We start from the raw sequence: 72,089 nt of genomic DNA on the forward strand, positions 1-72,089 counted from the left end.
TGGAATTGAGTCCCGCATGAGGCTGCTCTCAGGGAGCCTGCTTCTCCCTCTGCCTATGTCTCTGTGTCTCTCATAAATAAATAAAATCTTTAGAAAATAAAAGGGAAAAAAGGAAAATGAAGAAATAAGGACAATGACAGGAATCAACGAAAGTAAAGCCGATTTATTTAAGATGTTGGCAACTTATATACTCAGGGAGGAAAAAAAGAGATCACGCATCCATGAAATAATAGGATACTCTTAAAGGAAGAAGTGTTCAGAGAACAAGAGTGTTATCTTTTAATCTTCTGCCTGGAGGATGTGGTTAGATAATTGAGCCAGATTAGGAAAGGAGTGGGAGGAAGAGGTAAGTGAAGAGGGAAGTTCTCTGCATTCTCTGTGTTGAAGGACTTTTACTTAATCACTGTTCACAGCACAACACTGTAGCTGCCTGTTTGCTGGGGTGCAATGGCTTTGCCTCTACATCCCAGTGCCTAGCACAATCCTATAATCACGATAAATAAAAACTTGCCACTTTCTTACTAAAAAGTCAAATAAATGACTAAATTTACTAATTTTTTAAAATTCTGGGCCATTTCTGGAGCTGAGTCTGGGACAGCTCCAGGTCTGCATTTTTCTCTTGATAAATGACTTATTGTTTCTCATAGTTTTTATTGAGTGACAGACATGTGTCTTAAAATAAGACTGTCTGATGTAAATAATATTTTTGTATAAAAATACTGCAATTGTTAAGTGATTCATGGGAGATCAGTGGGGAAGATAAAAAGTATAAAAAGGTTGTCAGGAATTGATTGGATTTTGTGTTTCATTGTTGCTAGAGTTCACTTAGGTGAACTGGACTGGGATCCTCCACTGTTGGATTGCTAATACCTGTTGCTTACTATGAGGCCTGTAGTTCCAAAGAATTTAAAGAGGAATGAGTGGAAATTTTAGGGGAGATGGTCCTGAAATAAGAACCAGGTACTACACATAGGTCATTTCTAAAAACCCCTACATATTATGTGCCTGAAGCAAAAAGAGGGGCAAGGGGCACAATAGTGGATGGGTTGCTGGTTTCTCAAAACATAGCGATTAAGAATTTGTCATTGACTATACTAAGAATGTTGACAAAAAAATTATTTGATTTGATGTGTGTAAATCAGTAATAGTAGGTCCCATGTAATTGTAATCATTTAACATGTATGATGAATATTCATGTGGTTAATAGTGTTATATAAATGTATTTTTTTAATTAAAGATTTTATTTATTTGTGAGAGACACGGGGTGGGGGAGAGAGAGAGAGAGAGAGAGAGAGAGTGAGGCAGACACAGGCAGAGGGACAAGCAGGCTCCATGCAGGGATCCCAGGTCTCCAGGATCACACCCCGGGCTGAAGGCGGCGCTAAACCACTGAGCCACCCAGGCTGCCCAAGAGTGTTACATACGATGAAACATTTTATGTATTATGTAATATTAATATTAAATAAAATAAAATAAATTTGTGGAAGAATGATACCAAGGCAATGATGAAACAGTATTCTAGATGTAACATATATACAAGTACTTGGTTTTATTATGATAATTAGTTTCTATCCTGATAACTTCTCAAAATGTCAGTATTTTCAAAGGATTTTAAATCTTATTTAAATCCCTGATCATCTAAATTTAATTTCAATAATAAAATTATTAAACTTAAGCTCTTTATTATTACCCATAATCTTTCTTATAACATGAAACAACCAAAGTATTTCAATTTTATTTGATACTTACTTTCACCATAGGAATATTTCACTAGTTATGTTATTAAGTATCCATAAATCTTTAAATAAACTTATCTTTGTTTTGTATCTATAAGTAATTAACCAGTTATGCAACGATTCTTGCTGTAATAGGAACTAATTTAGTTTAACAAATTCGGCAATAGTTTATTCTGTACCCTGAGGGTTCATTTGAATTTATCAAATAGACTATGACAAAAACAAAAGAATAATACTTAAATTCAGCTGTGTAAAATAGATATATCAGCTAAGAACTGTCTTCAGCTATAACAAAATATACCCCACGAAAACCAAACCAAAACAAAATGAAACCAAAAAAAAAAAAAACTACCGTTAAACTGGTAGTTATCAAACTTTTCTGTATGTTAGAATCATTTGAGGAGCTTTGAAAGTTCCCAATGCTCTGGCTGCATTCTATATAAATTAAATCAGTATCTCTTGAGATAGAACCCAGGCATCTCAAGTATTTAAAACTCTCCAGGTATTTCCAATTTGCAGTCAAGTTTAAGAGCCAGTGGCTTAAATAAGATAAAAGATAATTCTCTCTCGTGTAAAAAACTAGTTTAGAGCTTATAAACAGCTTTACAGGGTCATCAGGGACTCAGACTCCTATTTTTCCACAGTTCCATCTTCAGAGTCTACTCGTTATAAGAGATATCTAATAAATCTCTGGCGATACAGCTTTATCAGGCAGGCAACAGAGAAAATAGGAGGGAAAAAAACTTTGCACCCCTTCTCCTTATAGCCTTCCCAAAGTCCCATCTAATGCTTACACTTTCATGTAGGTGAACAGAAGTCACACATATGAACATAATGCCCAGTTTTCTCCTACAAAAGATGGATGCTGGAGTCAAAAAAGCAATCTTTCACATCATGCTTAAAACACCACCAAATTGTTTACATCTGCCTCCCACATTGAAAATATAAAAATATTATAATTTAAAAATCTAGTCAAAGGTCCTGTATCCTATCGATGTTGAATCAGACTACAATAAAAATTAAAAGCTAGCAAGTTAATGTTTATGCCTCCCAATCTGATTCCTTGGTAGGGATCTACCAAAGTAGATGTCCTCATTGAGAATAATAAAGAACAACAGGGAAGAATGTTTTGGTTTAATGTTATAATGTAGATGCTTCCAAAATATGCAGAATGTGGATTGGAATGTTATGATGGCACAACGATGAATAAAAGGGGAAAGATAAATATTATGATGTATATTGCCCAAAAGGAACAATCAATGGAAAAATGTTTTTAAATAATATTATAATTATACACACACACGAGTGTTCAGTTTTTCAAAAATAGTTTGTGCTATAAAAATATTAGAATAGAGGGCAGCCCGGGGGGGGCTCAGTGGTTTAGCGCCACCTTCAGTCCAGGGTAAATAAAATCTTAAAAAAAAAATATTGGAATAGAATGGTGTGAAGACAGATGTGAAGACATGTATGTTGCTGAAATATATACCAACACTTGGCCAAAAGAGCCAAAAATGCATAATTTAAAATTCTCAGTTCTTTTTTTTAAGATTTTCTTTATTTACTCATGAGAGAAAGAGAGAGAGAGGCAGAGACACAGGCAGAGGGAGAAGCAGCCTCCATGCAGGGACCCCTACGTGGGACTCGATTCCAGGTCTCCAGGATCTAAACCGCTGAGCCACCCAGGCTGCCCAATATTCTCAGTTCTAAAAGAAGAGTTCTTTAAAAAAAAAAAAAAAAGAAAAAAAAAAAAGGTAAGTGATGGTACCATACTTGAAATTAATATATAGCTCTTCAATTTTAAGTCAAATGGAACCTAATGTCAGGACTGAAGAGGCTGAGATTTTACCAAACAAATTAGCCTGCCATCATCTTACTAATGCTGGAGAAGACTCTGGAGTCTGAGATGAAGAATGACTTATTATCACAGCAAAAACAATAGCCAGAATATCAGCATTTTTATGCCACTTCCCTGAGCCCCATTCCCATAATGTAATGTAAAGAGGACCAAGTGACACCTGTACACATGGTGGGTTGCATTAATGGTGATGATCCCTAGGCTTCATGAACCCAAATATTTTATAATGGTCAATAAGTATACTCGCCCTTTTCCAGGAGGGAGACTCTCTATTTTACAAACTGTAAACAAACTTTCACTTTGTTCCAGAGGGTGGCACTGTCCATATCTTTCAAGACCATTTGCTATACAAATATCCTTGAAAAGATAGCCCCCAAAAAAAAAAAAAAAAAGATAGCCTAAAACAAGTGGCAATCAGTGTCTCGCCATATTCTTTTCAATGAATGATGCCCAGTGCCCAATGCCAAATGTTTGATAATATTTTTCTCTGTCCTTTCTATATTCGTACATTTACTCATGTTGAAATGTTGGGGTGCCAAATATTTTGTGTTTATAACCATCATTGATATCACCTGTCTACATCTTAAGGCCTTTGCATACTAAGTACTTTTTAAATCTCGTTTTCTCCCATTTCTACTACCATTGCATTGATCTTCATTCCTTCAGTGTTCTCTTGTACCTGGGCACTAACCACCTAACTAGTGAAACATGTACCCACACTGAAGCAGCACAATCTTTTTCATAAGGCAAGTCTGGTCATTCATATCATCTACCCCATTAGTCTTAGAAAAAAATTAAAGCTATTAACTGGCTAACAAGCCATGCAATTATTATTCTTGTATTCTTTTTCCAACCTAATCTCACAGAAAACTCTTCTTGTTCTTGATACTACTTCCACACTGGCCTCCTTCGGGTTCTTATTTTTCTCACACACCCACTTGCCAGACAGCCACAGGATTCGATGTTTCTTACTCACCTGATTAACTTGTCCATAGTTTAGTTCAAGAATCACATCCTTAACGAGTCTTCCTTAAACTCTCTAGGTGTTAAATGCCCTAATTATGAGACCTTAAAGTCATAGGTATTTTTCCTTTATAAATACCTTAAACACTCACCATTTAACTTTTGTTTGTGTGATCATTTTATTAATTTCTGCTTCCCCCAATAGATTATAAGTGATTTGAGAATCAGGATAATATCTGTTTCTGGCCCATCATTATCTGTGACACCTCACTGAATGCCCTGGTATCAGTATATAATCAACAACTGTGTAAAAATAACTTAATTGCTGAACTTACCACTGTATGGATTATGATAAGAAAAAAAGGAAAAGTTCATTTTAATAATGGCTGGTTACTGGGTAAGTAATATTATAATCATGTAATTGAGCTTGATGCAGCAATTATAGTATACAGAAATACATATTCTATAAAGAATGTTCTTAATATACTATTAAATAAGTAGACTGAAAAGAATATTGCAAATAATATAATTCTACTTAAATGTACAAATGTAAAAGTATATGAAAGTAAATACACCAAATCTTTTGAATGACTGGATTTCATTTCTTTTTTTTTTCCTAGCTAAATAGCATTTTCTGTTTCTTTCATACATTTTATACGATTTAAAAAAAGTACACATGAAATTGAAAGTTTTAAAAATTTGTTAACATATAGGTAAGCTTTATATATAACACACCTACAATAGTCATTTCAGAAAATGCTGTGTGCTATTTGCAGTCCAATTGAATGATTTTAAAGAAATAAATTGGATGTATAAAACCATCCTATGGAGACTAGAAACACATATATTAAGCTTACAGTATCATCATAATGACATGAAAGGCCATATAAAATTGAATCATGTTGGAGATTTGAAAATATAATTCTTGTACTTCCCAACTTTTATTATAAACGTAAATAGATGGTATTTCCCTCTCCTTACATAAGGATCCACAGTTATAATCAATATCCTCTAATAGAGCTGAATTTTCTCTTACATTACAAATTGCAATTGACATTATAGAACAATAATGGCTTTTATGCATTATATACTGAAGCATGTTTTAAATGGATCCCCAATGGCTTAAGGGAATTATCAGTTGTTCTCTAAATATATACCTGAATTTTAGAAGGTGACTTTATTGATGCATAAAAGGACATTTCAGATAGTGACTTTGATTTTTACACTATGCTGAAGAAGTATTTTTGAGAGGTAACCATCAGAGTTGAGTTGGACCATTTCTGGATGTAGGTAAAAGGGTACACTGAAAAAGAATGTTTACCATAGAAAAATCTGAAACAGAAGCTAAAAATTGGAAAATTAATAAATTTTGTTCTTAGTACAAACAAATAGAGCTATCAATAGAATTATACTGAATTTTACATTGGGGAACTAATTTCAGTCAACATATCCATAGTGACTGTAAATGTGTAAAGACTGGCCTAGTTAGGAATTCTAGAGACAAATTATAAATAATAGGATGAATTTATGAATGGCCTCAATGTTTTCCTTGTTTCTATAGTTTACTAGTTAGCAAAATAAATTTTAAGCTTAATTATTTGCAAATAATGTTTACTTGTTTGAGAAATAGTGATAAAAAAAAAAGTGTATTGACAGGAATTCTGTTAAAGGCAGGAGTCTAAATGCTTGCCTCTATTAAATCCCCTCCTTGGAATTAACCCTAAGTAAGCATAGAGGAGAATGAATAGATAGAAAAGAAATATGGAAGCCCAAAGCTAGGGAAATTTTTTTTTAAGACTTTATTTATTTATTCATGAGAGACACAGAGAGAGGCAAAGATATAGGCAGAAGGAGAAGCAGGCTCCCCACAGGGAGCCTGATGAGTGATCTAGTCCCAGATCCTGGGATCAAACCCTGAGCTAAAGGCAGACACTCAACCACTGAGCCATCCAGGTGTCCCATTAGAGAATGTTTTAAATGCATATTACAAATGTTGATATATTTCTTCCATGTATAGAATACACTTATAAATTAAAAACAGGGGATCCCTGGGTGGCTCAGCGGTTTAGCGCCTGCCTTTGGCCCAGGGCGTGATCCCCGGGATCGAGTCCCACATCAGGCTCCCTGCGTGGAGCCTGCTTCTCCCTCTGCCTGTGTCTACCCCTCCCTCTCTGTGTCCTTCATGAATAAATAAATAAAATCTTTTAAAAATAATAAAAAATAAATTAAAAACAATGCAAGCATTCATTTGGAAATCTAGGCCAAGAGAATTCTGGCCATTTCTATTTTACCCTCTCATTTAGGGAAGTGGAATCTAGAAACTTCAGCAAGACAAGGAAAAGATGAGAATCACTCCCAGTTAGTACACTTTTTCAAGTACCATATAAAGAAAAGGGAAACTTAAAACCACTTTGGGTGGTTTTCTCTAACACTGGTTATCAAAAGGGAAATAGTGACCTACAAACAAATAGGTTAGGGAATTTCTCTATTATGGATGATAAAGGAGAGTTGAAGTGTGGAAGTTTGACAGGCTCTGAGAAAGAGGAGCTCAATCTACCAACAGATATTTTCCTTACTAAGAAGTAAAAAAGGAAAAAAAAAAAAAAAAAAGAAGTAAAAAAGGTAGACAATTACAAATGGATTCTCCAAACAAAAACTCACAGGAAGTAGTACTCTCCTTTTTATTTCACTCAGGAGTAACAGAAAGTTTTCAAAAGGTGTGACAGAGCACCTCTTAGAACCAAAGAGGACAAAACTATATAAATTAGGATTAAACACTATGTACCTGGAGTGGAGATATAATGAGTGGTACTATGGCTAAAGAACACTCACTACTAGGGCATAGAAAAAATGGGCGGGCATCAAGTTCTAAATCTGGTACTGCCCAGAATCTTAGTTTCTTTTCTAGGACCTCTTGATAGATAATGCTATAATAGAAATATTTACTATCCAGACATCACTCTTAAGGAAGTTATGTGAATAAGTGGAATGGAACTCAAGACAAAACTACCCATGCTACTTTTTTAACAGCTTAATGGAAGTTTATACAAGGCACTGAACATATTTAAAGTATACAACATGATGAGTATTGACCTATGTATATATTTGTGAAACCATTACCATAATCAAGTTAGTAATTATATCTCTCTTCTCCCAAAATTTTCTTCTATCCCTTTGTGTTTTTGTTTTGTTTTAAAGATTTTATTTATTTATTCATGAGAGACACACTCAGAGAGAGAGGCAGAGATACAGGCAGAGGGATAAGCAGGCTCCACGCAAGGAGCCCGATGCAGGACTCGATCCGGGGACCCCTGGATTACGCCCTGGGCCGAAGGCAGGTGCTCAACCGCTAAGCCACTCAGGCATCTCTTTGTTTTGTTTTATTGTGGTAGAATACTTAACATGAAATTTACCCTTTTATCTTTAAGTGCACAATACAGATTGTCAATTATTGACACATGTTGAACAGCAGATGTTTAGAACTTATTTTTCATAGCTGAAATTGTGTGTCTATTGAATAAAAACTCACTCAACCACTGGCAACCACCATTTACTCTCTGCTTCTATGAGTTTGACTATTTCAGATACCTTACATAAGTGGAGTCATGCATAATTTGTCCTTTTTATGGCTGCCTTATTACTCTTGGTATAATGTGTTACAGGTTCCATGTTGTCACATATGGCAGGATTTCCTTCTATTTTAAGGGTATATGATATTCCACTGAATGTATTTACTGCATTTTCTTTATCCACTCATCTGTCAATAGACCTTTAGTTTGTTTCTATCTCTTGACTATTGTAAATAATAATAAGGAAAGTGCAGATAACTCTTCAAGCTCCTGATTTCAATTATTTTGAATATACACACAGAAATAGATCACACAGTAGTACTCTTAGTTTTTTGAGGAATTTCCATACTGTTTTATATAGTGGCTGCACCATTTTGTATTCCCACCAACAGTGCACAAGGATTCCAATTTCTTCACACTCTCGCCAGTACTTGTTATCTTTCATTATTTTGTGTCTTTTTAAAATACCCTTCCTAACAGACATGAGATGTTTCTTATTGTGGTTTTAGTTTACATTTCCCTGATAATTCATGATACTGCGTATATTTTTATATACCTGGAACCTGAGGGCCCTTTATACATCTTTGAAGAATTGTCTACTCAACTTCTTTTCCCATTAAGCAAATGCCAGCCCTGACTAAAGGATGAGATGCAAAAAATGGGACAATAAAGTGGGCATATATGGCAAAAATTCTGTGCTCCCTCCCAACTCATTTCCTCACCTTTGATTAAGACAAAACGCTCCTTGGTGAAGAAAGTGTAGGTACATTAAAAAAAAATCCAATGCTCATATGATTTTACTACTGCTCAAGTTTATAAAATAAGAATTGAACTTAAGAACTACCATATGATCAGCAATTCCACCTCTGGGTTTATATTCAAAGGAAACAAAATCACTATCCCAAAGAGATACCTGCATCTCTATGTTCACTGCAGCATTATTTACAATAACCAAGACATTACATGGAAACAACCAAAGTGTCCGTTGATGGATGAATGGAAAATGAAATGTGATATCATTTTACTCAGCCATAGAATAGAAGGAAATCCTGCCACATACAATACCATGGATGATTCTCAAAGGCAATATTATGCTAAGTGAAGTCAGACAAAGACAAATATTGTATGATCTCACTTATATGTTGAATCTAAAGAAACCAAACTCATAGAAACAGAGATCAGAATGGTGGTTACCAGAGGTGGGGTGGGGAGTGGGGAAATTGGAGAAAGGTGGTCAAAAGGCACAAATGTCCAGTTATAAGACAAATAAATTTGGAGGATATAATGGATGGCATGATGACTATAGTTAACAACATTACAGTGCATATTCAGAAGTTGCTAAAGGAGTAAATCTTGAATGTTCTTATCACAAGGAAAAGAAATGTATAACTATTATGAGGTGATTAATGTTAACTAAGCCTATTGTGGTAATCATTTTACAATATATTCATATATCAAATCACGTTATATACTTTAAACTTATACAGTGTTGTATGTCAATTACATGTCAATAAACCTGGAAAAAATAACAAAAATAATAATAAAGAACTGAGCCTTAAGTACTCCGGGATTTCTAGTGTCTAAAGTGTCAATCAGAAAGAAAAGCAATATTTTCTGGAGAAACATCTCTTCTTTGCAGGCCTCAAAGGATTATCAAAGCTAAGTTGCAGGAAAAAGAAGAAGTTAACAACAAAGTCACCATGATATGACAAAGAAAAATAAAAGACACTAGAATAATATATCTGAGAATTAATTCCTAGAATTATGAGATTTAAAAATATCAAAATATATACCTAGTATGTGTCAAAAAATAAAAATTGTGCTTAAAATATTAGTTCAGTGCAAGAGAATTTAAGAAAGAAAAAAGTACCTAGAAATTATTTTCATATATATAATTGAAATTAAGACTCAATGTAAAGTTTATCTCTTAATAACAGATTAGTCTGAGCTAAGAGAATTAGAAATCTGCAAGACATAACTGAGAAAATTATCTAGAAAACAAAAAAAAAGGACAAAAGATGAAAAATTATAAAAAGACATTAAGAGACATAAGATAAAGTGAATGGACCTAGCAAAAGTCTAATCAAAGTATTAAAATGAAGGAGACAATTGAACAGAGGAAATAGCCACATAAATAATGGTGAAAATTTTCCAAAAGAACTAAAAGATCAATCCACAAATTTAGAAAACCCAATTAACTATCAGGAAGATAAATAAAAATAAATATATACATCTATATATATATCATAGTGAAACTATAGAACACTTAAACTAAAAATCTTAGATGAAATTAGAGAAAAGAGATTAAAAAACTTCTAAAGAGAGAGATAATTAGATTGACAACTGACTTCTAAACAGCACAATGGAAGCAAGCAGCATTAGCAAGAGAAAAAAATGGAATTATAAGAAATAACTAATTAATTAAAAAGAAAGCAAATAAATCTCCCATAAAATCTAAAAAAAAGTCACACTGCATAAAAATTAAATAGGAAGTGTGTATCTTTGAACAAGAGACATATAAAAATCATAAAGATACAGGAAGTATGAAAATTAAAAGCTAGAAAATGATATAAGAAATTTTTAACTAAAAGAAAACATATAACTAAAGCAATATCAGACACTATACACTTTAAGCAAAATGGATTACTAAAGAAAATAAAGTCACTTGTGAGTAAAGTACAACAAATTTGTGTCTCTTTCTCTAAAGACACATTTAACCTTGAAGTAACTTGCCATCTCTCTTCACCTGGAAACCTGATAAAAGTTGACTGTCAGCTGTATTGCCAGGCAAGATTGCTTATGGTAAAAACAACTGCTGATTGGTAAATTGTATTTGACCTAGAGGTATGGATGCACTCGAAATGCTTAATAGGAAGCCATAGTTTTAGAATTCCTTAAGGATAGTGATCTTCATACAGATCATATTTCTAATGGGTATGGATTATGGATATGTACTTGGATTATGGATAAACTTGGAGTATGGATAATCTTGGATTATGTACCTAGATACATGATGAGATATATTGGCTCTATATTGGCTCTGAGCCAAAATGAACCCTAAACCCACTGATGTGACCCTAAACGCTTGTACCTGAGAGCTAACACCTAGAGATCAAAGGGAATAGTTCCTAAACAACTGTGTAAACTATTGCAAAGAATAATGCAAAAGCCACTTCCCCTAAAGAGGATGCTGCATTATTGGCAAGCTGTGTTTCCTGTCTCTCTGAGTAAATCAGTGCCATGTGTGGCCTATTCTGGTGCTGTGAATCTGAATATGTAATTGTCCTTAAAATACCCCTCAATACATACTGATAAAACATTCAGTATTTTATTGATGCTTCAATGCATAATAATAAAACAGTAAATTCCTCAGAGAGATATAACAATTCTAAACTATAAAATTCTAAATTATTATTCACCAAATGTAATAGCCTCAGCCTCAAAATATATAAAGTTAAAATTGTTACATGTATAAAGAGAAATAGATAAATCCACAAGTATTGTGGACTATATTAGTATAGTTGTCTCAATAGCAAGATATTAAGCAAACAAAAAATTCATTAAGGATAAGGAAAAAATGAGGCAGGGTGGCAGGGACTCAGTGGGTGAGCATCTGCCTTTGGCTTAGGTCATGATCCCTGGGTCCTGGGATCCAGTCCCTCATCAGGCTTCCTGTGGGAGCATATCTACAGAACATAGTACCTAATAGCTACAGAGAATATATTATTTTCCAGAACACACAGAAGATTTACTAAAACTGGTCATGTACTTGGCAATAAAGTATATCTCAATAATTTTCGTCAGTCTAATATCATTATACCACCCTCTCAGACAAAATAATTGGAAGTTTAAAATAACAATTATAAACAGAGTATTTGTAAATGTTTTGAAACTAAGAAATATACTATCAAGGGACACCTGAGTGGCTCAGTCTGTTAAGCGCCTGCCTTCAGCTTAGGTCATAAACCCAAGGTACTGGGATCCAGCCCCATTTTGGGCTTCCTGCTCAGAAGGGAGTCTGCTTCTCTTTCTTCCTCTGCCCCTCCCCCTACTTATACACACACACTTTCTCTCACTCTCTCTCTCTCAAATAAATAAATAAAATCTTTAAAAAAAATAAGTATACTATGAAATAACTGGTAGTCAAGTAAGGAAAAGGGAAATTAGAAAGTATTAAAACAATGAAAATTAATATATTACATTAAAATATATGGACTCTAGAAGTATTTATTTTTTTTATTTATTTTTTATTTTTTATTTTTTTTAATTTATTTTTTTATTGGTGTTCAATTTACTAACATACAGAATAACACCCAGTGCCCGTCACCCATTCACTCCCACCCCCCGCCCTCCTCCCCTTCCACCACCCCTAGTTCGTTTCCCAGAGTTAGCAGTCTTTACGTTCTGTCTCCCTTTCTGATATTTCCCACACATTTCTTCTCCCTTCCCTTATTTTCCCTTTCACTATTATTTATATTCCCCAAATGAATGAGAACATATAATGTTTGTCCTTCTCCGACTGGCTTACTTCACTCAGCATAATACCCTCCAGTTCCATCCACGTTGAAGCAAATGGTGGGTATTTGTCATTTCTAATAGCTGAGTAATATTCCATTGTATACATAGACCACATCTTCTTTATCCATTCATCTTTCGTTGGACACCGAGGCTCCTTCCACAGTTTGGCTATCGTGGCCATTGCTGCTATAAACATCGGGGTGCAGGTGTCCCGGCGTTTCATTGCATTTGTATCTTTGGGGTAAATCCCCAACAGTGCAATTGCTGGGTCGTAGGGCAGGTATATTTTTAACTGTTTGAGGAACCTCCACACAGTTTTCCAGAGTGGCTGCACCAGTTCACATTCCCACCAACAGTGTAAGAGGGTTCCTTTTTCTCCGCATCCTCTCCAACATTTGTTGTTTCCTGCCTTGTTAATTTTCCCCATTCTCACTGGTGTGAGGTGGTATCTCATTGTAGTTTTGATTTGTATTTCCCTGATGGCAAGTGATGCAGAGCATTTTCTCATATGCATGTTGGCCATGTCTATGTCTTCCTCTGTGAGATTTCTGTTCATGTCTTTTGCCCATTTCATGATTGGATTGTTTGTTTCTTTGGTGTTGAGTTTAAGAAGTTCTTTATAGATCTTGGAAACTAGCCCTTTATCTGATATGTCATTTGCAAATATATTCTCCCATTCTGTAGGTTGTCTTTTAGTTTTGTTGACTGTATCCTTTGCTGTGCAAAAACTTCTTATCTTGATGAAGTCCCAATAGTTCATTTTTGCTTTTATCTCTTTTGCTTTCGTGGATGTATCTTGCAAGAAGTTACTATGGCCGAGTTCAAAAAGGGTGTTGCCTGTGTTCTTCTCTAGGATTTTGATGGAATCTTGTCTCACATTTAGATCTTTCATCCATTTTGAGTTTATCTTTGTGTATGGTGAAAGAGAGTGGTCTAGTTTCATTCTTCTGCATGTGGATGTCCAATTTTCCCAGCACCATTTATTGAAGAGACTGTCTTTCTTCCAATGGATAGTCTTTCCTCCTTTATCGAATATTAGTTGCCCATAAATTTCAGGGTCCACTTCTGGATTCTCTATTCTGTTCCACTGATCTATGTGTCTGTTTTTGTGCCAGTACCACACTGTCTTGATGACCACAGCTTTGTAGTACAACCTGAAATCTGGCATTGTGATGCCCCCAGATATGGTTTTCTTTTTTAAAATTCCCCTGGCTATTCGGGGTCTTTTCTGATTCCACACAAATCTTAAAATAATTTGTTCTAACTCTCTGAAGAAAGTCCATGGTATTTTGATAGGGATTGCATTAAACGTGTATATTGCCCTGGGTAACATTGACATTTTCACAATATTAACTCTGCCAATCCATGAGCATGGAATATTTTTCCATCTCTTTGTGTCTTCCTTAATTTCTTTCAGAAGTGCTCTATAGTTTTGAGGGTATAGATCCTTTACATCTTTGGTGAGGTTTATTCCTAGGTATCTTATGCTTTTGGGTGCAATTGTAAATGGGATTGACTCCTTAATTTCTCTTTCTTCAGTCTCATTTTTAGTGTATAGAAATGCCACTGACTTCTGGGCATTGATTTTGTATCCTGCCATGCTACCGAATTGCTGTATGAGTTCTAGCAATCTTGGGGTGGAGACTTTTGGGTTTTCTATGTAGAGTATCATGTCATTGGCGAAGAGGGAGAGTTTGACTTCTTCTTTGCCAATTTGAATGCCTTTAATGTCTTTTTGTTGTCTGATTGCTGAGGCTAGGACTTCCAGTACTATGTTGAACAGCAGTGGTGAGAGTGGACATCCCTGTCTTGTTCCTGATCTTAGGGGAAAGGCTCCCAGTGCTTCCCCATTGAGAATGATATTTGCTGTGGGCTTTTCATAGATGGCTTTTAAGATGTTGAGGAATGTTCCCTCTATCCCTACACTCTGAAGAGTTTTGATCAGGAATGGATGCTGTATTTTGTCAAATGTTTTCTCTGCATCCAATGAGAGGATCATATGGTTCTTGGTTTTTCTCTTGCTGATATGATGAATCACATTGATTGTTTTACGGGTGTTGAACCAGCCTTGTGTCCCAGGGATAAATCCTACTTGGTCATGGTGAATAATTTTCTTAATGTATTGTTGGATCCTATTGGCCAGTATCTTGTTGAGAATTTTTGCATCCATGTTCATCAGGGATATTGGTCTGTAATTCTCCTTTTTGGCGGGGTCTTTGTCTGGCTTTGGAATTAAGGTGATGCTGGCTTCATAGAACGAATTTGGAAGTACTCCATCTCTTTCTATCTTTCCAAACAGCTTTAGGAGAATAGGTATGATTTCTTCTTTAAACGTTTGATAAAATTCTCCTGGGAAGCCATCTGGCCCTGGACTCTTGTGTCTTGGGAGGTTTTTGATGACTGCTTCAATTTCCTCCCTGGTTATTGGCCTGTTCAGGTTTTCTATTTCTTCCTGTTCCAGTTTTGGTAGTTTGTGGCTTTCCAGGAATGCGTCCATTTCTTCTAGATTGCCTAATTTATTGGCGTATAGCTGTTCATAATAGGTTTTTAAAATCGTTTGTATTTCCTTGGTGTTGGTAGTGATCTCTCCTTTCTCATTCATGATTTTATTAATTTGAGTCTTCTCTCTCTTCTTTTTAAGAAGGCTGGCTAATGGTTTATCTACCTTATTAATTCTTTCAAAGAACCAACTCCTAGTTTTGTTGATCTGTTCCACAGTTCTTCTGGTCTCGATTTCGTTGAGTTCTGCTCGAATCTTTATTAACTCCCTTCTTCTCTTGGGTGTAGGATCTATTTGCTGTTTTTTCTCTAGCTCCTTTATGTGTAAGGTTAGCTTTTGTATTTGAGTTCTTTCCAGTTTTTGAATGGATGCTTGTATTGCGATGTATTTCCCCCTTAGGACAGCTTTTGCTGCATCCCAAAGATTTTGAACGGTTGTATCTTCATTCTCATTAGTTTCCATGAATCTTTTTAATTCTTCCTTAATTTCCTGGTTGACCCTTTTATCTTTTAGCATGATGGTCCTTAACCTCCATGTGTTTGAGGTCCTTCCAAACTTCTTGTTATGATTTAGTTCTAATTTCAAGGCATTATGGTCCGAGAATATGCAGGGGACAATCCCAATCTTTTGGTATCAGTTCAGACCCGATTTGTGACCCAATATGTGGTCTATTCTGGAGAAAGTTCCATGTGCGCTTGAGAAGAATGTGTATTCAGTTGAGTTTGGATGTAAAGTTCTGTAGATATCTGTGAAATCCATCTGGTCCAGTGTATCATTTAAAGCTCTCGTTTCTTTGGAGATGTTGTGCTTAGAAGACCTATCGAGTATAGAAAGAGCTAGATTGAAGTCACCAAGTATAAGTGTATTATTATCTAAGTATTTCTTCACTTTGGTTAATAATTGATTTATATATTTGGCAGCTCCCACATTCGGAGCATATATATTGAGGATTGTTAAATCCTCTTGTTGAATAGATCCTTTAAGTATGATATAGTGTCCCTCTTCATCTCTCACTACAGTCTTCGGGGTAAATTTTAGTTTATCTGATATAAGGATGGCTACCCCTGCTTTCTTTTGAGGACCATTCGAATGGTAAATGGTTCTCCAACCTTTTATTTTCAGGCTGTAGGTGTCCTTCTGTCTAAAATGAGTCTCTTGTAGACAGCAAATAGATGGGTCCTGCTTTTTTATCCAGTCTGAACCCCTGCGCCTTTTGATGGGGTCATTAAGCCCGTTCACGTTCAGAGTTACTATTGAGAGATATGAGTTTAGTATCATCATGATATCTATTCAGTCTTTGTTTTTGTGGACTGTTCCACTGAACTTCTTCTTAAAGGGGAATTTTAAGAGTCCCCCTTAAAATTTCTTGCAGAGCTGGTTTGGAGGTCACATATTCTTTTAGTTGCTGCCTGTCTTGGAAGCTCTTTATCTCTCCTTCCATTTTGAATGAGAGCCTTGCTGGATAAAGTATTCTTGGTTGCATGTTCTTCTCATTTAGGACCCTGAATATATCCTGCCAGCCCTTTCTGGCCTGCCAGGTCTCTGTGGAGAGGTCTGCTGTTACCCTAATACTCCTCCCCATAAAAGTCAGGGATTTCTTGTCTCTTGCTGCTTTAAGGATCTTCTCTTTATCTTTGGAATTTGCAAGCTTCACAATTAAATGTCGAGGTGTTGAACGGTTTTTATTGATTTTAGGGGGGGATCTCTCTATTTCCTGGATCTGAATGCCTGTTTCCCTTCCCAGATTAGGAAAGTTTTCAGCTAGAATTTGTTCAAATACATATTCTGGCCCTCTGTCCCTTTTGGCGCCCTCGGGAACCCCAATTAAACGTAGGTTTTTCTTCCTCAGGCTGTCGTTTATTTCCCTTAATCTATCTTCATGGTCTTTTAATTGTTTGTCTCTTTTTTCCTCAGTTTCCCTCTTTGCTTTCAAGTTGTCTTCTATGTCACTCACTCGTTCTTCCACCTCGTTCACCCTCGTCGTTAGGACTTCTAGTTTGGATTGCATCTCATTCAATTGATTTTTAATTTCTGCCTGATTAGCTCTAAATTCTGCAGTCATGAAGTCTCTTGAGCCCTTTATACTTTTTTCTAGAGCCACCAGTAGCTGTATAATAGTGCTTCTGAATTGGCTTTCTGACATTGAATTGTAATCCAGATTTTGTAACTCTGTGGGAGAGAGGACTGTTTCTGATTCTTTCTTTTGAGGTGAGGTTTTCCTTCTAGTCATTTTGCTCAGTGCAGAGTGGCCAAAAGCAAGTTGTATTGGGAAAAAGAGAAAAAGAGAGGAGAGAAAGAAGGAAAGAAAAGAGAAAGAGAAAAAAAAAAAGGGAAGAAAAAGAAAAAAAAAACGAAAAAAAAAAAGAAGAAGAAAAAGAGAAAGAAAAAGAAAGGAGAAAAAAAGGGGGTGGGGGAAGGAAACAAATCAAAAAGCAAAACAAAACAAAAACAAAAACAAACAAACAAAAAAAGAACCACCGGGGAGTATCTTCTGATTCTGTGTACTTTAAGTCCCTTGGCTTCTCCTAGAAGTTGGCCGTCTAGCTGGTGTTCTGGGGGAGGGGCCTGTTGTGCTGGTTTTCAGGTGTTAGCAGTTGGGGGAGCTGCTGTGCCCCTGCCTGGTGCAGGGCTCAGTGGGGGTTGTTTACCCCGTGAGGCCGCGGGAGGAACAGCCCCAGTGGCGGGGCAGCTCTGGAAACCTGGATTCAGCTCCGGCAGGAACTACTCCGTCTGCAGGGCCTGGAGGCTCCGGGGCGGGGCCGCTGATCTGCTCAGCTGGGGCAGGAGCGTCCTCGCTGTCCTGGGCCCTCCCGGCCTCTGCCTGTCCCGGGGGAGGCGGGATCCTGGGCTGTGTCCCGGCGCCCTGTGCTCCGGAGCCTGCGCTGGTGGATTCGCGCTCCCGCCCCGCAGCCCCCTCCGCGGAGCTGCCGCCCGAGCCCCTCCGAGCTGCTCCTGGAACCGCGCAGGCCCCTCTGCACGGAGCCTCTTCCTCTGCCCGAGCCCCTCCGAGCTGCTCCCGGGGCCGCGCAGGCCCCTCCGCGGAGCCGCCGCCCGAGCCCCTTCAGCTGCTCCGGTCCCGCCGGGCCCCGCCGTGCGCGCTGCAGCCCTTAGGGAGCTCGGCGCACTCTCCCGGGGCGCAGGTGCCTGTTAGTGTCCCCGGGAGCCCGAGGGCATCCCCGCCCTCCTGGGTCCTGCTCCCACTCCCCGCGAGCCCCTTTCCGCCCGGGAAGGTCGGTGCAGCTCCTGCTCCTCCGGGACGGGGCTCTCCTGTCCTGGGGACACTCGCCCCGGCCTCAGCCCGGCTCCTCGCGGGCCCCTCCCCCTTGGAGGCCTTTGTTTCTTTATTTCTTTTTCCCCGTCTTCCTACCTTGATAGATGCGCGAACTCTTCTCACTGTAGCATTCCAGGTGTTCTCTCTTTAATTCTCAGGCCGAATTCATAGATTTTCAGGATAATTTGAAGGTTTTCTAGGTAGTTTGGTGGAGACAGGTGATTTGGGGACCCTACTCTTCCGCCATCTTGCTCCTCCCCCTCTAGAAGTATTTAGTTGGACATTTGTGACCTCATATGCTTATATAAAAAGAAACATTGAAAATGAATGATATAAACATCTACTTGAATAAGTTATTAAATATATATAATAAAATGAGGGTAGAAGAATGGAAATTTTGAAAATAAGTGCCGAAGTTAATGCATTAGAAGACAAACCTACAATAGAGGTCAACAATGGGTTAGAATTCACTAAATGCTAAGACAAGACCAACATCTCAGTAGATTAACACAATAAAGGTTTATGTGTTGTTCATGTTCAGTGAAAGTAATGGGAGTTGGGGAGTAAAGGGGACAGGGAACTCTGGTCGTTGCAGTCACTCCTTGTCATTCTTTGTATTATGTTTGACAGTTCACCAGGGCCTCTAACTCCACTAATTAGTTATTTGTACCCTGTTATCAGAAAACTGATGAAAGCAAGAGATCATGGAGGATTACAAAGAAGGTTGAGTATTTATTATTTATTTATTCATTCATTCATTCATTCATTCATTCATTAGAGACATAGAGAAAGGTAGAGACATAGCAGAGGGAGAAGCAGGCTCCCTGCAAGGATCCTGATGTGGGATTTAAACCTGGGACTCTGGGATCATGCCGAGCCGAAGGCAGACACTCAACCGCTGAGCTACCCAGGTATCCCAAAGGCTAGGTTTTTAAAGCTTGGTCTGGGAATGGTCTATATCATTTCTGCACAACTAGCATTTCTACCTATATTATAGTGGCTAAAACTTAAGATATAACTTCATGTATTAGGGGTCCTGACAAATATAGTCTAGCTGTATTTTCTAGAGTAACTGAAAAAAAAAAAAAAGGAGGCAACAAAATACTACAGAATCTGACAGAATTGGTTCTTTAAAAGATCAATAAAATTGATAAGCTTCTACCAATATTAATCAAGAAAAAGGAAGGGTGCCTGGGTGGCTCAGTCAGTTGAGCATACAATTCTTGGTTTCAGCTCAGGTCATGATCTCAGGGTCCTGAGCTCCAGGTTGGGTTCTGCCCTCAACATGAAGTCTGCTTGAGATTATTTTCCCTTTCCCTCTTCCTCTGCTCATCACCCTCACTCACACTCTCTTTTTCTCTAAAGTAAGTAAGTAAGTAAATAAATAAATAAATAAAATCTAAATAAAAGAAAAAAGAGAGAAGGCACAAATAAAATGAATTAGAATTAAAGAGGTATACATAAGTATAGTCAGTACAAACAAGGAAATAAAATGAAGATATTATAAATAAAGACCAACAGATGTGAAAATTGAGGTGAAATGAACATATTTCTGTCAAGTTTAATTTACTAAAACTGACTCAAAAATGACTAAAAAACTAGTCCTAAAACTATTAAATATTCAGTCAATAAGCAAAGATATCTTCATATATGATAGCCTTGATGAGAAATAATTCCCTGTGGGTTTCTCATTTCTCTGTATGTCTTGTAAACAAAGGCACCAACTGGGTTTATGGGCTGTTTTTGTTTTTTTGAAAATGTTTGTAGAGCAAACATCCTTGGGAGAAGTAGATTCTCCCTTCAGAACAAAAGAATATTTACTTATTCTGCAATATGATAAAGACCATGTCTCCCTCTTTGGTGAAGGTAAGTAAGGCAAGCAAACTACACATTATAAGAGATTTAGGTTCCCTAAACTTAGGGTTTCTCTCCTGTAATGCAACCCAATTACTGTTCAGAAATTGAGGCTTCGGGAACTGGTGCGAATGCAGATGCTCTGACCACTACTATTGTTGTAAGCAATAAAGTCCTTTGTCTCTAACCCATGTGTTTCATGTCCTCTCAGCCTCCATGCAACTGTGACAGACTAACTAAACTTGCTGGCTTGCAAACAAGATAAAATCCCAGATCCTTCACATCCCTTCTATGCCATGGACAGTTTCACAGGTGATTATCTCCAAATATTCAAAGATGAAATAATTCCAATGGTACATAAAACACTCTCGAAGCTATCAAATATTTAAACTCAGTAGTCAAAATTCTTTCTTTGAAGAAAACTTGGCATCTGAGTAATTTGCTGATTTCAACTAAACATTCAAGAGTCATTTTAACTCAAATTGAAATTTACTGTTTTTTTTTCCTCAAAAGCATACTCAAACATTTCTAGGTAAAGAAAGAGAGAGAACACTTCATTCTAAGTAAAATGGACACATTGTCTTGCTATTAAAATTCCCCTTCAACAAAGATTTTTCCAGCAACAGTGAGGGCTGTCAGCAGGCAGCCTCCATCTCTTAAGCCCTTTAGGGCTTGCCTCAGACACAGACAGCTGCCTAATCTTTTCTCAGTCCCCCCTTTTCTCTCCTTTCCATAAATGTTGATCCTTTGTAAATATCTTACACACCAAATTCTGTCAGCATCTGCTTCTGGAAGACAAAACCTGAGATACCAAAATGGGAAAATTTTGCTAATAAGCATTGATGTAACAAACCTAAAGAAAAATATCAGCAAATAATAATCTGCAGTATATTAAAAAGATAATAAAACGTGACTAATCTGAGTTTTTTCAATGAGTGAAAATCGCATTTAACATTAGAAGATTCAATAATGAATTCCACCATATTATTAGATTAAAGGAGAATATAATATAATTACCTCAAAAGACATAGAAAATATAATTAATAAAATTTAATAACTTTTAATGTTCAAGAGTACCTTAGTTAACTGTTAACAGAAAGGCATTTCTTTAATTGGACAAAAGGTTCCTAAAAATCCTACAATAAGCATTGTGTTTATGAAAAGTGAAAGCTTTCCCTTTGAATTAGTAAACAAATTAAGGATTGCTACTAGCAGCGCTTTTAATCAACATGATGCTTGAGGTTCTAATAAGAAAAAAACAAAGTTATAATTATTTAAAGAGAAGGAACAAAATGTTTATCATTTATAAATGATATGATTACATATTTTGAATATCTAAACTCTCGTATAAATTATTTTATTGATAAGAATCTGGGGGACACCTGGGTGGCTCAGCGGTTAAGCGTCTGATTTTGGCTCCTGGACTCCCGGAATCAAATCCTGCATCAGGTTCCCTGCATGGAGCCTGCTTCTCCCTCTGCCTGTGTCTTTGCCTCTCTCTCTCTATGTCTCTCATGAATAAACAAATAAAATCTTTAAAAAAAATAATTTAGGGGGCTGTTGGATATGAAAATCAATGTATAAGTATTAATGACATTTCTATTTTTCAAAAAAGACAAATTAAAAATTTGAATGACCATTTAAAAGCATCAAAATAAAGTGTACAAAAGTATATTGAACAAACTACCTACAAAATCATAAAACAATTTAAGATATTTAAGATCTAAATGAATTTAGTAAACATGCTGATTCTTTCCAAATTGATGTACAGATTCAATGCAATCTCCATGTAAATTTATTTCAATGTAAACATATCTTTGTAGAACTTGAAGAGCTGATCCTAATATTTTTAAGCACAGAGGTTCAAAGATAGCCAAGACTCTGAGCAACAGCAAAGTGCCACACTGGTTTCAAGATATTTTTTCACAACTTAGAGTAATTTGGACACTTACACTAATAGTGTTGGTATGAGGGTGGGAAAATAAACAGAAAAGATTAGATGGGTCAAAAACTGACATATGCATGAACATTTATGTAAGACATAGATGGTATTGCTGATCAGTGGAGAACCATGAAATAGTTTCTTTAAATGTTTGCTATACAGGGTGAGTCCCATCTGGGTCATCACTTCTGATTAACAAAGTTTGGGACAAATTTCACAATATCATATGTTATGGCTTAATTTCCACTGGCACAAGCAGAAATTAACGTATACAAGGGTCAAAAAAAGAATAGAAGACACTATTGTTTTGATTTTCCTGTACCTAGGCCAGAGTACTGCTAAATCCACACAAAAAAAAGTCCATACGCTACTCAGAAGACACAGTCCCTGTATATATAAATTGTTATGGGTGAAATATAAAAAGCAGACTTTTCAGTTGGCTAAATAGGGTGTTATGCCAGTCTATCTGTCTAAGATTTTCACAATTTTTACTCATTTTGTCTTGGAAATCCGTGTTTTAGAAACCAATGGAAATTGCATTTCCCTGCTGGAAGGACATATTATTGGGTCTATTGGAAAGTGAACTGAGGTCCAATCTCAAACCCTGAGACCATAAGCAACACACAAACTTTATATAGCACTCACATCTATAATATGCAAGGTATTCCTACAAACCAGTAAAATATGAAAAAAACTTGAATAGATGTTTCATAAGAGTTACTGTAAGTGGCTAACATATAATAATTGCTCAACTTCATTAACAACCAAAGAAATACCAATTTTAATGGGCATATTTAAATATATCAGAATAACATATGTTAAAAAGCTTGATAATGATACCATATATTGATGAAGATATAAAACAACAGGAACTTTGCAGGGCAAATTGCCCCTGCTTTTAACCATGGTTTGATATTATCTGGTACAGTAATCTTTTGTATATGCTAGAACACAGCATTCTATTCTTTGATCCAGACATACTCTGTGCGCAGCTAGATCAGAAAACATACATGAGAATGTAGATAATAGCATTCTCAACAATAGTCAAAAAGTGGAAACATCCTAAATGTCTCTTAACAGTAGAATTGTATAAAAATCATGGTATTTTCTTGTAATAGAATAATCTACATTTATCAATATGCATAAATCTCAATACCATAATTTTTAGTGAAGGAAGGAAGTCAAATAATTGAATTATACATACAGCATAACTGTTTATGTATCACTAAACTACATAATTTTAATGTTATCTAAAGGGTCATACCACATAACAAACTATAAAGAAAAGCAAGAAAACAATTATCACATAAGTCAGAACAGTGGTTACCTCTAGAAGGAGGGAAAGTCTGCCATTAGAGAAAGTGTTGACACGAAGGGAGGTTTTAAGGAACAGGTTATATTCTCTTTCCAATTGTGGTGGTTATAAGAGGGATGTTTCATTTCAAATTATTATTTTTTTTAAATTTTTATTTATTTATTATAGTCACACACAGAGAGAGAGAGAGAGAGAGAGAGAGAGGCAGAGACATAGGCAGAGGGAGAAGCAGGCTCCATGCACCAGGAGCCTGACGTGGGATTTGATCCCGAGTCTCTAGGATCGCGCCCTGGGCCAAAGGCAGGCGCTAAACCACTGCGCCACCCAGGGATCCCTCAAATTATTCTTTAATCTAGAATTATACTTTTATAAATTTATCTGTGTGTATGGTATTTTCACCATAAAAATATGGTGTTTGCAATATAATCAAAATATATATCAACTTATACATATATATCAGTATATAGAATCAAAAATCAAAAATACTTGAAAATAAATCTAACAAAGGAGGTGCAAAAATTTTGTGGAAAAAATCCAAAATTTATGTGGGCTGAAATTAAAGATGCTATGAGTAAATGGAAATACTCTGTTTCTGTAAATAAAGGACTCAACTTTGTAAAGATGTACAGTTAATCTCTAATCTACTCAAATCAAAAGCATCTTATTGCATGAATGTGAAGCTGATTATAAAATTCACAGTTAACTGCAAAGATTCAATGATAGCCAACATATATTTTTAAAAGGAGGAAATAACAGTAACTGTACCACTAGATATCAAGGTTTATATGAAACCAAATAGGGAGTCCAGAAACAAATTCATACATAACTGGACATTTGATTTATTCTATTATAGATTAATGGAGGAAAGGTTGACTTTTCAATTAATAGAGCTCGGTTATTTATTATTCCTCAAGGGAACAAAAAGAATTCTTTATATTATAACAGTTACAAAAATCAGCCCAGGTGAATCAAAGAATTAAAAGTGAAAGACCAAAATATGAAACTTTTAGGGACTCCTGGGTGGCTCAGGGCTAGTCCCACATTGGGCTCCCTGCATGGAGCCTGCTTCTCCCTCTGCCTATGTCTCTGCCTCTCTCTCTTTGTGTCTCTCATGAATAAAAAAATAAATCTTTAATATATATATATATTAGGATCATAATTACTTTTTAAAAAGATTTATTTATTATAGAGAGAGAGAAGGAGAGAGCCTGTGCAAAGGGGGAGGGGCAGAGGGGGAGGGAGAAGCAGATCCCCCTGCTGAGCTGAACAGGGAGCATGAACTGGGGATGGGGCTCATTCTCACAACCCTGAGATCATGACCTGAGCCAAAGGCGGACACTTAACCCACTGAGCTACCAAGGCGACCCTTGAGTATTGTTTTAATCTTCATTCTACTTTGTAACTTTGCCAAAAGTTCTGATAAAATTAAATAATTTGCCAATAGCTGAGAACAATCAAGATACTATTTCAAATATTAGAGAGAAAAATGTTTTATTTCTCAATTAATTCACACAACAGAAACACAAATATGCCTTTACTTAAAGCAGTACTTAAAATATGTTCAAACATATTGAATAAGAAAGAAAGCAAAGAAGAAATAAAGGTAGAGAAGGGGAGAAAAATTATACTAAAATATCCAAGTGAGGAAAACTCTAAAAAGTAATGAGCATAGGCACTTAGGTGGTGCAGTAGGTTGAGCAAGACGTCTTGGTTTTGGCACAGGTCTGATTTCAGGGTCATCAGATGGAGCCCCACGTCAGGGCTGCTTTAGATTCTCTCTCCTCTCCCTCTGCCCCTCCTGCTCATGCTTTCTCTCAAATAAAGAAATAAATATTTTTTAAAAAGATTTTGATTATTTATTTGACAGAGAAAGCACAAGCAGGGGGTAGTGTGAGAGGGAGAAGCAGGCTCCCCACTGAGCAGGGAGCCTGATGTGAGGCTTGATCCCAGGACCCTGGGATCATGACCTGAGCCAGAGGCAGCTGCTTAACCAAATGAGCCACCCAGGTTCTCTAATAAATAAATCTTAAAAAAAAAAAAAAGTGAACAAATTAGTCTCAGTTTTGTAACACCCAGGATAAATGGAAACAATATTTACTGTCATGATAGCAGGCACACCAACAAATTAACTGGAAAAAAAAAAAAGTTTTTTTTTTTTTTGATACTACACAGCAAAAGAAAATAAGTGTGTGAAATTTGAAGAAAACAAACTCTTGTTGGCTATCTACATAGCTTTCTTGTACTAAATATTGTGCATCTTTAATTTTAATATAAAAGTAGTTTTACCTTTAAGAATTGCCTTTTAAAATGATAGAATCTATTTATCTTAGAAATATCTATATTTGATCTTTAAAATCTTATGTGACTTTTTTTTATTTTTTTGACATTTTTAATTTTTAATATGACAATGGTTTTACCTTTAAGAATCACTCTGGAAAATAGTATGACATTATTATCTTTGAAATCAGTATAATTTAAATTCAAAACCTCACATCACCATCAGATGACTAGACAAAATACCCATTATGGGTTATTCATTCATCATAAAAATGCAAATGTTTAAAAGTATGACAAGTTAGGAAATATGTGAAAGACAAAGGATTAGTTGGGATTTTTTTTTTTTTTTTTTTTTGGACAAACCATGAAGAAAGAAACAGTTCCTCACCTTTAAGGATGACAAATGAAGCATAAGTTATTCTTTGTAACATGGGACTGTCGTAAATTATAGGAAGCTAAAATATTAACCTATAATGTATTGGTATATTATATGATTTGTATAATTTTATTTTTACCAGGAAAGACCATATTATTTTTCAAAGTGGGTGTACCAGTTTATTTTTTTGGCTCCGGCCATGATCCTGGAGTCCTGGGATCCAGCCCACTGTTGGGCTTCCTGCTCAGTGAGGAGTCTGCTTCTCCTCCCTCTGTCTCCTGCTTGTGCTCCATCTCTCTCACTCACTCTCACTCTCACTCTATTTTAAATAAATAAATAAAAATCTTTTAAAAAATTACTCAAAATATTCTCCTTGAAAAAACAACTCACATTTTTCTGCTTAAAATTTTAGAATTCATAAAATGCTATCAACTGCATACTTCATTTAGTTAGATTTGGCCAAATGTAGGAGACTAAGATAATTTGGGTTTTTTCTATTATATATATGCAATATATATAAGTAAAGAAAAAGTTATTGAAAGGTTTCTTCAAAATAGAGACTTTACCAAAACTAAATGTAGGAATTTAGATTATATGTTGCCATCAAAAGTAATCATCACATTGCTCTTAGAGTCTAAAGTTAGACCCTACTAAACTCATTGAAAATGCAAATGATTTGTTTATTATAAAGCTGCTTCTTAATAGTTTTGTTTTTCTAACCCTCTGAATTGCCAAATTCCACATTGCATTCTTCCACACATTCACTATTCAGAAATGTATAAAGTAAAACATTTAATAATCCAAAAATCCCTATGGCAAATAAGGCTGAGCAAAGTTATTTTGAGTCAAAAACATAATCCTAAGAAAAAACAGTTCTCTTGAGTCATAACAATATTTAATCACAATGGAAAATGAATATTTAGAAAACCCAATTCTCAAAACTATTCTTAAGTTTGTCTAAGATGTATTTTTTTGAAAAATTAAGTATGTGAATGTTAATGAACTGAGAAAACTAAAGGTTGAAATCTTGGTCTAATATATCCCAGCAAACTCTTCAAAGCTATAACCCTCTTTTTAAATACATACTTTTGTGATTTTTATCTGTTTTTATTCTACAAATGATCACAACACTTGTTCTATAAAACGTAAATGAATATTCAGAGCTTAGGTAATTATTTGTATGAGAATTCAAAATTCATAGAATAGAGGCAACTGTCTGTAGGCCAAAAACTTTTTTTGAGGGACCAGCTGATGAATTTAACTCTTTGCACTGAAATGCCTTATAGTTGTTCATTACTATGTGTTTACATAGTATCTAGGCAGGCATACTAAATAGATATACTGACGCTCATAACTTACTTTAGTTTAGAGAGTAACTTCACATTCAGTGATTTTCCTAGAATTGAGTACTTTAGCCATTGTTAAATGTATCATTTTTCAAAAGCCTGAAGCTGCTACTCTGCCATATAAATTAATGACCTGAAAAATAAAACTTAAAAATAGATTGTAACAGACTGAAAAGAAACAAAGTTTTCTGAAATTATTTCTACCAATCCTATATTTTGAAATGATAGAAACAATTTTTCATCTAGATAAAAAAATAATAAGTTAACAACTGGCTGAAAATTTCTGAATCTGTTTGATTTTTTCAAGAAAATGAGAGAGAACATCATATCACTTATTTCATATTTATTATTTCTTCATTTATAATATAATCATTTAAAAATACAAATATCTTTCCAGGCACTTCTCTAGTTGTATCCAAAAAATTTGGGATCCCTGGGTGGCGCAGCGGTTTGGCACCTGCCTTTGGCCCAGGGCGCGATCCTGGAGACCTGGGATCGAATCCCACATCAGGCTCCCGGTGCATGGAGCCTGCTTCTCCCTCTGCCTGTGTCTCTGCCTCTCTCTCTCTCTCTCTCTGTGACTATCATAAAAAAAAAAAAAAAATTGACATCTTATAATTTCAGTTGTATAGAGTACAAAATATTTGCTAGTTTTTCTTTGTTCCAGATGCTATTTAGAAGTATAACGTTGGGACGCCTGGGTGGCTCAGTGGTTGAACTTCTTCCTATGGCTCAGGGTGTAACCCCGGGTAGGATCTGGTATCAAGTCCCACTCTGGGCTCCCTGGGGGTAGCCTGCTTCCTCCTCTGCCTATGCTTCTGCCTCTTTGTGTGTCTTTCATGAATAAATAAATAAATCTTAAAAAATAGAAGTATAATGTTTAAAAAAGCATATTGTAATTACTAAGTACTTGACAATTTTTCAGGTTTATATCGGTTATTAATTCTGCTTTGATCAGAAATCATACATTGAATGATTTAATACTTCTTAATTCTGCCTTCTTTTAGGACCAAGCATACGGTCCATTTTGGTGATTTTACCATGTGAACTTGAAAAAAAAGTGTGTGGTGTGTTTAAAACGTCCATTATTTAAAGTGGACTGATAATGTTAGTCTTCTGTATCCTTATTGATTTTATGCCCATTTGTTCTATCAATTATAAACCCTCTATCAGAGGGTTGAAGTTTCCAGATGTAATTGTAGATTTGCCTATTTCTCTTTTTAATTTTGTCACTTTCTACTTCATGTATTTTGAAGCTTTGTGATTATGTGCCTGCTTAAACAGGACTGATGAATTTACCTTTTTATCATTATGCAATGTTCTTCCTTACCCCTGGTAGTGTTCTTTATTCTGAAATCTAAGTTGATATAGTTATTGCAGTTTTCTGATGGTTGTTATTTATTGAATATCTCCTTTTCAATTTTATCCTGTGTGTAAATTTATATTTCATGTGAATTTTTTCCAGACATCATAAATTAAGGTCTTGGATTTTGGTTTTGATTTTAATCCAGTGTGACCATATCTCTTTTAATTGGAATTTGAATCATTTATATTTAATGTAATTATTGATATAATTGGGTTTAAACATCCTATCTTGCTATTTGTTTTTTACACTTCCTATTAGTTTTTGATTCTTACATCTTTACATGTGTGGAAGATCTTTTTAAAGTATTTTATCTCCACTATTGGCTTAGTAGATATAGGCTACTTTTTATTATTTTCTTGTAATTGCTCTAGGGCTTACAACATGTATATATATCACATTTTACCTTTAAATTATATTACACTTCTTTACTTATAATGTTAGATCCTTATAATAGTATACTCTTAGTTATATGACTTGTTAGATCCCCTTTTTGCTGCTTCAGTGATAATGAAAACCCATGTTAAGAAAGAGACTCTATCAGCCTGGGTTAACAGAGTCTACCAAAAGCAGATCACCTGTACTGACCTGTGATGAATGCACAGCATGATACTGTGTTAAGCTACTGATATTTGAGAGCTGTTTGTTACTGCACAACACAGCGTGTCTTTAATCTTACAGAGATACCTTTTTTTAACACCTGAATACCCCAACACCACTCGGACTTATTCTGTTAGGATTCAAACAACTCTCTATACTGTCTTTTGGTTATGATTTTAAATAGCTCCAGGCTTAATCTCTCATATATGGTTAACATTAGATCTAAGGGAAGTTCTCATGCATCTCTGATCTTGATGTAAACAGATATGTATTTTTAATCCCAGTGCAAACCTTTTACCTGCTATCGTAGAATGTTCAGCCAGCTTCTCATCTTTAGGTACTTTGAGTTTTGTTTTGTTTTGTTTTTAGGTACTTTTGTGTTTTAAATGCTGTCCACCATGTCTCCAAACTATCAAGTCTCTGTGTGATTTTCTCAGAGCCTCTCACTAAAGTCTTCGACTTCAACCTCATTTGTAGTACCTCGTTCTGCTCACAATGATCAAATTGTTATTACCTCCTTAGCAAGTTAGGCATAGTGATCTAGTAACTCATTTTGGAATTCACTTCACATATTTCTTTTTTCTTTTAGTATTTTGAGGCCTTGGGCTTATACCTTTTTTTTTCAACAATAATTATATGTAAAAGAGAAAATAAAAATAAAAACTACTGTCATTTTCAATGAAGAAGGAAAACATTTCACAGGATCAGAAAAGAAAGAAACCTGAAGGTTAAGACTTAAGAAAAAAGGTCTAATTTCTGCATTTGCAAAAATGTGTTCAGTGCTTATATTCCAGCAAGCCACGATGCAGGCTGTGCACACCTCAAGCAGTGAGAGTGGCATCACCAAGCTCCTTCTCCCAGAACTACAGTCAGCATCTCAGCATCAGGCCACAATTTTGTCTGCGAGCATCTGCACTTTATCTCAATTTACTTTGTCTCCATTACCAGAATGTGTCCTAAGGTACCAGAAAAGCCTAACAAAGGTTATATTTGGGGTTAGGAATGCTTAAAAATGTCTTCCATATAAATTAGTAATAATTGTTCTTTATGCCATTTTGGATTAAAATAGTTTCATAGGACCACTCTACTTTTGGATAGTAGGGTAAACCCATACTTTGTTGGCATATAATAGATTGTAGTAATTCTCTATGATCCTCTGTATTTCTGTGGAATCAGTTATAATGTCTCTTCTTTCATTTATAATTTTTATTCATTTATTCATTTTTTTCTTGGTCAGTCTAACTAAAGGTTTGTCTTTCTGTTTATCTTTTCAAAGAACTCTTAGTTTTGTGAGTCTCTTGTATGTTTTTCTTTTCTCAATTTCAGTTTCTGCCTTAATCTTAATTCTGTCTTTCTGCTAACTTTGGGCTCAGTTTATTCTTCCTTTTCTAGTTTCTTGGAGTGTAATGTTAGGTTTGAGCTTTTTTAAAATAATATATGTAAAAATAATATATTTTTAATAATATATGCATATTTAGCTCTAAACTTTCCTCTTAGAACTGCTTTTGGTACATCCCATAAATTTTGGTGTGTTTCTATTATCTGTTTCAAAAAATATTTTTGGGCACTTGTGTGGCAGAGTTGGATAAGCATCAGACTCCTGGTTTCAACTCAGGTCATGATCACAGGGTTGTGGGATCAAAACTAGCATTGGGCTCTCTGTGCTCAGCAGGGAGTCTGCTTAGGATTCTCTCTTCCCTCTCTCTCCTTCACCCTCTGTACTCTTTGTCTCTAAAACAAATAAATCTTTAATAAATAGATATAGATAGATATAGATATAGATAGATATAGATAGATATAGATATAATTTGATTTCCCTTCTGATTTCTTCTTTGATCCAGTGATTTTGGGGGAGTATGTCAACATCCTCATGTTTGAGAATTTTCCAGCCTTCTTCTTGTTGATTTCTAGTTTTATAACACTGTGGTCAGAAACAATACTTGAGGGGCACCTGAGTGGCTCAGTTGGTTAAGAATCTGCCTGTGGCTCAGGTCAGGATCCTGGAGTCGTAGGATCAAGCTGCACATCAGGCTCCCCACTCAGCAAAGAGTCTGCTTCTCTCTCTCCCTCTGCCCCTCCCCTTGCTCAAGCTCTCCTTCTCTCTCTCAAATAAATAAAATCTTTTAAAAAAGAAACAATATTTGACATGCTTTCTATCTCCTTGAATGTGCTGAGACTTATTTGTTGGCCTAACATAGGACCTATCCTAGAATATGCTCCATGTACACTTGAGAAGAATGCGTATTCCACTGCTGTTGGATGGACTATCTTGTATATTGTGTAAGGTCCATTTGGGCTATCTGTTGTTCAAATGCAATTTCTTTATTGATTCTCTGTCCAGATGACATATTCATTGTTTAGAGTGCAGTATCAGTGTCCAAATATTACTGTATTGCTGTTTATTTCACCTTCTAGTTCTGTTAGTATTAGTTTTATATATTCAGAAGCTTCACAGTTGGATACATATATACATATAGTCATTATATCATTATTATTCACCCCTTTATCATTAAATAATGACTTTTTTGTGACAATTTTTTAGCTTAAGTCTATTTTGTCTAATAGAAGTATAGCTACTGCTGCCTTCTTTTTGCTACTATTGGCTTTTCTATTCAAATATAATTAAAACAGTGTTAGATTACTTTCAGGGTACAATATAATGATTCAACAATTATATACATTACTCAGTGTTCATCATGATAAGTGTATTCTTAATCCCCTTTAGCTTTTTCACCCATCCCTATACCCACCTCCCCTCTGGCAACTACCAGTTCTCTATATTTAAGACACTCTCTCTTTTCTGTCTTTTATTTTCTTTGTTTGTTTTGATTCTTAAATTCCACATATGAGTGAAATCATATGATATTTTTCTTTCCCTGACTGACTTGATTCATTTAGCATTATACCCTCTAGATCTATCCATGTTGTTGGTGTTGAATAGGTTCATTATATATTTTGGATATTAACCCCTTATCAAATATATCATTTGCAAATGTCTTTTCTCATTTAATAGACTGTATTTTAGTTTTGTTGATGGTTTCCTTTGCTGTACAGAAGCTTTTTATTTTGATGTTCCCAATAGTTTATTTTTGCTTTTGTTTCCCATGCCAGGAGATATATCTAGAAAAATGTTGCTATGGCTGATGTCAAAGGTGTTATTGACTGTGTCTTCTTCTAGAAATTTTACGGTTTCAGTTCTCACATTTAGGTCTTTAATCCATTGTGTATAGTGTAAAAAAGTGATCCATGTAGCTTTACATGTAGCTGTTAAGTTTTTCAAAGGCCATTTGTTGAAGACACTATCTTTTCCCATTTTATATTCTTGCCTCTTCTGTAATAGATTTACCATATAATTGTGTACTGACTTCTGGATCCTCTATTTAATTGATCTATGTGTCTATTTTTGTGCTAGTACCATACTATTTTGATTACTACAGCTTTGTAGTAATCTTGAAGTTTGGAATTGTAATCCCTTCAACTTTATTCTTCTTTCTCAAGATTGCTTTAGCTACTCACATCTTTTGTGGTTCCACACAAATTTTAGGATGACTTGTTCTACTTCTGTGAAAAATGCTTTGGTATTTTGTTATGGATTGCATTCAATCTGTAGACTTCTTTAGGTGATAATGACATTTTAACAATATTCATTCTCCCAACTATGAGCATGGAATATCTTTCCATTTGTTTGTTTTATCTTCAATTTCTTTTATCAGTATGTTATAGTTTTCAGGGTACAAATCTTTCACATCTTTGGTTAAGTTTATTCCTATGTATTTTATTGTTTTTGGTGCAATTATAAATGGGATCGTTTTCTTAATTTCTCTTTCTGCTAGTTATAAAAATGCAAAAGAATTCTGTATATTAATTCAGTATCCTGAAGCCTTACTAAATTCATTTACAGTTCTAGTAGTTTTTTGGTGGAGTATATAGGGCTTTCTATATATAGTATCATGTCCTTTTCAAATAGTGAAAGTTTTACTTCTTCCTTTTTTAAAGTCTTTTTTAAATTTAAATTCAATTAATTAACATATAGTATATTATTAGTTTCAGAGGTAGAGTTCAGTGATTCATCAGTCTTATATAACACCCACTGCTTATTACATCATGTACCCTTAATGTCCATCATCTAGTTACCCCATCCCCCCTCAGCAACCCTCAGTTTGTTTCTTATGATTAAGAGTCTCTTATGGTTTGTCTCCTTCTTTGATTTTATCTTTTATATTTTTTCCCTCCTTTCCTCTATGATCCTCTGCGTTGTTTCTTAAATTCAACATATAAGTGAGATCAAAGTTTTGCTTCTTTCTTACCAATTTGGATGCTTTTTTTAAAAAAAAGATTTATTTATTTGGGAGAGAGAGAGAGTATGTGTGCAAAGGGGGAAGGGAGAGAGATGGAGAGAGAGAATCTCAAGCAGACTCTGGGCTGAGCCTGGAGTCTTGCCCAGGGCTTGATCCTATGACCCTGAGATAATGACTTGAGCCAAAACCAAGAGTCAGATGCTTAACCGCCTGAGCCACCCAGACACCCACACACACATTTTTTTGGGAGGAAGCAGTGGTCCTGAGATACAGGGCTATCTCATTGTACTGCCCCCTCTGAGGTTTTGTTGGTGGGTAGGACTGGCAGTTAGGTAAGATGTGTGCCCCCAGCCCACTGCTGGGGGTGCAGTTGAATTGTTGTGTTTGGTTATCTTCCCCTCTCCCCAGGGCAAGAGTCACTTTGGAGTGGTGCTGCTCATTGTTAGGGCTGCTTGCAGAATGAGATATGTCAGGCAGTACTTTGAAGGGAGTGCAGCTGAGGCTGGTGTGTTCATAGGAGAACAGCAGGGCAGACTGCACAGTTTTAGCCAAGTAGGCACTAGTCCCTACCAGGATTGCTTACAGGGTGGGACCTGGCTAGAGCTGCTTTGAACAGAAGCCTGCTGAGTGGGGACAGTTGGATGAGGCAGATCTGGAGAACGTGGGGGCAGAGCACACAGTGTTAGCGAGCTATGTGGAGTGTGTTTGTGTTGATTTCTGGAGGCTGTCGTGGTATCTAGGCTGGGTTGAAGGAGAAAAATGGTGCCTGCAAGGTCTTTTGCTTTTGGAGAAGTCTCCTTACAATCCCTGCCTCTCTACTGCATGTTCTGAGAATAGTAAATAAACCTTCTTCCCATATACCCAAGGTGCTTGCTTCTCAAACTGCTGCTTCTATGCTGTATTTTAGTGGGGTTATTTGTTGTGCTGTTTTGTTTGTTTATTAATCTTAGATAGTTAACATACAGTGCAGTATTGGTTTCTGGAATAGAATTCAGTGATCTGTCACTTGGCAGAGGGAGAAGCAGGCTCCTCAGAGGAAGATGTGGGACTCGATCCCAGGACCTCAGAATTATGACCTAAGCCAATGGCAGACGCCCACCCAAGTGCCTCAAGTCTGCTGATTTCTAAAGTACCCAGAGTTAAGACCCACTGACTGTAAAAACCCCACTGGTTTTTAAATCCAAATGTTATGGATTGTCTTTTCAGCGCGGGTCCTCTGTGTATGGTAGGAATAGGGTCTGTTCTCTCCAATCTCCATGTATCCCTCCAGTTTGTGGTTAGCCTCACAGGAAGTTTGTCTTCCTACCAGGTCTCTGCCCCTCCTGCCATTTCTGATATGAACCTCCTCTCTACAATTAACTGTAGAGAGTCCGTTATGCCAGGATTTGAGTCATTTTCTGGGTTAGTTCTACTGGTGTGGCTGTTATGTAGCTGCATTCATAAGATGAGGTGAGCTCTTTTGTATCTCAGGTCAATCCTTAATTAAGACATGCAAAGCTATAAAATAGATACTTAAATATCAACTGTCATAGTAGTAATTATAATTTCTGTGATTCAGTGTATTTTCCAAAGTGTTCCCATCCTGGAATGTACATACAATGAAAGGAATTTCAGGAGTGGATGAACTATCCCCAAATAAAAGAATTATATCTAAAAAGTAAAATTTTTCATTATATCATTTATTCAACTGCAATGAGCTAGAAATTGAAGAAAGTACTAGTGATGAAATCATAAATAAGAGGTTGCTTATGCCCTTAAGAGCCTAGATCTGAATCCACTGGTATTTGCAACTATGTATCACTAGGTTAGGTTACTTACATATTTTGAGCCTTAATTTTCTGAAGTTCTATTACGGCAACTATGGCTTTCTTACTGTATAAGCTTTAACATATTGCAAAAATGCTTCATACTAAATAGATGATTAATATATGTGTAGAATGATGAATAAACATATAAAACAATGTAACTCTTTTTTGAGATGTCATAAACATTAAATAAAATGCATAAAAGAATTTATATGGGTAAGTATACTAAAGTGATTGAATTTTATAATGACTATTAAAGAAATATTAACAAAATCAAAAAGGGGTACCGAGGATGGAATGGAATGGTGAACTCTCTGCTAAAGGCAGTGAAGGCTACAGAAAAGATTTCACAGACAAGGTTGATAAAACTCAGTGTTAAAAGTATTTTATATAAGGATGGAGCTAAAGAGTCTTTCTAGATGGTTAACCAGTGTTATTAACAAAAAAAGGAAACAAAGGAAAAGAAAACAAAAGAGAAAAGAAAAAGACAGCCCAGTAGATAAAGGAAGACCTTTTGTGTGATAATATTATGGAGTTTATCATGTATCTATATGAACTAATTTTAATTTCTGAATAATCCATCGGTCAGTAGAGTACAGAATGTATTAGGGAAAGACAATCCTCCAAGAAGAGAGACTAATTTTGAGACTATTCTAATAGCTCAAGCACAATATGATAGATGCTTTAATTATCAGTAGCTCTAGGGGTAGAAAGGATAGGCTAGATTTGATAGAGGACAGGGAAGTTGAATCTCTAAAACTCGATGATTGAATGGGGGTAAAGACTGAAAGACAGGGAGGTTGTCGGTTATAAATATAAGAAATAGAAAGTTATTGATAGTTTTTGACTAACGAGTGAAAGAACCAGATTTGTATTTTTAAAAAATCATTCTAAAAAGTTGGGATAGAGGGGAGACTGGAGGTAAGGAAATGGTTTAAGAGATAAATGTAAGGTTTCAGATAAAAGTTGTTGGTAATCCAAAGTAATATAAATGGATTAAAACAAAGTATTATAAATCCTTTGCTAAGATTCATCAATTCTCCTAAACTGTTTAGAACTTCAGGTAATTCACATGGAAATGAATGGCTGAGTCAGACATAGCCCAGGAACATATCTCTAATAACTTCAAATATTTGGAGAAGAATCTGAAACTTTAAGGTGTGTGTGAACTTTATATGCTTCTCCACTAGAAACTAATTACATCGGAGGGAAGATACATCAAATAAAAAGCAGAATTTCTTATTTTGGACTATTCAATTATTGAATAGAGAAATTCAAAATAACAGAGATTATGTCTTAATATCTAGGAAAAATGTGCTTGACAAGAACACTTTATTTATTTAGTGAATGTGTATTGATATATTATTTTACATTAAGGTCTATGAGTGGCATATATTGATACATACACACATATATAGCACATATATATTCCAAACATATAAGTCATACAATATGGCTATATATACTTATATAATTTTAACTTTATAACACAAATTATATCAGATAACATAATTAAATGTTTTGTCATAATTATGTAAGAGGATTTCAGTAGAAGCATAAGGGAAGGGACACAAAAGTCTGTGTGTGGTGCTAAGTTCAATAGAGTAGGTAATATCTGAGCTGAGGCCTAGTTGATAAATAGGAAACTGAACTATAAGTTAGTGATAGATACATGTTAGAAAAAATATCAAAGGCAAGAGTAAAATATTACTAATCCAAACTACCAAAATGAGGGCTATAAGAGGATGGAAGGAGAAACAAGCAGAGTTTAATGGCAAGCCAGGAATTTTGGATTTCATCCCATAAGAATGTGGACTCTGAGCTTTGTCTGAGTAGAGGGTTATCATCACATTTCCAGTTTAGAAAGAGGCTCCACAGCAATATTAGGAAATTGGAACATCAGGATTTTTTTTTTAAATTTTTTTTATTTATGATAGTCACACAGAGAGAGGGAGAGAGAGGCAGAGACACAGGCAGAGGGAGAAGCAGGCTCCACGCAGGGAGCCCGACTTGGGATTCGATCCTGAGTCTCCAGGATCGTGCCCTGGGCCAAAGGCAGGCGCCAAACCACTGCGCCACCCAGGGATCCCCATCAGGATTTTTTTTAAAGATTTTATTTATTTGTTTGTAAGGACACACAGAGAGAGGCAGAGACATGGGCAGAACAAGAAGCTGGCTCCCATGGGGAGCCCAATATAGGACTCCATCCCAGGACTCCAGGACCATGCCCAGAGCTGAAGGCAGATGTGCAACCACTGAGCCACCTATGTGTCTGTGGAGCATCAGGATTAAAGCTGAATAGAAAGAACATGATCTCTGCCCTCATACCCCTGGAAAAGGAGCAGATCTGGAGCAAAAATTAGTTCATTTCGGGTTAGGCTCAATGTCAATATGGAACATCCAAGTGTAGACCATCCTTAGCTCAGGAAAAGGAGCCCCAGTCAGGGGTCTGCTATTTAGAGGGCTTCACGTATCACAGACACACACACACACACACAACCAAATGTGTTAAAGCATTAACACCTAGACAGACACCTCTGTCTCTCAGGATCTGGTGCTCAGCCCTACTAGCACAAGCTGTAGCCCTAAATTTTTGCTCTCATTACTAACTTGGCTTATGCTCCATCAAAATGGTTTTCCATATCTTTTGGTTTATATCGATCATACAAAAGATAATTGTGTCCAAATATCACAAAAGTTGATGGATTAGAGTTTAAACAGCTCCAAATAAAAGCCGGATGAGCATGAAGTGTTTTCATCAGTTCTCACTTTTTTCTTTCTGCCATGGAAACGGCATTTCCCAAAAGGGCTTCTCCTTCAGAATGGGTCCTAGAATAATAAGATACAGAGAGAAGAGCCAAAGCAGCAAACCACCAGGGGTTGACATGTAACATGAGCATGAAATAAGTGCTTGTTGTGTTAATCTGCTGAGACTGGGGGGGTTATTTACCACTGCAGTGAAGCTGACTAATAAAATTATAAAGGAATAAAGGCAAAGGTAAAATGACAGAGAAAGGAATAAAGACAATAAGAAGACCTTTTAAAGAATCTTTGTTGTGAAAAGAAACTGTCAACTCTAAGGAGATTTTGGATAGAAGAATTGTTTTAAGATAGTAGAGAACTGAACGCGTTAAAACACTGATCTACTTTAAGGCACTGTTAAGAAGGGGATATTGACATACAGGAGAAGTAATTAGCCTCAGAAAGTAAGGCCTCTGTGAAAGTGAGGTGACATGGAGCTCAGAGAAGAAATGCAAGGGTTCAGTGGGACAGAACATGCTTTCCTCCATAATGAATGGCCAGTAGGAGACTCTGAGTGCAGATGCAGGTAAGTTAGTAAGTGAGGGAAAAGGACAATTTATTGTGTACTTTTATTCTTACACCATTACCACACTCACCACACATCTGACACCAGATATACAGGTTTTCCACACCAAGTAATTCTGACACTAACTGCCTCGAAAAAGCAATTCCTTCCAAGATTCATGAAGGGTTGGTGTTTGACCAGGCTAGTGCAATAGAATAACAGTGATATAGATCTCCAAGGATATTGGTGAGAGAAGTATCAAAGTGATGAAAATGATACTTGAAACTGAGGAAGGAAGTGAGGAGTAAAATGCTAATAATAAAAAAAGAAAGAAAGAAAACATAACAAGGAATGGGCATCCTCTATAGCTTTGATGAAGACGACAACTGAAGTAATTTAATAAAGATGGGTTATAAGAAGTTGTGGCTATGGGATATTTAAGTAGAGCTAAAGGATGATTTCCTACTGATACTTTCAATTTTTATGTAAAATAGTTTGTGACATCCATTCAGAAGTTCCCCTTATATGTTACTCCAGGGAGCTTCTTACTCAGCTATTGTATAAAGTCAGCTAAGCTCATGTCAATTTCAAAAACTTACCAAGAAAATTTCCAAACCAACTGGAGTGCTCTTCTTACAAACTATTACTATTGAATCCCACTACTTCCAAACACAAAATAAGTTTCCCTGATGAGGTAGAGATAAGCTTCGTTCAATTCTAACTTTGATGAAAAACTAAATGACAGATCAGAAACAGAATAAAAAGCAATTTAGTATGTTTGCAGTAATTGACTTGATCATTTATATTTTTCTTCACATATTTTCAAGATTTAAGGTAAACACACAAAAAATAAAATAAAATAAAATAAAAGTAAACACGATAACATCCTTGAATCTTCTTTCTTCATCACAGGCATGGAATTTCTATAGGAGATAATCACAGGGAACCCAATTTTCCATTCTTCTTGACCTCAAAAATCCAGAAGTCATTGAAACTTAGAACTGTACTAAATTGGGCTCATATTGAGAAAACCATTTTATAGCTCATTTGCCAGGAGAAAAACTTTGAGGTTCAAAGACAACCTTCTATCATCTTCCATTCTTTTGGAATAATGTGCATTTTCCACCTCCATGCACATAATGTTTCCCCAATTTCAGTCCAAAAGTGTTCAATCTATAGTGAAACCCTTTTGCAAGGGCAAGGGGAAGAGGTTAAAGAAAGATCTAAGGAACCATGGAAATTTATTTAAACCCAGTCCTAATATCCATCTTTAATCTTGGAGGTCTCCTTATGATTTTTTTTATGGGTTTTAAAATACAGAAGAACAAAAATAAACAGACTCCATATTTCCAAATCTAGAAAATATCCTCACATATTTAAACCTTAATTTTTATTAACTGGGGTGTAAGGTATAGCTCTAAAAAGAATTTATCTAGGCTCTCTGCTCCTCCCCGCCCGACAGACAGCCGCATCTTCTGGTGCAGAGCCAGGCGCGTCCTAAATGAAGGTCGGAGTGAACGGATTTGGCCGTATTGGGCGCCTGGTCACCAGGGCTGCTTTTAACTCTGGCAAAGTGGATATTGTCGCCATCAATGACCCCTTCATTGATCTCAACTACATGGTGTACATGTTCCAGTATGATTCTACCCACGGCAAATTCCACGGCACAGTCAAGGCTGAGAACGGGAAACTCGTCATCAACGGGAAGTCCATCTCCATCTTCCAGGAGCGAGACCCCGCCAACATCAAATGGGGTGATGCTGGTGCTGAGTATGTTGTGGAGTCCACTGGGGTCTTCACCACCATGGAGAAGGCTGGGGCTCACTTGAAAGACGGGGCCAAGAGGGTCATCATCTCTGCTCCTTCTGCTGATGCCCGCATGTTTGTGATGGGCCTGAACCACGAGAAGTGTGACCACTCCCTCAAGATTGTCAGCAATGCCTCCTGCACCACCAACTGCTTGGCTCCTCTAGCCAAAGTCATCCGTGACCACTTCAGCATCGTGGAGGGCCTCATGACCACCGTCCATGCCATCACTGCCACCCAGAAGACCGTAGACGGCCCCTCTGGGAAGCTGTGACATGACGGCCGAGGGGCTGCCCAGAACATCATCCCTGCTTCCACTGGCGCCGCCAAGGCTGTGGGCAAGGTCATCCCTGAGCTGAACGGGAAGCTCACTGGCATGGCCTTCCGTGTCCCCACCCACAATGTATCAGTTGTGGATCTGACCTGCCGCCTGGAGAAAGCTGCCAAATATGACAACATCAAGAAGGTAGTGAAGCAGGCATCGGAGGGACCCCTCAAGGGCATCCTGGGCTACAGAGGACCAGGTGATCTCCTGTGACTTCAACAGTGACACCCACTCTTCTACCTTCGACGACGCTGGGGCTGGCACTGCCCTCAATGACCACTTTGTCAAGCTCATTTCCTGGTATGACAATGAATTCGGACCTCATGGTCCACATGGCCTACTCCTTGGAGGCCTCCTGGACCACCTGCCCCAGTAAGAACAAGAGGAAGAGAGAGGCCCTCAGCTGCTGGGGAGTCCCTGCCCCAACTTAATCCCCCAACACACTGAGAATCTCCTGACCTCCAATTTACATCCTAGACCCCGAGGAAGGGGAGGGGCTTGGGGAGCCCTACCTTGTCATGTACCATCAATAAAGTATACTGTACCCAGCCAAAAAAAAAGAATTTATCTAGGGGTGCCTGGGTGACTCAGTCAGTTAAACATACAACACTGGCTTTCTGCTAAGGTCATGATCTCATGGGTGATGAGATCAAGCCCTATGTTGGGCTCTGTGCTCAGTCGGAAGTCGGCTTGAAGATTCTCTCTCTCCCTTCTCTGGCCTCTCCCTCAATTCTTGTTCTCTCTCTCTCTCTCTCAAATAAATAAATCTTTAAAAAAAAGAAAAAAAGAATTAATCTAAAGAGCTCATTTTAGCTTATAGCTATAATTGTGTCCACCATTAGCTCTTTTGCTAAAACTACTTGGAAACAGGATATGTCTTTCTCATTTTGACCCTTCATATTAAGGCAGAAATAAATAGGAAAAGCAAGAACTGATGTAGAAGTTTTCCTGGTCTATAAAATGACACTCTACAAAAAATAAGGGTATTAATCTTTTATTTAAGTGTTTAAAGATGCTATCAGTCAGAAAGTTTATAAGACCTTCAGATATCTGTAGTCAGAAGATCACTAAAGGATATTAGGCATATAGATGATAGGTTGATAGGTAGGTGGATGGTGGATGGTGGGTGGATAGGTGGATGGACAGATGGACAGACAGATGGATAGACAGGCAAGTAGATAGGTAGGTAGATAGGTAGGTAAGTTTTTAAAATTTTAAAGTCCAACAGTCTTTCCAACAGTCAAATACTTCTCATCTTGTTTTAGATTTATGTACTCCCTGCTTCTTTGTTTTCACTTGGCCCTTTATTGTTTTCTTGGTTCCTTTGCTGCCATCCTCTTTCTACAACTCTTCATCACTAAATAAATATTATCCAAAAAATGTTTTCCATATCAGACTTCAAAACCATGAAATTTATCACCTATCATGTCCTACCAGCCTTGCTAGCTGTATATTTTTCTCTTTTCTCCATTACTGTTTCTCATCATTGCCATATCTCTCCTAGGAGAAACTCAAATTTTTCTTAATTGATTATGCAAATTTATTTGGCCAACCTTTGAGTTAGCCTATTTCATCCAGAATAGGAGCTGTACTTGAGGTAGAAAAAGATCCATCAAGTTGCTTTCTTAACCAAAGAACCATTAGAGCACCTGAGTGGCTCAGTCAGTTAAGCATCTGCCTTCATGATCCTGGGGTTCTGGGACTGAGCCATATGTCTGGGTCCCTGCTCAATGGGGAGTCTGCTTCTCCCTCTGCACCTCCTCCTCATGCTCGCTCTCTAGATATATAATAAATAAATAATATCTTAAACAAACCCAAAAGAACCATCTAACGACAATAATTACTTTAACACACATACAGAAGGCATTCATATTTTGTTTTCAGTGGCCATTTATCTGTATTATTACCTAAGTGTTAAAAGTTGGCAGTCTGATAGGGAAGGACAACTGTGTATACATTTTTGGCAGGGAAAGTAAATGATTGCTGCTACAATGTGACAAAACTGCCTAAAGCTAATTTCAGATACTAAATGTATATAATGATTGGTGATCAGAGGTCCACTGTGCTAAAAGCAGAATATTTATAAAAGCCTTCTAGGTCAACAAGTGTCTAAAACATCTGGATCAAAAGCAAAAAGAGTGTATCATATGGCAAGCAACTGACATTTTTTTCAACTGCTTCAGAATGGTTTCTCTGGGTTAACTTCAATAATTTTCTTTCAATCTGGTCCACTTTGTCCTAGCCCTCCCACATAGTTCAAACCAAATCAACACTTCTTAACAGCAGGCACTTGAAAAAGAAAAATAAGCCTATTTAGAGAGCACACAGACAAAAGGGAAAAGTAGAAGTAATGTCAAGTGTTCAGCTTTTCAATAGCTCACGCCTGGTCCCTGAGTGGAAGACTTAACACAGGTCTCCCACTCAGAATCAATGCACTTGCATGTTTTCCTTGGTTCCTCTGGACATACTACAACTTCATGTATTCCTGTTTTGCTGTCTAAGTTAAAGCTCAAGGAAAATGCCTCAGTATCAGCAGAGCACCTCAACAAGTGGATATAACTGCATGTCCAGCAGAACTCACTAGTCTAGGGCCTGGGTATGGGGCTTCTATAGTACCTTAGCTTTCCGTTTCTCTCCATCAAGGCTTAACCCACTGTTTCTCCTTTCTAAGGTGGGAGCATATTCTCATTTATTTATACTCTCAAAACTCAGTCAGAAGAATAAGGATTTGGATATCACCAGTTTAATTTCTTTTTCCATAATCCTGACTGTCTAATCCTATGTCAAAACACAACTTTTGCTTCTTCTTTTCCCAGGGAAAAAAAAAAACATACCAAAAAAGAATCAAATACTAGATATCAAGTTTAAATCATTTTAAAAAGAATGTCTATATCTGCTGTATCAACAGCTGTATGTTTTCCAGCGTTCAGATTTCTTTGTACTCAGAACCACCACATTACTTAAAATGCAAATGTTTAATGTCACATAAGGGGAAATCACTAGGCAATGCCTTAATCATCAATATCACTTAGTATTCTTAAAACCTTTGTTATAACAATGATAGTGCTTGTTTTTTTTTTTTTTTTCAGTGATCTCTATATAGCCAGATTTTCTTTTTACCATGTCAGCATTTGGAGGTTTTTAGGCACTAAAAATAATGCAACTTACTTTCTTTTTTAGTGCTGTTTTCCTTATAATAGTAAGTGTATCTCTGCCCAAATTCAAGAACTCCTAGATGATAGGGGTTGGAAGGGAATAAGAACTAGCAGTACTAAAAAGACAAAGAACTACTAAATCTTGAAAATACATTTTGAATGGACATTGCCCAATTCAATATGTACTGCCACTCCACCTCTGAGCTTGCTTAGCCAAGCACTAATGTCAGCAATAATGCTAAGATATCAGCATTATTCATACACATACTCCCTGAAAAGCCATACCCAGGCTGGAACTAGCCTGTCATAGTCTACATTATACAAGAACATTAATTTAAATTGAGGCGGCATAGCATAGTAGAATTCATATGGTAAAACAAGCTTTTGACCCCGTGGTGAAAATAAGCCTCCAGATTTTCATTGTAAAACAATGATGCAAGAGTACAAATTTCATAGGAGTTTTCTGAGAATCATATGAGCTATTGCAATTAAAGCACTAAATAAAGAAAAAAAGACAAGCTTTAAAATGAATAAATGGTAGCTCTTAATATTGTTTCTTTTTACCTTTTTATTAAGCTGGAACAGGGTGGAGAACAGTATATAATCAATACAGAAAAAGCAAGTGAAATTTATATACTTGTGAGAACATTTAACATTTTCTCATTAATATCATTCCAAGATCAATGACCTATAAGAATCAGTGATATTTTCAGTCTATCCACATTTTCTTTTTTGGTAACTCTTCATATGAAATCCTATATTCCTACAAGAGCAACTGCCCATACATGTTTGGTAAACTCTGTTCTGATATGGGAGTATTCTTCTTGGTATATCATAAGGCCAATAATTCATTGCACTAACCATTCAAGTGAATTTAATGTTAAAAAGAAAAATGACACAGAGGTTGGATACTTCAATGAGCAAAGAGTTATATGGAAATGAGAGGTTCTATGAGTCTCCAGTATTTAAGCCCAGCTCTAAAATTCAAATCAAATGTTTTGTATGATTTTCCAGAAAAAGACAACATATTTGTGATTAATTCTCAATAGGTATATTTTAAAATTTAAAAAAAAAAAAACAGAAAAAGTAAAAGCATTTCATAACAACCAATCCCAAAATTACAGATAACATGAACATGGTCAGGGGGAAGAGGTGCCTGGGTGGATCAATTAGTTGGATATCTGGGTCATGATTTTGGTTCAGGTCACGATCTCAGCTTTGTGGGATCAAGCCCCATATTGGCTCCCTGTTCAGCATGAAGTCTCCTTGTCCCTCTCCTTCCCCCTCTACTGCTCTGCCTGCATGCATATTCCTGCTCTCATTCTCTCTTAAATAAATAGATGATAGATAGATAGATAGATAGATAGATAGATAGATAGATAGATAGATGATAGATAGATAGATAGATAGATAGATGATAGATAGATAATAGATAGATAGATAGATAGATAGATAGATAGATAGATAAAATCTTTAAAAAAAAACATACTGAAAGAGTAGGATGAACACCAAAATGATGTGACTGCTTAAAAAATAACCCTTCTGGAAATGAGAAAACAAATATTAATAAATTTCAAAAATTAAAAACATAATCACAGAAGAAATAATGTAAATGGCAAAGACATGAATAAATGCTTAAACTCATTTTTAAAAGAGAAGACCAAATTAAAACAATGTAATATAATTTCCTGCCCGTATTAGCAAAAATTAAAATGCTAGATAACATGAATCCTTGAAGAGAACACTGGACTATAAAAAGGTTCATGAAGTACAAATGATGGTATTAAATGTGCAGGTATTCTGGAGAGCAATCTGATAGTACTCAGTCAGGTTAAATATGCAAATACTCTGAGAACCAGTAATCCTTTCCTGAGCATATATCCTAGAGACACTGCCCACAGTTTGGCCATTACTGGAGAATAGACATAAAAATATGGTGGATGCAAACCGGAATATTAGAAGGCTATGAGAAGCAACAGACTAGACGTAAATATGATTTAAATAGTTCATAGAAACATTGTCATGTTAAAATTATAAGATTAAATGAGACCTATAACACCACACCTTATAAATAAAAATAGATGTGTATATGATAACATGTATTTTTCAAAAATACACACACATAATAAAGGGTTACCTTTGCAGGATGGTAGTTGGGTAGGTAATATGATAAGAAATGGGGATATAAGAGACTTTATAAATATATAAAAAGAGATATTTTATATCTCTAATGCTACATAACAAATGACCAAAAAGTTATCACTTTAAAACAATGCAAAATCACTGTATCATAGTTTCTACATGTTGGAAGTCCACCTGGGTTCTCTGCTTAGGGTCTCACTGAAATCCAGGTGACAACTGGGGCCAAGGTTGAATAGCTGAGCCTTGAGGTAGTCTTCCAAACTAATGTGGTTATTGGAAGAATTCATATCCTTACAATTTAAGAAATCATGAACTGAATCATCAAAAGGACTTCTCTCTAATGCTTCATCTTCACTTAAAGGACTCACCTGATTAGATCAGGCCCACATGAAACAATATCCACTTTGAGTAATTCAAAAGTAACTGATAAGTAATCTAATCACAAAGTACTAGTTCTTTACAGTCACTGGTCCTATCCCCATTTAAGGGAATTGGATTGAAGATGCTATGTACGTTCAAATTGGATACTACAAAAATTTTCTAAATTTTCAAATATATGCTTTATCAATTATATAAAGCAGATAAAAATTAGTAAAAGATACAGAATATTTAAACATTATAATTAATGGTTTGATTTAATGAACATACATAAAAATCTGTACCAAAAAATAGAATATGAGAAAGGATTTTTAAAGAAATGCAATGTAAACTGGAAATGAAAGAAAGAAACTGAAATTTGCATATCTATTTTGATATTAGAAAAAATTGACAATATTAGATACCTACTAATACTGTTTTGGTTAAGTCTAACTGAAATATTAGTACAGAAAGTATAAAAAAAAAGTATATGGTTTTGAAAAGTACTTTGAGACATTGTCATTATTATGTATATATGTCTACATAAATATGGAGGAAATTATTAGAACAAGATTTAATTTACTTAGATATTATTTAAAATAAATCATTTTGATATAAAAGTATAAACTATTTCTATTTTTAAATGATAACAAGAAAGTAAAAAAGAAAGTAATTTCAAAATTTTCAGGGTGGCTGGTGGTCCAAAATTGGACTCTTACTTACTTCTCAGGTCAGGGTCATGAGATAGAGAGCTCTGCACAGGGCCTGAGCTGAGCATGGAGTCTGCTTGAGATTCTCTCTCTCCCTCTCCTTCTGTCCCTCCTCATTGCTCGAACTCTCTCTCCCTCTCTAAAATAAATAAATAAATATTTTTTAAAAAGTTGCCACTTGCAATAACAACCGCAAAATATGAGGCACCAAAGAATAAGTTTTGAAAAGATGTTTATGAAAACCATAAGCATCTTTATTGATATACATTTTAAAAACAAAGTAAATGGAGGGATAAGCCTAGTAAGATATATTATTGGTTTAAATTGACTTTGGGCATGAAGAAAATTCTAACAAAACATCCAAAGAAGGTTTCTTGTATTTCCGTCCTTCTTACCATCCTTTTCTCCTTCCTTCTTTCTTTCCTTCCCATTCCTTTCCTTCTTTGGTAGAACATGATAAGCTCATTCTTAGATACATATGAAAGACTGAAGGATAAAAGAGATGCCATGATACACTGGAAGAGAAAGGATTACATGGTAGGGGGAAGACTGAATATCATATGCTGCCAGATAGTGAGTCGTTTTTATATTACTATGAATACTATATTAGTACTGGCAATAAATGAGATAGACCAATAAAATAGCAGGTGTCCAATAGCAGATAAACACACACACACACACACATCCCTTAAGGCCCTATAAATACTAGATCACAGGCCCAAAGTGGAAGGGGAGCTTATACCACAGATGGTCTTATTCTAATGCTCACTCTAAGCTAGGAGTGTATAGATAGTGTAGATATAGTATATCTACACATTGGATCAGAGCAGCTCACTACAAGTTGTTGTGTTACCTCCCAAATCTTATGAGGCCTACCGAATATTGTGTCTCTGTCTTTATGATAGGCAGTGTAAAATGCAACCTTTTTTTCTCCTTTTAGAAGAGATATCTTAACATGTCCCAAATTAATAAGCACTAGAAATTTCACCCAAGTGACAGACTCTTGAACTTTTAACAAGATACATAACCTTCTCCTTAGAATTCATATTTCTTATTCAGGCAAATAGGGTCCTTAGTTCTTTATACTCATCAGGTGTGTAAAGAAAACTACAAATATTCTGATATTTTTCCCATTGAGATGTGATATCTAATTCCCTTCCCCTTGAATCTGGCTGACCTTAGTAACTGACTTGCAATAGAAGTAATGCTATATGACTTCAAAGGCCTACTCAGAAAACTTGGAGCATCTTCCTTGGACCCCGGGACATCCTTTGTCACTTCCTCTTAGGACATCTTCTTTCAGAATTCAGTTGTCATGCAGATAGCTCATAATAATTGTCTACCATGTGAATGAATCATTTTGACTTTCAAATAACTAAATCTCCAACCAAATACAAATGTCACCTGGAAAATCTCAAGTCAAAATCATGCATTCGAGCCACTCCCAAATTTGATTCCCAAAATTGTGAACAAAATAAAAATGGTTGTATTAAGCTGCTAAGTAGTAGGTAATTTGTAATACAGTAAAAGATAAAGGTCTAATTAACATATCATCATCAGATATTCTCTGTGATATGACCATTACGAGGCCTGAGGCAAAAATCAATAGATCCTTTTGTCACTGCCATGTGAGGCAAAAGTGTTTCTGATTTTCCTTAATTATATGATGGATGCAAAAGAATTTACTAGGGAAACAGCTTCATATGTGGTATTAGTGATTATGCTTGTTTGTACCAGTAAACATACTACAACTTGAAATGGGGATGTAATTATCAAAACCACCTGATTACATTTGTCATAATCTATAGCACTGGTTCTAAAAATGTGGCCCCTAGTGACTCTGGATGTGAAAAGACTTCTTAAATAATACACAAAAGTACAAATCATAAAACTATATATATCAGACATTATTAAAGTGTAAAATCCTTCATAAAATTATAACACTAAGGGACACCGGGGTGGCTCAGCAGTTGGGCCTTCTGCTCAGGTCATGATCCTGAGATCCGAGATCGAGTCCCGTATCCGGCTTCCTGTGAGGAGCCTGCTTATCTCTCTGCCTATGTCTCTGCCTCTCTCTCTCTCAGTCTGCGTCTTTCATGAATAAAGAAATAAATCTTTTAAAAAAATTATAACACTAAAAAACACGAAAAGAAGTCACACAGGAGAAGATGTAAGCACGTTTCCAACTAGAATATTAAAAGCTTTCAAAATAATAAGAAAAAGAAAACAATCCAAATCACCCAACCACACTCAGATAATGGGCACAAAGCATTTCACAGATTAAGATACATGAAGGACCAATAAACACTTCAAACGATGATCAATCTCATTAACAGTTTAGGAAAATGAACATTAAAACCACAAATACTATTTTATATCCTCTGGAACAGCAAAAATTAAATGTGGCAATACTAAGTATCAACAAGACTACAAAGTAGAAGTTTATAAACTGTCAGTGAAAATAAAAGTCAATACAACTACTAATCTCATAAAAACATTGCAATTACCTCATAAAGTTAAATATGTACCCCTATAACCTACCAATTCTACATTGACAAAGCAGAAACACACATGCACAAGTCATGTATAAGAATTTTTTTTTTAATTTTTACTTATGATAGTCACACAGAGAGAGAGAGAGAGGCAGAGACACAGGCAGAGGGAGAAGCAGGCTCCATGCACCGGGAGCCCGATGTGGGATTCGATCCCGGGTCTCCAGGATCACACCCTGGGCCAAAGGCAGGCGCCAAACCACTGCGCCACCCAGGGATCCCCATGTATAAGAATTTAATGGCAACATTGCTTGAAAGAATAAAAACTGTAAGCAACTGAATGTTCACAGTCTGGAGACTACATAAATAAATCCTAGAGTATCTATACAAAAGAATATTGTGTAGCTGTAAAAAATGAGCAACTATAACTACATATACAATGTGGGTAATTGTCAGGTACATAATATTGGTGAGAAAACAACTCTCATAAAACTACATATTATATCACATATTTTGCATAAATTTTAAACATGCAAGTCCAAACAGCATATAAAATTTAGGGAGCAGTAATGTTTACCCATTTGAAATTGCCCATTTTCATAGGTGAGTATTAGATATTTTGTATGGTTCAATCTAATATAAATACACATGGCAAAATTATACAGAAATGCAGTGAAGTGCTTAATATAATATTCAGAATCTATTTATTCACATACTTGACATGGTTGACATCAATGAAGATGAGCAGTCAACAAAATAGTTCTTTAAAAAAATCTATTATCATGCAGCAGTCATTTTAGTGCAGAAAGAAAACAATAAACTGTCACGTGGTAAATATGAAAAAAAAACAGAAACAAAGCAGAGTAGGCAGATTTAGTGGATTTGGAGGAAGTGGGCTAGCTGTTTTAGCGAGGAGACAGAGATTAGGCATAATTTGAAAAGAAAGCTGATAGAAAAAAGGGATCATTGGCTCTCTGGAGGAATGGCATTATTGGCAGAAGGAAAAGCAGAGGAAAATGCCCTGAAAGAGTACTCTGGATTATCCCAAGGACAGCAAGGAAGCTTATGTAGCTGGAGTGAAATAGATTGGTAGTGGAGTAGGGAGATGGATAAAAATGAGGTCAGAGAAGCAAGGAGTCAGATCATGTAGGGACCTATAAACCATTATAAAAACTGTCTTTTATTTTGCATCAGATGGAAAGTTGCTGGAAAGTTTTCAACAGATAAATAATGTTATCATCTTTCTGTTTTACAAGGATCACTCTGGATACTACTATATGGAGAAGAGATTGTAAGGAAGGGAAAGATGGAAAATCAACTAGAAAGCAACTGCAATGATTCAGGAAAGAGAAAATGGTGGCATGGGACTAGGCTGGTAGCCCTGGAGGTAGTGAGAATTAATTCTGAATCCAATTTTGAAGGCAAAAACCAATTTCTTAATATACTTAATGTGGGTTATAAGAGAAAGAGAAGTGTCAAAGAGGTTCTAAGATGTTTGGGTTCAGTGTCTGGAGGGTGGAAATTGGCAATTATGGCTAAAAAATGAGGTATGGATTTTGGATATATTGGATTTGAGATGGCTATTAACCATCTAAATGAAGAAGTTGAGTAGGGAATTAGATATAGAAGTCTAGTGTTCAAAGGGAATTTCTTGACTGGCAGTTAAAATATGGGAACTTTCAGGGCAATTATGATCTTATAAAGCTGAGTCTGGATTAGTTCACTTAGAAATAACAATACAGGGAGAAGAGAGGAGAACTAGATCTGCAACATTTCACTAAACAGTGGTCTGGAAGAGAAGGAGGAGTCAGCAAAGATTTAGGAATATCATTTAGGTAAGAGGAAATCAAGCAAAAGAGGTGTCCCTGAAGTCACGTAACAGAATATCTCAAGAAAGAGGGGCTTATCTCTGGTAGGGAAGGTAGTAATGAGATCACAGGATGGTGGGGAGTAGCTTTAGTGATATTGGTGACATTTGATTTAATAATCTGGATGGTTTACAATAATAATTGCTTTATTATTCTTATAGTATATTTTATTACTTTGTTATGCAATGAATATCCCACATTAAAAATGAAAATAAGATAAAAATTCAAGCCAAGGAAAAATATCATGGCACAGGGGAAAAGAATTATTTTGATAGGTTTCTACAGGAAATAATATACCATGAAGGTGGTTAAACTATGAAATGGAGGAAGGAAAGATATACATTAGCCATTCCACTTGCCCCCAGCTCTAGAAACTATGTAACAGGTACATTACCCAAAACTTAATACTTTTGCTTAACCCAGACAAGTAAGTAATTTTTGAACTGTGTACATTTGGCAAAAAGTTATTTATTCTTATCTATTGGAAAAGCATGCTGTGTTAAGTCATATATAAACAACCAAATTTTCCAAAATTTTAATGAAATCTTTATAACAAAATCTGCAATGTTAATGGAACAATAATAAAAATGAAGCCCTTTGGGTTTATCCATTTATCTTATAAACACACTAAAGAACAACAACAAAAAAACCCCCACATATCCCCTTAACAATGTAAGACTCATTTTGAAAACTTTTCTCCCTTAAGAAATAATAACTCATTAGAAATACATTTCTAAAGTTGTGTTTTTCTTTGTTTTAACATAACAAACTCCATAATATTTTATCTTGTGCTTTGAAAACTGCTCCGCCAATGAGAAAATAGAATTCCAATAGAATTTCTATGCCCGAATTTACATTTAAAAATGATAAAAGCAGGGGCACCTGGATGGCTCAGCTTGTTAAGTGTCTGCCTTAGGTTCAGGTTATGATCTCAGAACTCTGGGATCAAGCCCAGATTAGGGAACATTGCTCAGTGGGGAGTCTGCTTCTCCCTCTGCCCTTCCCCCACTTGTGAGAATTAATTAATTAATTAATTAATTAATTAATTAATTAATCTGTTAAAAATAATAGAAGCAGCTCTTTTTCCTGTCCCGTAACTGGAGAAGGGTCATGGCAAGGAGTGGGAGAAGGAGCACTAAAGGTAGACATCACATGGCAAGCAGCTCAACAATAAAACTGCTTATACATTTATTACCAAATATCAACAGCATACTACCAGCCAGCAGCAAAATCAGTCTTTCTTGTTCACCCTCTCCCTCTCCTTTTCCCCCAGCCCCTTATATCCTCCTTCTTCCTCTCCTCTTCCTTTCCTCTCCCTCCTCCCCGCTCCCCTTCCCTGTCTCTGTCTCACACACACATACACATACTTATTTCAACTGCAGCTTCTTGTACCTTTCTTGAAGAATATGACGAATCTGCCCTATTAACAATTACATAGTTGACCTCCTATGTAATGTTAGAGATTATTTTCTCAAATCCTATTTGAATGTATGTCAAAGGAATCATTTCAGAAAAAAAGGAGGGAAGTTTCCTGCAGTTCCTGAAGGAGGCATTACTAGCCTTTAGGCACATGCCAAAGGCCGAATTAGCCTTACTATGTAGAATAATTTTCTTCAATAAAATGGCTAGAGTGGAAGCTAACCCTGGAGATATATGGTTTGTATAAAGCTGAATCTGTAAGAGCAACTGATTGGATCCATTCAAACCTACGTTTCTGGGCAGCCCTGGTGGCTCAGCGGTTTACTGCTGCCTTCAGCCCAGGGCCTGATCCTGGAGACCTGGGATCAAGTCCCACCTCGGGCTCCCTGCATGGAGCCTGCTTCTCCCTCTGCCTGTGTCTGTGTCTCTGCCTCTCTCTCTCTCTTTCTTTCTGTCTCTCATGCATAAATAAATTTTTAAAATCTAAAAAATAAAATAAAATAAAATGTCAAGTTGATAATTTGACATCATTCTGGGGAGAAAAAAGTATTAGTTGGGATTTTGTGAGTTTTTTTAGTTTTTAGAACCATATAATGGTGGTGACATTATATAGAAAAATATATATATATATTTTTTTTAGGATTTTATTTATTTGAGAGAGAGAAAGAGAAAGAATGAGTTGGAGGAGCAGATTAAGAAGTAGACTCCCTGCAGAACAGGAATCCCTATGCAGGACTCAATCCCAGGACCCTGGGATCATGACCTGAACCGAAGACAGATGCTTAACTGAATGAGCCACCCAGGAGCCCCCCAAGATAATAAAATTAATGAATCAACCCTTTCTGCCTATTGACCCACAAGATTACAATTGGAAAACATCATCTACTTTCTCCAACTCTTCTATTTAAATTACTCATTGCCCAGAGGTATTTAAAAGTATATATTATGAGGCAAAACTATTTTTGTCATAAAGTCATAAAAATTAATATTGTCTAGGTATACCTCCACTATGGCTAATTATGCTTATGTCTTTTTAATAATTCATTCAGTACCATGTAGTCATCAGTTTTCCAACTGAAACATAATCTTCTAAATCAATTATTTTAATCTCCAATCAGTGTTTTAAGTTTTCACAGCTCTTTGGCGAGGAATTACTCTCTGACCCAGCAATTGAGCTTGTAGATATTTACCCAAGGAATACAACAATACTCATTCAAAGGGATACACACACCCCCAATGTTTACAGCAGTGTTATCTACAATAGCTGAAATATAGAAACAACTCAAATGCCCATCAACTGATGAATGGATAAAGAAGCAGTATATATATACAATGGAATATTATTCAGTCACAAAAAAGAATGAAATCTTGCCATTTGCAACAACATGCATGGAGGGTGACAGTATTATGCTTAAGCAAAATAAATCAGTCAAAGAAAGATAAATACTATATGATTTCATTCATATGAATGAATTGGAATTTAAGAAACAAAACAAACAGGTAAACAGAAAAAATGAGAGAAGCAAATAAAGAAACAGTTTCATAACTATAGAGAACAAACTGATGTCACCAGAGGGGAGGTGGGTGGGGGACAGGTGAAATAGGTGATGAGTATTAAGGAGTGCACTTGTGATGAGCACTTGGTGATGTATGGAAGTGCTGAATCACTATATTGCACAACTGAAACTAATATTACACTGTATGGTAATTAATTGGAACTTAAAACCTTTAAAAAGTAAATCTAGCAGAAAGTTTTTAAAAAATGTAAATAAGATTAAATTTAAAATGTGAAAAATAAATCATTTTCCTCAGCACTCGTAATTTCTTGGAAAAATAAAACTCACTACTAGAGGTTTCATCTGTGGTCATTCATTACACTACTAATTACTAGCTACAATTGCGAAACATCACATATACCTAAACAGAAAACCATCTCAAAAATTTAGTACAATTGCAAAAGTTTAGTTACAAAGCTTATACTAAGCGGAGCAAAACTGAATGATTAAATTGTCTTACCATTTTAAGACAGAGTATTAATACCCTAGAATGAAATACTGATAAATGTATTAATTCAGGTTCTATTTATAATTCTATAGTGAACAATTTATCATATAATTGTCTTCTGAAGTATTAATATCTGTTAGTGAATTTCAATAAGCTTGAGTTTCTATAAATATGCTAGGACAGAAGTAATGAAATATGTAATAATTTGTTTAATGTCTGCCTACTTGACAATAAGAGTAAAGAAATGCTTGCCTTTATTACTCCTGAGCACTTAACAGATAGTGTTGAATAAATGAGTAAATGATTGATTGGATTATTGTATATTATAGTATCTGGTTGAAGTTAAATTTTCTACTGATAATATAGCATTCTTTATCAAAAGCTTATTCTTCAGAATAGAATAATACACAACTTCATCACAAATTTGTTCTAATGATTTTTTTTCTGTTTCAGTCAGGTGATCCAGAATATGTTTATATAATTTTATTACCATTGAAATTCAAACACAAAAGAAAATAACTTGAAAATCCCCAAAAATAAACACATAAGAGTCAGCCAACTCCAGCATGGGAAATACAATAAAGGAAAGTTCAATGCTATAATAACTGAAATTGAAGACAATGACAAGCCAGGCTGAGAGATATTTAAAAGAAGTCACTGCTTCCAATCACACTGAGTAGTACTCAACTATTCAGTCATTTATAATATCAGCTGAGCTCTACAAACTTCAAATACATGTTTGTATACAAGGTATATAAATATACATAGTAAATACAGATATTTAAAAGAAATGGCTTTGGGCATTTAGTCTCGTTCTATTCCTTTCAACTCATCTACACATACGTGAAGAAGACGCTCCTTTCTTTATCATATGAAGACTATTCTCTCACTATTGGGCACACCCCTTAACAATGGAACCATCTGCATAGTCTAGCAAAAGGGTAGATTAGGACAAACATAGAACAGAAGAGGAAAGGGTAGGAAATGTCTACTGTACTTCTACCAACACAAAGTTCCATAATAGTTATGTTTAAGTAACTAAAAGAGAAGCAACAGCTCTCATTCAAGCTCATTCCATAGGTAGGCTTTTAGTAGATTTTTCTATTCAAGTTCTTTGTACACGTTTCCCTAGTCTAAAAATAGTTTTGTAGGTAGCAGCACAAAGCCTATAATCACAGGATTGATTACAAGTCCATGGCAATGCAAGATTAGAGTCCTCCCTATTGGTCACCAAAGCAGTAAGAATCAGAATGTGACCGTAGAATTTCAATGACAAGCTCAGGGTGCTTCCTGACAAGCTCAGGGTTAGTTTATATACAACAAAGAGATGTGTCTGTCAAGTCAGGGGTTAGGGCTTATACTAAAGATATATGTGTATTGAAAAAACGAAACATCGGCACCTGGGTGGCTCAGCCAATTACTCATCTGGCTCAGGTCTCATGAACTCAAGCCCTGCATTGGGCTCCACTCTTGGAATGGACCCTACTTAAAAACAAACAAACAAACAAAACTCTATGATATAGCAAAAAAAGTATTTGTAATGGCTTATAAGATCTCAAAGAAAGGCTACATATTTTTTTTAAAGATTTTATTTATTCATGAGAGACACAGATCGAGAGAGAGAGAGGCAGAGACACAGAGGGAGAAGCAGGCTCTATGTGGGGAGCCCGACGTGGGACTCGATCCCGATCCCGGGTCTCCAGGATCATGCCCTGGGCTGAAGGCGGCGCTAAACCACTGAGCCACCTGGGCTTCCCCATGTTTTTCTTTTTTAACAGTGAATGCAGCTGTGTAGCTGGACTGAATGAATGTGTACATTAATAAAATTAAAATCTCTTCATGGTATCTTAGAAAACTGTATTTATACAAGTAAGTTTGGAAGTGGTTTGTTACACTTCAATAGATAATATGAAAATAGGAAACTATAGAAATAGGAAACTATAACAGAAAGATACAGTCTATATCAATACTAAGGAGATTTTTTTTTAATGAGGTAAAATATGAATAAAAAACAATAGTTATTATTAGGGGATCCTGAGTGGTTCAGTCAGTTAAGTGACAGGCTCTAGGTTTTGGCTCAGGTCACTATCTCAGAGTCATGAGATCAAGCCCCACATCACAGTCTACACTCAGCATAAAGTTGGTGAGATTCTCTCTCTCTCTCCCCTCACCTCTCCCCTTACTTACTCTCTCTCTCTCAAATAAATAAACAAAATCTTTATAAAAAAGAAAAAGAAAAAGAAATAATACAATTAAATGTTAATAAGCTGAATATTTTTTCAGATGAAAGATATTGCCTTGTACCAAGCATAATTAAAGGGAGCACATAAACATATCTTCTTTTTTTCCTTTTCTAATTTAAAAAATAAAGATAAATCCTAAATTTGAGTTTCAAAGGGAAAATATTTCAATTTAAAAATCAATCCATCCTGGCTAATATTCTCATTTGAAAGTAAGTGAATGAAATTCTCAGGCATGCCAGTACTTATGGAATTAAAGGAATACATTCTTCACATGTACTTTCTGGAAAAAATATTCAAAGATATATCTAAATGAAAAAACACTAATCAAAATAATTATAAATAGAGAAAATAAATTATAAACAGTACTGAGAAATGAAATCTTTTTAGTTAGAATGTCTTTTAAAAGTTAAGATTACTACTAGGTATTTGATGATAAACAAGCAATCACATGCATAAGACAATGGGTGGTCAAAGAGAAAATCCTAATGCATTTGTTCCGATATTAAATTCTCTAATAAGACAGACCAGATTGAACCTGATGAATATTTTCCAAAGGAGAGGACATCTAATCGCCTGTTCCAGAAAAAAAGCTACTACCTTTTTCTCCTCCCCTTCCCACTGCACTGGGATGTTAAAATTCTAACACTGAAATTATCTCCAGTCTCAGTACCTAACTGAATGAAAATTCAGATGTGAAGTACAAATATCAGTTAGCTCAGTAAAAAAATAAATACATGATTCCTCATTTAGAGTAAGTTTAAAAGCTTCACAAGGCTCTGGAAGTAAAAGAATGAATGCCAAGAAGTAAGACATTCAGTAAGCTTACCTCCTATACAAAGGAATGATTTTTCATTGATGTTGTATTTGCAAATCGAAATCAGAGATTTTGGGTAAGGAAAGATAGTCTAATAAAGTCCTTTTTTTTTTTTATTTAAATTCAATTTGCGAACATATAGTATAACACCCAGTGCTCATCCCATCAAGTGCTCTCCTCAGTGCCTGTCACCCAGCTATCCTACTAAAAAAGTATCTTCTTAAATATAGGATCTTGATATTATATTATTGTAAATGTATTATGCCTGCATTTAATGCAGAACTACTGTAAAAAGATAATTTGATTATGATCAACCTATGGTTTGGGAAGGTAGTTTATCTCATGATACAATACTCATCTAGCTTCCAGGGAAAAAATGAAGTTCAATGTAGTTCTCCACCAATCAAATCCAGTGTTTCACAAGATGCTTTTCCATACCATGTCAGTAAATATTCAACAGAAAAATAAAATAAATGTTTTTCGGAAATTTTACACAGCTACTATTATGCTAATATAAACATACATTATTTTCAAGGACTTTGTATTTGCAATTATTTCTTTAAGTTCCAGTATATGGGACATCTGGGTGGCTCAGCAGTTGAGTGTCTGCCTCCGGCTCAGGGCCTGATCCCAGGATCCAGGATGGAGTCCTGCATCGGGGTCCCTGCAAGGCACCTGTTTCTCCCTCTACCTGTGTCTCTGCCTCTTTCTCTGTCTCTCATGAATAAATAAATCTTTAAAAAAATAGGTTCCAGTATAGCTAACATAAAATATTATATTAGTTGCATGTGTACAATATAGTGATTCAACACTTCCATACATCACCTCGTGCTCCTCACAAGTGCACTCCTTAATCTTCATCATCTATTTCACCCATCCCTGCAACCCCTCCCTGGTAACCATCAGTTTGTTCTCTATAGTTGAGTCTGTTTCTTGACTTCTCCTTCTCTCTCTTTTTTTTCCCCCTTTGCTCATTTTCTCTGTTTTTTAAATGCCACATACGGATGAAATCACATGGTATCTGTCTTTCCTGACTGACTTACTACAATTCTTTATTGGGAAAGCTCTTCATGGAAGGGAATGATGTATAGCATTTCCAAAATCTATATTACAAAGGAAATATTTTCTTTGAGAGATATTAAAAATTCTCAAATAGCATTCCATGGAACCCATACTTGGAAGTACTGCCATAAAGATCCTCAGTATTATACAAATTCATGCAATGGCTTCCACCATCATTTCAGAATAGCAGTAGCATACAATAATAATTGAAAAGTGTGAAAGGTGTATCTGTTTTTTCACTGATACATTTAAGTGTTTACCAAATTGCCTAGCTCAAAAATAGTGGTTGAGCAATTAACCAGAGAATACAGATAAGTCACTTTAAATCTAACCATTTTAGTACTTAAATGAGGAGTCATCTTTTATTTAATACTACATTCATAGAGTATGTAGATCTTGAAATATTAGCAACAATATACAATTTTTAAGAACTGACATCATATAAGTACACATTGGCTTAAAGCCCTTTGCATTTGCATCTCCCACTCCTTAAGCTTTTTTTCCAGAGAGTTGCTTGGCCCACTCTCAAGTTTTCACCAGATCTGAAAGTCACTTTGTCAGAGACCTTTTTGACACATCTATGTACAACAGCAACCGCCTCACCCACTTTTCACCCTTCCTTTGCCCTTTCCTCTGTTTTAAGATCTTTACACCATCTGACACACTGCTTGCTTTCTGTTGCTTCTTTATGAGAATATAAATTTTAGAAGATAAAAACAGTATTTTGTTTGGTGATCTAATACTAGGACACAGGGTACTGTCAGGCACACGGAAGGCACTGAATAGATATTCATCAAAGAACAGGTGAATAAATGAATATTTTAAATGTCTAATAGAAATACAATTTAGGTGAGCTTTTATTTTTTTAAGCCCTAAGTTATGTTAAGAGAAATTTTTTACTTTTAACTTCAGAAATAATTTTTTTGTTAAGAAAATGTAGTTTTGGCAAGCCTGTGATGAAAGGATTTCTCTTATGCAACTGATGGCAGCATAAACATATAAAACATTTCTGGAAAAAAAATTCTAGATAAAAATTTCTCTTAGTTTTGGTTGAGCATTTCCACATATTGATTTAACTAGAAAAAAATAGAGATACCTGTGCATAAAGATTTATGGACAAGAATTCCAATTACATAAATATAATAGTAAAATATTTAATAAAACATACAGAATAACAAATAGTAAAATATAATAGTAAAATAGTAATAGCAAAACATATAAAACAAATGTTCATAACAGGATGTCGTAGTCTGTTTGGGCTACCACAACAAGATACCATAGATTGGGCATTTTGCTTAGACAAATAGAAATTTATTTCTCACAGTTCTGGACACTGGAAGTTAAGTGTGACCAGGGTTGTGACCAGGGTTGGTTTCTGGTGAGACTCTCTACTTATCTGGTATATTGCTTTCTTACTCTGTCCTTATGGAAAGAGAATGGTCTCTGGTGTCTCTTCCTTATAAGAACACAAGTCCTTTGAATTAGGTCCCTACTCTTATGACCTCAGTTAACTTTAACTACTTCCTTAAAGGCCTCATTTCAAAATGCAGCCACACTGGGAGTTAGACCTTCAACATATTGGGTCAGTTTGGGGGGGGGATGGGACACAGTTCAGTCCATAAGGACAAGTGGCTAAATAACTCCCTATACGATCAGATGAACTACTATGCAGCTGTAAACAAGAACTGATATTTTCTAAGAAGAGTTAATGACCTAATAAATGTTAACTGTTATGATTAGTGAAAAAATAGTTTAAAAAACATAATAAACATAATAATCTCAAATTAGTTTAGCTCATATTTTTAAAAACCTAATGTGATAGATACATATTTAGAAAAGCTCTATTAAATTGTTTCTTAATAAACTGGAAAAGATTTTGCTTACTTTTATCTCATAATGTCCTTAATGTGGGTGCAAACAGCTGCTAAATAGTAAAGTATGATTTAAATTATTTTGTCTGTCTAAAACACATGAACAAAACTATTTTCAACATTTAAAAATAAACAGTGGAAAAGATTTAAGTTGGCATGCTGTCAAACAATACAAGCGAAAGAAACTTACATGGCTAAGTCTCTCAGAATTTCCTGCATTGGTCTGATATAAAATCAAGAGCTATGAGCTTAACATATCAATATATTCAAATATATGTACACTGGAAAATTGACACTATAATAAATCATACTCTCCTTTAGAGCTTTTTATCAAAGCATTTACTCTATGAGCAACATCTAGAGCAGAAAAGGGAAATGCACCTGTACCTCCTTCACTTAGAAAATGCATGAAGTTAGTAATTGTCTCCCAAAGATGAACAGACAGCAGTGGAGATAATACGAGAGTGGCAATTCATCTGTCCGTAAAGTTTCCAATATATTTTATTATCTTTGCAGCTTTCAGGTACCTATCTTGGATAATGAGAGTGCGAATAAACTGTAAACTTGGAAATCTTCATTTGTTCAATCAGAAGCCTGTCAAAGGTACCAAATGAACTACTTTAGTTGTGATTGTTAGCATCCAGAGGCACAACACCAAGGCCAGGTAGCTCCATGTTCCCAGCCTTTAGAGAAAGAGGTACAGAGAACACAGAGCAGTTTAGAGTAAGATTGGTACCATGAAGCAATCTGTTTACAAAGGAAAAAGAGGAGAAAGAAAAAGTTTCCTCCAGCGTTGTGGATGAAATAAAGAACTATTCATTTGTGGAACCAAAGTTAAGTTCTTAAAAATAGAAACATAACTCTAAGAAACAATATGAAATATATGACAGATTCTTGACTTCATTAATCAATTTAAATATATCAACAGACTTTTTTAAAACAATTACTTAAATGTTAAAGGAGCGTACAGTTAACATTTTTAATAATTTTAGTACTATTACTGGCATTAGTCCAAATCTTATAATTAGTAGTATATGTTCAAATAACAACAAATATGTCCTTTTTTATTATATTGAGCATAACTTGTCATAAATGTATGTTCCCACACAATGCAATTTCTCTTTTCCTGTCTAATTGAGATTTGTCTGAACTTAAGGAGAAAATGCTTTAATGATAGGAGATATATTTTTGCCTCAGTGGGCTTTGTGCTACCTAATGGCATCATATTATATTTTGCAGTGAATAGTATATTAGTTACAAAGAAAGATTATACACATTTATTTATTCATATATAAAGTATTTTATTGCATGCCTACACTATGTTAGGCAATGGGGATAAAATCATGAACCAAACAGACATAATCACTACCCTCAGAAAATTGATAGTATTAAATTGACCTGAGAATGAAGATGAACTATTTCATAATCTACACAGAAATTCAAAATATTCTCAAATAAAATCTCAACAGAATTTTTATGGAACACAAAAATCTAATTGTACAGTTCATATGAAAAATAATTTGCAAGTACAGTCAAAATATTGCCCCATATGCTATTAAAATATTCAGTTACTGTAAATGAAACAATACAAACTAGCACAGAAATTGACAAATGTGCAAAGGGAACAGAGTATAGATTCCATTTAAAAGCACAAACACATATATAGAACTATAGTCTAAATAAAACTGGCAAGCATTCACACCAGTGGGAGAGTATAGATCATCTAATAAATTATATTGGATTATTTGCTATCCATTTCAAAATATACCAGAGTAGATGGGTTTAAATTTTTTGAGCTTTAAAATAGATGTCTTTTCATACAGATCATTTAAGTTTTCATGTTTGCTGAGAAAGTTTATTTCCACCTTGATAGAATTAAAATATTTGGCTTCTCATACTTTATTATTTTAATGTTTAATCTTTTAATCAATTTAATTTGTGTGTAGGATATAGGGGGGTCAGGTTACTACAAATGATATAAATAAAATTAAACAACTGAGTGGAATGACCATTAATCATGGCATATTGGTGCATCATCTGAAACCTTATTACAATTACAGAAAAGGGATTTGTTTCAGTGGAGGCAAGGGAAAAAACTACAATAATAAATAAAACTAAAACAGGAAAAAGAAAATAATTGACAAGAAACACAAGTTTTTGAAGCTTGAACCCATGTAGTACAATAAAAACATGGTCGATGAGAAAGCCGCACTTAGCCACCTGAATTGGCAAAATTCAAGATGAAAGCGGATCTGAGTCTTAGCATATTGGAAAGTAACAAGAATCAGGGGTGGGAATAGTGGACATAATTTATCCTTTTCTGAAACTCAAAAATAAAGAATTCAATTTTCTATAATTAGCTATGATGTTAGCTGTAAGTTTTATATATATGAGCTTGTGGAAACTCCTATGCTTTTCTGCCTTGCTGAGAGATTTTTACCCTGCACGAATATTGAAATTATCAACTGCTTTCCTGTATTTACTAGCTCATCTTATCACTTTCCTCTTTTATTATTAATGTGGCAAATGAATTGATTTTCATATTTACCCTGATCTGCCTTCCTACAACAAACCCCATTTGGCCATGATATATTTGTTTAATATGTTATTGGACTTAATTGATCCAGGAACTTCCACACTAAAGTAACAGAATTTTCTCAGAAGAAAACATCAAGTATGTTTAAAATTTCTCTGAAATTGAAGGATATGATTTTTCAAAATAAAAATTCTACAGAATTCCTAACTCAAGGAATAAGAAATAGAGTCATACTAATATTCATCATTGTGAAATTTAAGAATATGAAAACCAAGTCAATAGCAAAAAAGTTTCAGAGAAAAGACTAAAAGGCTCAAAAAACAAATGAACAGGAATCAGAATGGCTTTTGACTTTTCAATTGCCACATGGAAAAGTAAAGGACAATGGAGCAATGCCTTCAAAATATTGAAAGGTAGTTATTGCTAACCTGGGACTCCTTATCCAAACCTTTAATCAAATACAATAGCAAAGAGATGAGATGATGTCCTGACCTGTAGTTTTTCCAATCTGCTTTGTGCTAATTGTATATTCCCCATGCAGTTCAACACCTTCTCTGAATTTTCTGCAAATTGATACATGGATTAAGATATTTGACCGAATTCAATTTCAATCCCTTTGAAAAAAAAGGGGGGGGGGGCAAGGTTTCCACTGGGTTCTGTTAACAGGAAATACAGGATAGCCAGTTGCTTATTTATTTATTTATTTATTTATTTATGTTGGCAGAGGTGGATGCTCAGGCCTGGATCTATAAATTCAGTTCAGTGGGATAATAAAAAGGTAATATTCTATCATTTTTTTTTCATGTGGTAGCTGTAATGATTTTTTAACGAAGCACTTCTCTTTTTCTTTGTGGCTACGTAGCGGAATGGTTCTTATGGAAAAAGCAAGATCAATGCTCAGTCCTTTCTCTTATATAACCTGTTTCCAAGAAAATGATTTGTTCTCTCTCGTTTTTGAAATGTGACCAATTGGTGTGTTTTAAAATATCATTTTAAGGGATCCCTGGGTGGCGCAGCGGTTTGGCGCCTGCCTTTGGCCCACGGCGTGATCCTGAAGACCCGGGATCGAATCCCACATCGGGCTCCTAGTGCATGGAGCCTGCTTCTCCCTCTGCCTGTGTCTCTGCCTCTCTCTCTCTCTCTCTGTGTGTGTGACTATCATAAATAAATACAAATTAAAAAAATAAAATCTTTAAAATATCATTTTAAACTCATGGATATAAAATAACTAACTAAATAATAAACTCATGGATAAAAAAAAGCTTTATGAGTTTAAATTCAATCTAATTCTTTTTCACCTTAAATTGCTGAATTTTCAGCTAGTGGAAGAATTTTTAAGTTAGCTGCTAAATCTTTTTGATAGGGGATCCCTGGGTGGCGCAGCGGTTTGGCACCTGCCTTTGGCCCAGGACGTGATCCTGGAGACCCGGGATCGAATCCCACGTCGGGCTCCCAGTGCATGGAGCCTGCTTCTCCCTCTGCCTGTGTCTCTGCCTCTCTCTTTCTCTCTGTGACTATCATAAATAAATTAAATAAAATAAAAATAAATAAAAAAATAAAAATAAAATAAATCTTTTTGATAGAGCCAGAGTATTTTTGATGGCTTCCTTGATACCTAATATGTCAAGATGCTTTAGGTTCATCTGTTACATTACCTGCTCTAAGATCAGCCATCTATCCCTAAAAATGGGAAGTGATATTTCAAGTTGGCAATCTCTGTGCAAGGCATGTTCGTTACTACTGATTTGGTCATTGTTTCCTTTTCAGCGGACAGAACAGGATATAGATAAACATAGACACTGGTAGATACAATACCTCATGAGTAAATAATATTTCCAATTCAAATACAGGACTATAGGGTTCTTGTTTAAATTCATCTTCGTTACCCTGTATCTCCTTTCTTCTACGCTGAGGATCATGATTGTTAAGAGCCAGATGATGGGATTAGGATAGCTTATAATTACTTTTTTGTTTCACCCCATCTTAAAAATATAAATGCTTTAGATATAATAACAGTACTACCACTATTGTAAATAATTAAATCAGCTATAACTTTTTGCCTATGCCACTCTTATTCTTTCCCCATTTTTATATTTATAGTCAAGTCACGTATCCACTATATATTACATATTATAATATCTTTCTCTTTACATATTTGTTTAATCTTAGTTTTACTAAGAACCATACATTTTATGGTTATCTCTGGTCTTACATCACCATCTCAATTCATTTTGATACTCTGAAATTCATTTTGTAGTATATTCCTTAGAAATAACTGCAAATAACACTCCTTGACTTCTTGAATACTAATAACAGTGTGTCTTTCTCTTTACTTGGGAGACCAGCTTTTTCCATATATAAATCCTTGGCTCATATATTCTTTCTCTTAATATCTTAAATATGTTACTGTATTTTCTTTGGCATAAGAAGTTGCTGTCACAAAGTCTGACGATTTAATTTTATTTCACTTCTAAGTCACATGTACCTTTTCTGACTAGATGCCAAATGATTTCTCTCTCTTTTCTTAAAAATCCAGGAAATTTACTAAAATACGTCCTTGTGTTAGTTACTCCAGGTTGATACTCTTAGGCACATGGTATGTTCTATTAATATACACTTCCATTTTTAATATATATCAGTAAGCTTTTATTGAATTATAGTTTTTAGTATTTGTCATATTCTACATGCTTTGGTTTTCTTCTTTATGGACACCTATTTTCCATATGCTGCCTATTTTCCATGAGTTGTCTATTGTGTTAGTTTCATAAGACTGCTGTGACAAATTATCATGAGCTTAGTCCCTTAAGCAATTGAAATTCCTTTTCTCATAACTTTGAAAGCCAAAAGTTTAAAATCTGTATAACTGACCCAAAATCAAGGTGTTAACAGGGCCACTCTCCCTCTGGAAGTTCTAGAGAAGAGTCCTTTCCTGGCCTCCTCCAGCTTCTAGTGGCTGCCAGCATTCTTTGGCTTCTGTCCATATCACTCCAAACTCTATCTTCATCTTCAATACATCACCCCTGCCTCCCTCTTAGAAAGATATATATGATTGAGTGTAGAACCCACCCTGGCATGTTGGATAATCTTCCCATCTCAAGACTCTAATTCACATTTGCAAAAACCCTGTTTTTATATAAGGTATCACTTAATCACTTATAGGTCCCAGGGATTAGGACCTGGTATCTTCTTCTTCTTCTTCTTCCTTTTTTTTTTTTTTTTTTGAAAAAGGGAGCAGAGAGAAGGTATCAGAGGTACTATCCATCTACCACACCTGTCTTTAATAGTTGTTTCTTCTTATATCTCCTCTAGTTTAATCTTCATTTCTAAAATGTTTTTTCTTTTGTTTCTAATTTCATTTGAATTTTTTCTCTTTCTGTGATTTTCTAATTCTGATTTATGTTGTTCTGCAATGTTTTAAATCATTTTCTTCATGTCTTTTGACTCATTTTTAAATAATATGTTACATTTTTTACCTGTTTCTTAAACATGTCTTTCCACAGAATTTAATCCTTGTAAAAATGTTCTCTTCTCCCTATACTTATTTTTCCTCTGGCAAATGTTCTGAGATTTGAGAATTTTCTGTACCTCATTTTTGTGTAAATTTTATTTTTCTACACTTTTAGGAGACTGGGTTCAGATATCTTTTCTAACATCACAGAGTCCTCTCTTCTCTTGTTTTTGTATAGTGTTAAAAATATGACATCTTGATTTTTGAGATCTCTGATAAGTATATCAGAACAAAAATCAGAATTAGAAAATCTTCTCCTCCCTAACTTCTAATTATATGTTTTTTTTCTTTCTTTCTGTTCCTTTCAATTATCCTTCCACTGTCAGTACTTTCCCCTACAGGTGGAATCTTGTCTTGAAAAAGAGCCCTGGAGAAATTACTGCCTGTGCTCTCTTCTAGGATTTTTATGTTTCAGATCTCACGTGTAGGTCTTTAATCCATTTCAAGCTTTTTTTTTGTGGGTGTAAGAAAGTGGTCCAGTTTCACTCTTTTGTAAGTAGCTGTCCAGTTTTCCCAACACCATTTGTTAAAGAGACTGTTTTCCCATTGCATGTTCTTTCCTGTTTTGTTGAAAATTAATTGATAGTATAGTTGTGGGTTCATTTCTGGATTTTCTATTCTGTTCCATTGATCTATTTTTGTGCCAGTTCTGTACTGTTTTGATTACTACAGTTTTGTAGTACCTCTTGAAATCTGGGATTAAAATACCTCCAGTTTTGTTCTCCTTGTTCAAGATTCCTTTGGCTACTCACAGTCTTCTGCAGTTCTAGACAAATTTTAAAATTATTTGTTCTACTTCTGTGAAAAATTGTTAGTATTTTGTTAAAGACTGTTTTAAATTTGTAGACGGCTTTGGGTACTATGGACATTTTAACAATATTTGTTCTTCCAATCTGTGAGCATGAAATATCTTTCCATTTGTGTTATCTTCAATTTCTTTTATCTATGTTTTATAGTTTTTAGAGTACAGGTCTTTTGCTTCCTTGATTAAGTTTATTACTGGGCATGTTATAACTTTTGGTATAATTATAAATGGGATTGTTTCCTTAATTTCACCTTTTGCTGCCTTATTATTAGTGTTTAGAAAAGCAATAGTTTTCCACATATTGATTTTATATAATATTACTGAATTCATTTATCAGTTCTAGTAGTTTTTGGTGGCAGGCACTCCTATGTTTATTGCAACATTAATTACAGTAGCCAAATTATGAAAATAACTCAACTGTCCATTGATAGATGAATAGATAAAGAAGATGTGAGATAGATACACACACACACACACACACACACACACACACACAAACACAATGGAATACTACCCAGCCACTAAAAAAAAGAATGGAATCTTGCCATTTGCAAAAACATGAATAGAGCCAGCAAATATAATCCTAAGTGAAGTCAATCAGAGAAAGACAAAGACATGATTTCACTCATATGTGGAATTTAAGAAACAAAACAAATGAACAAAACAACAAAAATAGAGATAAACCCAAACAAACAAAAAACAGATTCTTAGCTTTAGAGAATATACTGATGGTTACCAGAGGGGAGGTGGGTGGGGATGGGTGATATAGGTGTTGGGGAATAAAGAATACACTTATCATGAGCACTGAGTAATGTATAGAATTGTTAAATCACTATATTGTAATCTGAAACTAATATAACACTGTATGTTAACTATATTAGAATTAAAACTTAAAAAAAAAGTCATGGAGGACCAGTTTCAAAGTTCTTGGGGCTATACTGCACATGGCATGGCATAGATTGGTCCACAGATATCTTACACTCAATTCACTTTAGAGAAAGTAGCACCCATTCCCAGCTGCAGCTGCTGTCCTAAATATTCCCTACTACACTCTTAAATTGACTGTCACAGTTTTCCTACTCTGGGCAGGGGTCCCAGACTCTCAGAGACAGCTGCACACCACACAGAGGCACACCAAGGGCAGCCAGCCTCAGACTAGACCTAGGTCACTTTTGTTTCCCATTCTCCAGTGTGCTCCCCACCCTGCATGGGAGCCTCCTGATCAAGGGGGTATGTTGCAGAGAGCAACAGGGGGTATGTTGTAGGGAACAAAGCTCCTGACTTAATTTAGTATTGTTGCCTTGGCCCCATCCAATCAGCCCCAGGGGTGGGCCTTGGCCACCATCAGCCTTGAAACAGTGCCTCCAGCCAAAAAAGATATTGAACTGCCCCCATCTGACCATAGCCCTCAGCTCTCTCCTTCCTAGTTGCCTTATTTTTATGTAAAGATTTGGGAAGATCCAAAATGTATGCTGCCACTACCACTAAGTTTTCCAAAAATCCTCTTTAGTATGATAATTTTTTAGTTATTGTTTCTTTTAAAATATGAATATGGAACATGTTCTCCTTTTGTGACCCCATTGTGCAGTATCACATTCAGTAAACAATGTGTACTACAATATCTAGAAAAAGCTGGAGGCACGGAATTGATTTACACATCCCCAAAGACCACAGAGTCTATATTTAGCCCAGTCTACCTTATTGATCAAGACCATCTTTTAGTTTGTGAAGAAAAGAAGGGACGCTCTTGGAGGTGGGGGTGTTAGGGTTCTAGGGTTAAAGGGCATAGACTGCACAGGGAGAAAGACTAATGATATTACAATTAAAATTTGCACCATAAGGTTTATCTTTAAATTTCTGAGACTTTTAATAAATGGTACAGTCACACAAAACTGCCAAGACTCCTAATAATTCACATGTGTTTTTAAACTATAATTAACATTTTAATTAGAACCAACTCACCCAGACATTTGGGTATTTCTACTCATTTGGGAACGATAAAACTTTGTAAGATATGAGTCATTTAAAGATGCTTCTATGACTATTAATGTTTTTATTGAAGATAACTACAGTAAAGAAAGAGCAAACACATTTATTTAAGATATTAAGATGGATATGAATACTCTATAAAGCTTAAAGGAGAAGGATTATGACAGAGAACAGGAAAATTGGTATAGCTTTAGGGGAAACCAATAAAGATGTTCTGCTGTCTCTGCAATGAGAAAGCAAGCTGCTTCTGATTATCTTTACTAATAAGCTTAGGAAGAAATTACCATAGCTGCATATTAGGTGCAGGGAATGTTTTTATTTCCCCCAATAAAGAACACAAATCTGGAACTGCAGCTGTGATTAGTATCTCCAACTCTAATAACCTACAACCGTTCTCCAAGACCTACCTAGATTTGTACCCAACAGGAGTTAAACCCCTTGCATCTTTCAAGTTTTTGTCAATGCCTATAAACTCTTAATGCCCCCAATGTTGGAATATTGACACATTATCTTGGAGTTCAGGGATGGGAACAAGGGTAGAAGGTAATTCCTGAGGCTTACTTGACAATTCCAAACCTAATGGCCTTGACTTCATGGATCATGAAACTACTTTGGAATTCTTCCAATTTCTAAATATATCAATTCATATCCTACAATCTGAGGATGATTCAGTGGTAGCATTAAACCCAATGTGGACATACCAGTTTAAGACTTTACTTGTCACCTGACCTATATATCTCCATTCTGACTGCCAAAACATGTAGAGTTTACTGTCAGTGGGGATTAGTGTTGGTTCAGATTCATAATCTTCTAACCCCTGAAAGATCTGTTTTTTCTCTTTTCCCAATATGGCTAATAGCCACAGGCCCCTTTAAGAGAGGCTTTTTGGGGGTAGATATGTACACCTCTGGGCCACATTACATGGTCCTTTCCCATGTACTTGGTACCACTCTCAATCAGATGCTTCTACAATGCAAACTCACTTAGTGAGAAATGGATAAGAAGCTACAAATTCCCTCTAAGGCATCTCAAGTTATCTCAGTGCCCAGAAGACCTAGATTTTTTTTCCTATTTTAGTAAAGCAGCCCCTTGGTATGCTGTGTGTGTGTATGCAGGTATCTGTGTGTGTAGATAGATGATAGATTACTGGTAGGTAATAAAGAGATATTTATATATATATATAGTACCTTTAAAAGCCCAAACATTTTCTAGTTTCCCCTTTAGTACAGTGTGTTTCAGAGATGAATTATCATGAAACCCTTCTTAGGTAAGAGGAAGAAAGAATACAATAGATTTCAGTATCTACTTATTCATTATAGCTACATTTATTTCTGAGATGAATATAGCCTAATACTGTTCCTTTTCCTAGAGAATGAAAGATTTGGTAACTTATCTTTTTTATAAAAGAGAAACACTTTAAGAGCTTCTATGAAAGCTAGGCTCTATTATAAGTGCAAGGGAGAGCACAGTGACTGCAGACAGACATGTCCTCAAAGAATTTACATTCTTGTATGGTAAGATAAAATAAATGTCAAAGGCAACAATGAAAAGATATTTTATATATATGATCATATACTCGGGATTACAAATAGTTACCGGAGTGGGTTTAAGTATTACTAAAGTAAAGGTGGTTAGTGAATGCTTCTTGAGAAAGTAATCAGTAAGCTGAGACATAAGCCATGAGAGTATCTATAAAGACAGTAGAGTAGAAACATTAATAGCAAATCTAGAGCCTGACTCTTGGGTCAGAAGCTCTGCTCTACAAATACCAGATATGGAACACTGAGGAAGTTACTTAACTTCTTTGTGCCTCAGTTTCCTCATCTGTAAAATGCAATAATTATAATACTCACCTGAATAGGCCTGTTATTAGAATTAATACAATACAAAAAATACTCCAGTGGTAATAGAACATTCAAAGATTCTGAGGCAAGAAAGGAGTCAGTGTGAACAAGGAAACTGGAGATGAAGGGCTGGAAAAAAGGGTGCCAAGAGATGAGTTTGAAAATTTGAATGAGGACCTAAAGCACCCTGAAGCTTACTACCTAAATCTATCTTTAAGGATACCCAGCTGCAAGGAATGTGGTT

At 35.6% G+C, this 72,089-nt stretch overlaps 1 long non-coding RNA gene and 1 pseudogene across 1 annotated transcript; one reads left to right on the forward strand and one right to left on the reverse strand.

The window, feature by feature from the left end:
* Nucleotides 1-3,326: 3,326 nt before the first annotated feature.
* Nucleotides 3,327-47,905, reverse strand: LOC144320513 (uncharacterized). Its single transcript, XR_013386149.1, has 3 exons — nucleotides 47,786-47,905; nucleotides 47,404-47,529; nucleotides 3,327-3,453 (listed from the first exon to the last, which is right to left on the reverse strand). It is a non-coding gene; the product is annotated as an uncharacterized LOC144320513 (long non-coding RNA).
* On the forward strand, nucleotides 40,377-41,402 carry LOC144321294 (glyceraldehyde-3-phosphate dehydrogenase pseudogene; annotated as a pseudogene).
* Nucleotides 47,906-72,089: the final 24,184 nt, after the last annotated feature.

This window comes from Canis aureus, chromosome 9, assembly GCF_053574225.1.
Source record: "Canis aureus isolate CA01 chromosome 9, VMU_Caureus_v.1.0, whole genome shotgun sequence".
Lineage (NCBI taxonomy): Eukaryota > Metazoa > Chordata > Mammalia > Carnivora > Canidae > Canis > Canis aureus.